Source organism: Uloborus diversus, chromosome 4 (assembly GCF_026930045.1).
Source record: "Uloborus diversus isolate 005 chromosome 4, Udiv.v.3.1, whole genome shotgun sequence".
Taxonomy (NCBI): domain Eukaryota; kingdom Metazoa; phylum Arthropoda; class Arachnida; order Araneae; family Uloboridae; genus Uloborus; species Uloborus diversus.
Window position 1 is genome coordinate 70043638 of NC_072734.1, and position 72089 is coordinate 70115726.

Below are 72089 nucleotides of genomic sequence, written 5' to 3' on the forward strand. Positions count from 1 at the left end.
TACCATTTGTTATGCTAACAAGAAAAAGTTTTTGTCAAAATTCAGAATAGTTGGAGAAATATTTTTTTAATTATAAAGTATCTCTGCAATTAATGATTGGAATAAAGTTTTTACAAGACAAATGCATTAAAAATTACACTCGAAATTAACTTTCATAAAATTAAAAGTGAATGATCAGGGAAATGGGGAAAAAATAAAAACTTGGTGCACAAAAGCGCACGAAAATGCGATTCATCTCACCATCTAGTAATGAAAAGATCATGTAGCAATATTTCCGCTACTTTTGTTCGATGATCTTCTATTAGTTCGTGCTTTTGAAGCCAAATTTTTACACTGAATAGATTGATTTTGATTCTGTCAATGTTTGATTTCAGAGAAGAAAATTGTGCATTTAAAATTCAAGTAGACATTTAAAAAATTAAATTGAAAATTCTTTCATTGAAACTATTTATTATTTTCTGCTAATACCTAAAACACCGGTATTTTACCTAAGCAAATACTGGTATTACGAAATTGCAAAATTGCTCTAAATACTGGTATTCGGTATACCGGTATACCGATATTGCAATCACTAGTTGCAACGATTTTACTGAAAGAAATATAACTAAATGCTTTTGAAATCTATTCAACTTCCCTGTGAGTTCAAAATATTATTATCTTTATTAAAAAACTTACTTTAGATAATAAAATTTATTTTTCGGAATTTTAAAACTTGGTGCTCGACTTTCTTCAGAAACAAACGGGTCAATTAACATCTTCTTTTCCAACACTTTAGTGTACAGTTGGAGCAAGTTCATTAATAATGTCCACGATAAAATAAGACAATAAGTTTAAACTTTTTTTTTCAAAACTTCTGTATAAGGGTTCAAAAACGAACTATTGTCAAAAGAGGTCCCACATACTCAGACCACCCTACGTCCTTCTGGTTCTAAGGTACAAAACAGTTCCATCCCCCCCCCCTTTTTTTAAAACTAACATACTCTAACTAAGACTTCGGTGTTTTATTGAAACAATGTACTCAGTTTGTATCTATAACCCTACTTAAATGTTTTACAATAAGGATTCAGTTTCTTGTAATGAACAATTGCGGCAGTGTAAAGCAAAAGGAATAAAAGAAACGCGATCAAAAAATGGAGATAATCAGTACAAATGGTAGAAGTATCTCTCCTCTGTTTTGGGGAAGAGATGGTACTATAGCTCTGGTGGGTGCTGCTGTACAGCCTCATGTGATTTAGAAAAAAAATCAATGAAGGCCTACACTGTAAAAAAAATTCGGAAACGTTTCTGAGTATATCGTGCAGCTGCGATTCATCAAATTTTCAAAAACGTCGGAAACGTGTCTGAGGATTTCGGAATCCTCTTTCTGTAATGTCCAGAAACGTGTCTGAGTATTTCGGAATCCTCTTTCTATAATTTCCAGAAATGTTTCCGAGTATTTTGGAATCTTCTTTCTGTAATTTTCAGAAACGTTTCTGAGTATTTCGGAATCCTCTTTCCGTAATTACCAGAAATGTTTCTGTGTATTCTGTGCAGCTGTGGTTCATGAAAGTTTTGAAAACGTTTCCGAGTATTTCGGAATTCTCCAAACAATTTTCAAAAACGTTTCTGAAAATTTCGGAATCCTTTTCCCGTGATTTTTTCTAAAAAATAATTCTTTACTATAGTATTGCATGTCATATCAGTTTCAATTCTTTCATATCTAAGAGCAATGAAACAAGCAATTTTAGAATCATTCGTGGATTTTTTTTTTCTGAATTTCTAATGACAAATAGCATGGTTAACAGCATAACATATGCACAGTTATAAATTTTTGAAAATTTATGAAATAATATAGTAGTTTCATTCATAATCACAAAATCGTCGGAGGAGGGAAGGGGAGTACTTTCTCAAAAGTGGGATTGTTTGTTAAACAATATTAAACTTCAGTTTTTCTCTCAATATGTTCAAGACAAAATTATCAACATATTGTATTTTTAATGCAGAACTTAAAAACATATCTTGTATCAAACATGATAGCTTTTATTTTCGGATAAAATTTGACAGAACTTACCTACACTTTGCGTTCCGAAATTCGTTCACGTCAAGTCAATTTCTTTGACGAACAAAGTGTACCGAAAAGTACCAACAGAGAAATTGATGAATTTGAATATGACACCAAAGTCCCCCTGCTGGAACCATTCGGGTTTATTCTTCTGTTCTTGCCCTTTTCCAGTTTATCACAAATATAGATACTTAATCAAAATAGGTTACTGATTTTATTTTTAGAGTGTGCGCAAAATGCACTATATATATTTTATTTATTAAAACATTGAACTCTATTACATGATTATTCCATTTCATATATACGAGAGTCCCCCCCCCCACACCATAAGAGTGATGGTGCACCCATAAAATGATATAAAGCGCCCCCCCTTAAAAAAAGCAACCCCTTGAAAATGTCAATGGCACAGTCTGCGTGGTGAAAGCCCCTCGTCTTCTCCCCATATGTGCAATGCATATTAATAACATAGTATTTAAAAAATGATCACTTTTATAACGATGACATGAAATACAGTCGACGCTCATTATAACGACCACACATTATAAAGACCATTCCAGTATAACGACCAGTGGTAAAAGCCCGAACTTTGTCCCTATGAACTTCATGTTAATTTGCTTTCGGTATAACGACCGTCCTGTATATTCTAATCCAATACAACGACCGAATTCAGCGGACACTATTTCCGGTGTTTTTTTCAATAAAGCAAATTTGTGGTTTGAAATGTCCTTGATTATTGTTTACGGACAGCTGCATGTAGTCTTCAGTGTTCAATCCAATTTTGAGATGAGGTGGGAGTGAAGGGGGATTCCTACTCAAAACAGCACAGCAAAAAATAAAGGGAGAATAAAGTGAAACTTTCGGATTCTGAAGTAAAAGGGGTTAACACATTTGATGTTAGTTTGATATTTGATCACGTGGTTTTAAAGATCTTTACAGTTTTGCATCTCTCTGAAGCAGCATGGAATAAAGCCTCAGAAAAGACCATCAAGAATTGCTTTCATCATGTTGATTTTGAAAATTAAAAGGAATTGGAATCTACTGCTGAAATGCAAAAGCAACTTGCTGAAGTCATGCAATCTAAGATGAAAATTTCGATAAAGAAGATGAAATGCTGTAGAATGTTTTTAAGAAAATAAAACTGGATGAAGCGTTAAACTAAAACAATTATGCCAACATCGATTCTGATTTAGAATGTGTCGAGCATCTGTCAGAAGATTAACTATTTCTCGATACTGTGCACAAAAATAAATTGATGTATCATGATCAGATGAAAAAGGAATTGAGACCAAAGTTTCTAGTGTGAAAAATTTGGAATGTTCAAGGGACTTTTAAATGTTCTTTCAAAGGCACACTACTTATCATCTATAACTGAAATGGAAAATTGTGTTTTGCAAAAATCATGTGCGTTAAAAAGGCAAACAAGTGTTTCTGATTTTATCTTCAGAAAATAAATGATTTTTAAGTATGATTTTTAAGTAAATGCTTTTTAAGTATGTAATCATTTTTTTTCCCATTTTTTTACTTTAAAATCTGTCATAATATTTTTCACCCATTATTTCTTAAAAAATGTCTATGATAAAAATACTTTAGGAATTTAACTGGAATCTTTAAAAAAATGCAAAAATTATTGGAGGAACGTAACATGCGTGATGCATGCATATATGTTTTTCAACTTCTACCTCGTATAACGACCACTCATTATAAAGACCTTTTCCTCTGGGACGGAGATGGTCGTTATATCGAGCATCGACTGTAATATTTCTTTTTATTTCGGCATGTAAATGCAGCTATTCCATTTTTGCCACTGATTCATTCCTCCTGACTGTCCTACATTAAACTAGTATATCCACGAAGGAAATGTTATTTTCGGAACAACTAATGTCAAGGATTTTTTTTATTGTTAACCACATTTAAACAAAATGAATAAGCAGATGAATTAATTGCATAATTATGTTCTTATTAATAGATAATATGGTCATTTTCTAATGGTATAAATATTTTTAAATGAATGAATAAATTATAATAAAAAAAGATAATACTGGCACATTTTTTGTGAAGCATATTATAATACTAGAAAATATTTGCTTTACCATATTTTTAATGAATTAAACAATTGATTTTTTTTCTTTTTGAACCAAAATGTATGTACATCGAAGTATTTCGAAATAACTTTTCTGTGATTGCTTCTCAAATATAAATCTTATTTCTTTCGCGTAATTAATCAGTTTCAGTTAGTTACAACAAATAGTACACCGCGCACATAGGTATGTAGGATAACTAGAAATTAATTCGATAAACCCAAAAACAGTTACAATTTTAGCCTCATCAAATGCAAATCAAGAAAAATATAAATGTATATAACAACATGTTTTAAAATATTCATTAATACTTACAAGTGAACATGAGCGGAAGAAAATCTAAGTACCTCCATTACAACTGAATAAGTAATCCAAAGGGTTTCGTTTCATTAAGTAAAAACACGGGTGTTGAAACTATTCACGCTTGATCACACAATATATATCTAATTATGGTCGCATTGGAAATTATAAAGAAGCAAATGGTTATTAACTAACTTAATAGCTGCGTACATCGTCTAAAAAATCAAGGGCAGTCCAAAATGCAAAGGCGTAAAATTAGTTTCGACACACTTTACTACTCTCTAGACATGAAATAACAAGTAATCCAATGCTAAACAGTTGCTAACGGCAGCAACCATAGATTAGAAAAAAATAAGTTCTCGTTATTTTCGACTCATTGGCGCCCGGGTTGGAAGGATGAAATAGGTTTCGAAGCGTTGCGGCATCACTTTCGCTTCTAGATTTCTTGAAATAACAAAAAGCTTTCTGAATATTGAGGTATTCGCTATTGCATGAAGGATTACTACTATTTCGGAAACGTTTCCGATATATCCAGAAACGTTTCGGAAATTTGTTACAGTGTAGGACCGCAACTTTAAACGTGTTTTACTCGAAACTTGAAAATGTCCACTCACATCCCTTTGCTTCTCAATGCATTAATTGTGCAACATTTTTTAAAAAAAAAGTTCTTTCACAATGCAATTTTTTCCTACCAGAAACTAACTTATTACTATTCAGCAAGAGATTTGCCAGTTTCTTTAAAATTTTGAAAAGGGTTCGAAAGGGAAAAAAATTTGAGAATCACGGCATTGACGTAATATTTTTAACCGGTTTTACAACCCCCCCCCCTTTTTTTTGTAATATCATAACTCAACTCTATATTTTGACCCTTTTTGAAATCGGAAGTGCGCTACTGGGAATAAGGGCTTCGAAAATAGAGGTCATACAGGTTAAACGTGGACACGGTACATATTTATTAAGCAGAGATTCGTCGAAAGAAAGACAGTTTTAAGTTAAAAAATAACTAAAGGAACTTGATAAAATTAAAAATCCTTTCCCTTGAACTATTTCTTTAATAAGTAAGCTAACAAAAGTTTTGGAGTAAAGTTGTTTATATTTTGAAACTTTGATCACTTCTTCCATTGAATTTACCAATAATAGAAATTTGAGACAAAAGGATTACGGTGAAGTCTTAATCCATAGAAAGCAAATGCTTTTTGAAGACGTATAAAAACAATTAACAGCATTAAATGACTTTTCTTTTTCGAAAAAACTTTCTTCTCAAAAAGTTTAATCTCTAATGTCTTAATTTAATTCCATCTGTGAAGATATGTGTTTTGGAAATACGATAAAAATTAATAATTTACTTAATATCCGCATTTTACTGACGAAATTTGAAAAGTTTAAAATTTAAGGTACAAAATACACTTTTATGCAATAAAATGTGGTGGAACTTATAATAATTTTCGTTAAAAACGGGTTATCTCTTAAATAAGGAAAAGTTGTCTAAAGCTGACACCCCAAAAAACTTGACATCCTCATTTATTTAATAGCCAATGATCGAGTAACGCTCCTGACGTCATCAAGAATGAAACTCGCGCCATGGCATTTGATATTTAATAATAAGTTGATAATATGTTTCTTAATGTTTAACATACAGGAAAAGGCTTTATTGTGATAAGGCAGAACTGGATCCAGTAACTTAACTGTTTTACTGGGAAGACTGTGTCATTTCAGGGAAATGAAGAAACGAAAACGTGGTCAACAATGAACGCTGTCTACGAGAGTTTAGGGCTAATCCACTGGAGTTAGGGTCAAAATTTCAACTATTATAATATCATCAAACAGGCAATTGCTTCGTTCAAATGTAGAAGAAATTTTCACCTGTCATGTCTTGACCAATTTTCTGAAGTATTTTATTACGAGTTTTTCTTTATTTAAAATACAGAAAAACTCCTTATAAGTTACTTTAGAAAGTTGATAATGCTATAAATATTTGTTTTGGTTATAGATGTCGTTTTTTAGAAATGTCTTTGGGAAGTCATCTTTAAGGGACTTAACTTTATATAAAGATACGAATAATGACAAAACTTCCATGAGTTAAAATATATGATCATAAATAATAATCTAAACACGTGAAACACGCTTCATAGAACTACAGCAAATGAAGTTAGTAATTTTAATGTATCAAAGTAGATCGCACAGTTTTGCACTGGTGAATAACCTCCAAAATGGCTTTGAAATCTCGCTCCCTCCTTTCAAAACGTTGTATCCCAAAATTTAGCGACTTTGAGTTATGCCTTTTTTTGAACTGCCATGAATGAATAGCATATCTGTGCAAGACTTGCTTTTCTATAACTTAATATTTCGCCATTAGAGAGCAAAAGTGTCGTAGTTCCCTTTTCAAGTATTTTAATAATGTTCTTTTGAAGAACGTTACATCTTCGATTGTGCTTGATCCATTAGGTATGAAACATATGGCTCGTTTAGTAAAAGATGGTATTATTTTTCCGAAAACAGCATTGCGCACAAAAAAGAGCATTTTTCATTCTTACTCTTTATTTAAAAACGCACCACTTGCGCTCATGTCAGTATTGTCGGTATTGTAAGAAGATCACTTAGAAACGATAATGACATATTTTGAGATATTTTAAATAGTATCTCTGAAATTTAGTGCAAGACGTCATAAATAAAATGCAAATGCTTAAAACTTTCTCTTTGTGCACTTCTTTATGAAACAGATAAAACAAAAGAAAATTTCTTGGAAAAAGGACTTATGCGAAAGAAAATGTTCAATCAGTAGCTTGAAACACATCACAGTTAAACTAAATTATATCTTAAGTTCCATTTTTAAAATGGCTTTCCTGAAAAATAACTTTTTTTGAGGTTTATGACGTTGCTGAAAGGAATGAGCGATATATCATCCTCTCAGAGACAGAAGTTAAAAGGAAATGAGTTAACAAGTTTAATAATACAGTTCATTGAGAAATATTAATTCTACGTAAACGGTAATTCATTAATTGGTTTTGTGTAAGGTTAAGTCACGAGAAATAACGTTTGGCATACAACATGGGCAAAAAAAAAAAAAAAAAAACATTTAGTTTGAAGCTGATTTTAAATGCTATAAAAAATTGTAACGTTACAGCCTGCGGGAGGCGTTCAAACCAGTTGTAATATGAAATACTGATCTAAAATATTGCAGGCTTTCTTCTAAAATTGTATTATTTTGATTTTAAAAAAATACAGTTTCTGAATGTAATTTTAATTTTTGTAAAAAAATTGAGAAAAATTTACTTTTTAAACTGAACTCAACGTAGGTTTAACACTGACGACGGCAACTGTTTGATTGATTAGGTATTCCGATCCAGTTTACTAATTTTAATTAAGAGAGATTGTTTTTCACGCAAAAGTACCGATTTTTTTTATCATATAAGTGATTAATTTGCAGGAAAATTTCTACTTTTGCAGTATATAAAAAAAAACATTGTATTTTATAATAAAACTTGCATTTGAACATTATTTTTTTATTTTTGGCAGTAAAATTGTTCTTTCAAATAAAAGTGGAATTTTCTTTTTGTTTTCATCGGGGCAAAGTGAAAAATGAAATGTTTTTCGAATGAAATATTTTCTGTTCGATTGAGAAAAATATTTTTGAACAAATTAATGAGCAAATAAAAGGATAATTGAATAAATGAAAATATAATAAAACAGTAAAATAATGAATAAATAAATTGATTAATTAATAATGAGGGAAAATAAATGTGTAATAAAAATATAGTGGATGAATGAGAAAATAAGTAAATAAATGAATTAATAAGATAATTATTAAATGAAGGAGTGCAAAAAAAAACTAGTTAATAAATGAATACGTAAGTGAATTAGGGTGTTATTGAATGAGTAAACGAAATGAAAGAATTTCACTTTGTCCCGCATGCACTTGACTAATTATGAAAAATATTGAAAATACAAACAAGCTTAATAGTAACTAAACAAATACTGCACCGAATATTAGAAGGTCCCGATTAGTATTTAAAATGTTAAGAACCATCGCTTTATCATCAAATAATATCAAAATCACTTTTGACTTACAACAAAATATTACAATTTGAGTATTAATTTTTAAAAACTGTTTGTATTATCACACTGCAAAAAAAAAAGCTGTTGTTTTTACAGTAAAATACTGGCAGCTCACATTCCAAAGAAAAACTGCAAAAATTACAATTCTAAACTACAAAATTTGCAGTAATATACTGCTTTATAACAAACTTTTACTGTGAAATTTACAGCGATAAACTGTAAAATTAGCAGTAATATACTGTCTTTTAATGGAGTTGCCCTGTGAAATTAACAATGATTAACTGTAAAATTAGCAGTAATATACTGCTTTTCAATAGAACTGCCCTGTAAAACTTACAGTATCAAACTGTAAAATTAGCAATAATATACTGTTTTAGGAATGACTTGACCTGTAAATTTAACAGAGATAATACGTAAAAGTCACAGTAATATACTGTTTTGTAACGGAATTGCCCTGCAAAATTAACAGTATCGAACTGTAAAGTTAGCAGTATTATGCTGCGGAATCAACTGAATTGCACCATAAAAGCAGTAGGGGTATACGGTTTTATAAATGATTTGTACAGTAAAATAAACAGCAGTAAACCATAAAATAAAGTTATCAATTTTCATGCAAAAGGGTTTTTCACCCTATCGTTGCCTTTTTTTCATAGCTGAAATCACTGCTTTTACAGCTGAAGAACAATATAGAAAAGTAAAGCATTTGATTCTGTATGTACGTTGTAGAAATTAGCCTACATACGAAATCTGTTCCTTTTCTAAAGTTTTTCAACAACAAAAATAATGTTTTAGGCTATGAAAAGCGACAAATAAAGAAATATAAAAAACTTTTACATAAAAATAGTTAACTGCTGCTAAATATATGTTTTATTGATATTAATTTCCTTGTACACAAAATAAATCAATGCCCCATCTCAATATTTTATAAACACCTGTTAAAGAAGAAAAAGTGGTGCATTTTCATTTCTACAAAAAACTTTTAGCTCTATTGCAGGCTTAAAAATTTTCAAATAGAAGGAAATTGCAAAATATGGTCTGAAACTTTATTTTAAGAACAGTTATAGCTTTTTCATAATACAAAACTTTTTGATCCATGAAGGCAGTAAAAATGAGAAAGTTTTTTATATATAACTGAAAATACTACATCGTATCTTCACTAAAAGTACTTTTTTCATTATTGTAATGCTAAAATGTGCATCATAACATGGGAAATGTTTTGCAACATGCAATTCATTAAACCTTTAAGTTATTTTAACTTTATGCATGCAATTATGTGCATTTATTTTTCTTTTATGATAAAACAGAATATTTTCATGGTTTTCTTCTTTTTTTAATGTTATAAGTTGCATTTGGATCTACTTTATTTGAGAAATGTTAGTAACAAACTAATTTTATTTCACACCATATGTGCAGTATACAGCATTTAGACTGCACAGAATGGTTTTTATTCTAAACTGATTATTATAGATTAGATAGTACTTTATCCTATTAACCTTTTAAAGTTTACATAGATGAAAACTATAAATATGTGACGGTTTAAAATTCTAGAGCTACTAAACAGAAACAATTTTTTACTCGGTATAATAAAATCTGCAGGTTTATGAGTACTAGTATTAAAATTAAAAATTGGTTTTACTACTCCAAAAATTATATAACTTTATATTATGTTATACTGTTTTCATGAGAAAAAATGAAACATTCACACCATTAAAAATTGCCAAATTATTTTATTTCGTATACATCACCTATAAATATCGATTAGTAGTTTTTACAGTGAAATTACAGAAATTCATTTAAAACCGAATGCTAATTTTTTCAAGGTCAACATTTTTCTATTACAAACTTAATTCTTCTTTATGACATCTTTCCCGACTTAGGTGTCATCTTAGGCCTTATATCATAAAAGCATCTGTCAAAATAAAAATCGTTAGAATCTCATAAAACTTCTGGACACCAAAAAACATTCATGGAAAAATCAAATTACGTAGGTATAAAAATACGCCCTAAAATGATTAAAATTATGAAACTGAATGATCTGAAATTAAGATTGCCCTGGGAAGCTGCTTTTATTTTTAAACCGCTTAACATATACCTAAATTGTAATTGAATCGTTTATTTCAGGAACCAGTTAACCGCTAAATATGTTTTAAGGAGAAAAAAAAAAACTGCTGTGCAGCAATTTGGAAACTATGCAATTGAAACGGTGGTTTATTAGTGTCTAATTAAAATAACCTAATCTGAATAATAAGATAAATAAATACCTTTGTGCTGAATAGTAAAGTCAGACCAAACAACGTAAGTAGAAGCACAAATTTGTAAATTACAGCACACACGTGTTTCGGCGTTTCAGGGAACGCCTTTTTCAATGCAAAAAATAATGAGCTTATGGATGAAAAGACATCCGACAAAAGCCAAGAACAGATAAGCATGCAGCTTAAAAGATAAAAACAGCGGATTAGCCAAACACCAATGACAAAGTTATAAACCGATCAGGAACCAATAGGAATGCAAGCAAAGGCCAGGAGCTTTCTCTTAGGTACGAACCCAGAAAGAAAGAATTCAATTGGACAAGGATTAAGCCGAAGCTAAAACAAAAAGAAAAGAAATTGTCAGTAACCGTGAACCGCAAGAAAGGAAAAGCAGAATGGAAAACGTGGAAATACAATAAAAAAAAAAAAAATTCGAAAAAAGGAAAAATAAAGATAAATAGACGAAAATGGGGGGGGGGGTGTCAATCCAGACAAAAAGGTAAAAATAAACAAAGGAAGATAGATAAAAATGAGTGGGAAAAAAGGAGGGGGGAATGGGGAAAGGACAGTATTAAAGATATGGGAGCCAAATGTTAGAAAAATATGGAACTGCACTAAGTTCGTTAACTAAGTTAGAACTGTTCCTCAAAATATGAAAGGATTCCCAAAAGTCAAGATCTGCTGAATTAGGGCATTTTTGGATAATCTGATAAGAGTTAAAATCAAAAGAGTGATTCGAATCCCAACAATGTTGAGCAATACTAGACTTATTTAATTGTTTTTTTTCACATAATTTTTATGCTCTTTCAAGCGAATTTTTAAAGCACGCCGAGTCTGTCCAATATAGGCAAGTTTACAACTACAATTAATTCTATAAATTCCACAACAATTAAGAGGGTGAATAGGATCTTTAAGAGAAGAGAATGAAAGTTTATTAATAGGAGAGAACACCACCTGGAATTGGAAACGTTTTAGAATCTTAGCAACCTGACAGCTTACAGATGGAAAGAATGGCAAAACAACCAAATTCTTTCTGATGAAGGTTCGGTTAAGAACATTAGTTTGGGATTTATTTGAAAGTTTTTTATAAATGGAATCAATCATTAATATTTGTTCTCTGTCGGAACTTCTTAAAGTGGAACTTAATTATCTTAAAGCTGTGGCAATTGATAGATACTATCCGCCAACTTTGATTGATTCCATTTATAAAAAACTTTCAAATAAATCCCAAACTAATGTTCTTAACCGAACCTTCATCAGAAAGAATTTGGTTGTTTTGCCATTCTTTCCATCTGTAAGCTATCAGGTTGCTAAGATTCTAAAACGTTTCCAATTCCAGGTGGTGTTCTCTCCTATTAATAAACTTTCATTCTCTTCTCTTAAAGATCCTATTCACCCTCTTAATTGTTGTGGAATTTATAGAATTAATTGTAGTTGTAAACTTGCCTATATTGGACAGACTCGGCGTGCTTTAAAAATTCGCTTGAAAGAGCATCAAAATTATGTGAAAAAACAACAATTAAATAAGTCTAGTATTGCTCAACATTGTTGGGATTCGAATCACTCTTTTGATTTTAACTCTTATCAGATTATCCAAAAATGCCCCAATTCAGCAGATCTTGACTTTTGGGAATCCTTTCATATTTTGAGGAACAGTTCTAACTTAGTTAACGATCTTAGTGCAGTTCCATATTTTTCTAACATTTGGCTCCCATATCTTTAATACTGTCCTTTCCCCATCCCCCCCTCCTTTTTTTCCCACTCATTTTTATCTATCTCCCTTTGTTTATTTTTACCTTTTTGTCTGGATTGACAACCCCCCCCCCCCCAATTTTCGTCTATTTATCTTTATTTTTCCTTTTTTCGAATATTTTTTTGTGTTTTTTTTTTATTGTATTTCATGGTTTTCCATTCTGCTTTTCCTTTCCTGCGGTTCACGGTTACTGACAATTTCTTTTCTTTTTGTTTTAGCTTCGGCTTAATCCTTGTCCAATTGAATTCTTTCTTTCTGGGTTCGTACCTAAGAGAAAGCTCCTGGCCTTTGCTTGCATTCCTATTGGTTCCTGATCGGTTTATAACTTTGTCATTGGTGTTTGGCTAATCCGCTGTTTTTATCTTTTAAGCTGCATGTTTATCTGTTCTTGGCTTTTGTCGGATGTCTTTTCATCCATAAGCTCATTATTTTTTGCATTGAAAAAGGCGTTCCCTGTAACGCCGAAACACGTGTCTGCTGTAATTTACAAATTTGTGCTTCTACTTACGTTGTTTGGTCTGACTTTACTAATCTGAATACTTTACATAAGAACTCAAAAAAGAAAAAAAGAAAGAACATAATCTTACATTTTATCTTCCATGTCAAGAAATGCATTTATACTGGTTTCTGAAATACAATTTAAAAAAAATCTTTCTAACTTTCGGTAGTTTTGAAGGATTTTGTAATACATAGGAGACCGTTGATTAAGAGTAATATTTATTTTTTTCGATCGGACAACTGAAGTGATCGGTGAGTGGGAGAATATATATCTTAAGGATAATAAAACTTGAAACTAGTTTCTTATTACAATAGGCTACAGATTATTGGATTGCAATATGTTTACTTCAAAGCAATAATTAGGATGCGTTAGAGAATTATTTTTTTAGAAAATGGAGCAAGGTCGACGTTTAAGACAACCAATTGGGAAATATTGAGGTATTCATTTAAAACAATGAATACTGTATCTAGCCTCTTTTAGCCCCCCCCCCCTCCCCGAGTTGCTATAGTAGCACTGAAAACCGTAGATGTTTTTTCTTTCTTTTTCTTTTTTTTAAACTTATATTCCATGAGCTATGTTCAACTGATACCAGCTTCATATTCTTTTTCTTTGACAGCTGCCCATTATTAGAAATCTGAATATGAAACAATGTGTGATGTAAAATAATTATTTAGATTTCTGCACTTAATATAAAATACTTTACTTATTATTTTTAAAAAATTTTTTTTCATATATTTTATTCCACAATTGTGTTATTATATTGTTTAAATTTAATTTTTTGGGGCTTTTTTCTAAGTACTAAGGAATTGCATAAAAAAATCATTTGAGTTGAAATAAAATAATACCGTAAGAGCATTCTATCTTATATCTGTCTTAATATTTAAGCATAATTTAAGATGTTTCATTTATATTTTATGTCTTTCAAAATGTGGACGCCCCCCCCCCCGTTTGGAACAGCTATCGATGTCCCCATTTAATCCACCAGCGACTTTTTTTTTAAGTGCTACTTCTTTTGATAGGATTTAGACAACTTATCTTTAAGTTTTTCAGAATTTACCTGAAGCCCGGAAGAAACAATTCTATATTCCCAAAATCAAGATGGCTTAGTTAAAGTCAATTCAGTAAAAAGTGAAAATCGATCAGAAAAGTTGAGAGTTTTTAACAAAAGAATAAATCGACAAACATGTCAAGAAATAGATTAAATCTGATACTGCCAGTACTAATCATTAAGAAATTGTAAGTCCACATTTGGCCCGCCGTTCTTGTTGTAAACAATGCTACGCTTCTTGGAAATAATTGACAGAGGGACCGCACCTCTTTTAACTGTAAATTTAAATATGCTCACATTTGCAAAATAACTGCTTTTTATTTGCATTATAATAAAAACAATCTATAATTTTGTTTGATAAGTGTCACAAGTCTGAATATACAGAGAAAGAATATACTTTAAACTCTAATCTTTATTGTTGCTCTCATTATGAAGTTGACTTTAAATTTTGTTCCTTTAAATTTTTTACAAACATACGTACAATAAATAATAAAGTACTTAACATTCTGATTTGGTTCCTTCAATTTTAATAACATGTAAAAACAAAGAATCAGTGCTCTAAAATTTACTGGAAAATAAAAATAAAAAATAAATAAATAATGAAATAAATTACGTTTAATTTAGCACTAGCAACAGAGATGTCTATATTCCGGTGATTCTTGAAATGATAATATTCAACTACCCATAAAAACCAATATTGAATTACAAGTTTAAAAAACCCAGACATAAATGAATTGTATGATCCATCACATTTAAATAAAAAAAAAATTAGTTTATCTTGTTCCAATACATAGTTCTTGATTGTAACATAAAACCTGACAACGGGCACACAAAAATCAGCTTTAGGGGCCTAATATGGTACACAGACCGTAGGATAGGCTTTAGTGGCTAAGAACGCTCTAAAACTCAAAAGCATTTGTGATTACAAATTACATCCTAAAACATAAAAATATAAATGAAAAAGGTACTTATAAACTTCCATTACCGGCATTCATGTCACTAAGTGAATCATCGCAACATCGTTCAAACTAGAGGCTTCTTTGAAATTCCAAGCGGAACACAACTACGAACTGACATCTTGATAAAATGAGACCACCCATTCAATTCTGGTCACAAGTTACGTAGTTCTTTACATTTGCATACCACTAAACTCATAGAAATAATATTGCATTAGTGAATAAATTTAGATGAAGGAAATTCAGGCGGCTAGAATGAAATACTTTAAGACATGAATAAAAAAAATAGAAATATATTACAGGCCATCCGTTTGTGTGCACAAATTGTAAGTTAAACATAATGGAATAATTGAAACATTTCAGAAAAAGAAAAAAAAACTCTAGAAAAATATGTTTTTGCAATTCAAGTTTTATGTAAATTTTCCCTAGAGAAAGGTTTTGTAAAACAATGAGCTACATTATTTTTAGTTTCAAAAAATTGTATTCCAAATTCATTTTTATCAATCAAATTCCTTAGGAAATAGTACCCCACATCAATCTGCTTTGTTCTGCAATTTCCTATTGCAGAACTAGAAAAATCGATTGCAACTAGATTGATTAATACTACTCTGTACAGTGACAATCTAAAATTCTGAACTCTTTTCGTAGCCAATAGATTTAAAATTCCTTTAACCGACATCCTTAGATTATTCACTAATTGAAATATACTCCGCTTCCATCCCCCCCCCCATTGAAATCCGGTCGTCGTGATTCGAGGCGTAATCTGTATCAGAATGACAATGATTTATTCAATTTATAAACAAAATTTAGATTTCAGGGATGGACAAACTTTTCAGGTTGTCTCACAAATCTCCTCTTTTACATCCGCATATAGATACGCATTGCAAACATCTACATGGAAATGGACTCAATGTAGCTTATACACAAAAATTCAAAAGAAAGCTTCAATCAAAGGAAAAGAAATTACTAGAGAGAACACTTGCGAAAAGTACCCCCCCCCCCCACCTGGTGGGTATTTAAAATTACCAGTCTGGTCTTGAAGCGCATTATTTCATTCTGCTCATTTGTTTTTTAATTAAAAAAAAACATCTGTACCCTTTTTTCTTTCTAAAACTTTCATTCAGTGGAACCACTACGTAAACTTTTTTTCTCATATCACCTGAATTTCTTGAGTTATTCCGTTTTGCCAATTTTAAATCTCGTATATGTTAGCTTCTAGCTTACTTGAATTATCCCCCCTATCTTCATAAAAATCGTATACTTTTCTTGAATTATCATCACAAGTGAAATTAAAATATTTTGTGTCATATTCAATGTTATTTTCAGAACAATAAACCTCGGCTTCACGATTAGGACTTTAGAACCGTCGTGTCAATAGAATAATACTTATCTCTGCATTCTTTATTTTGCCTTGGACTTTCTTTAACCCATTTAATTCTCAACATGCTATTTATGATTTTCAGGATATTCTTCTTCTACTTCAGATTTACTCGGTAGTGAAATAAAACTGTGTCCCTCTGTTTCTCGTTCCTGGGGGGGGGGGGGGGGGGTTCGCCCAGAATTTATTTTCATCGAATTTAACATTCAGCGTTTCTGTCACTTCGCGATTTTTGAGATCCCAAATTCTGTAACCTTTCGTATGAAACGCATATCCTACCATGATTCCTTGTTGAGTTCTCATATCCAATTTGTTTATTTTCTATTTTGGAAGTCCAATATACGAAATGCAGCCAAAAAACCACGGGAGTGTTTAATAGATGGCTTTCTTCCCCCAAATAGCTCAAAATAGGTTTTGTTTAATAGATGGCTTTCTTCCCCCAAAAAGCTCAAAAAAGGGTTTGGTTTTTCCTTTTAAAACCGCTCTAGTCCGTAAGCAGTGGAAATACATAGCTGCTTTGACTCAAAACTGCTGAGGAACTTTCGATTCATTTAAAAGTTTCCATTCATTAATGTTAACTTATAGTGTTCTATGACGCTACTTTATTAACTAGAGGATTTGTTGGTTTTTTCGATTCTTATGCTTTGGTCGCTAAGGTAAATTTCAAACCGGGAGGGAGTTCAGAAATTTCTTTCCGTTATCGGAGCTTTGCCACAAATCTCTCTTATCTTTTGAAACCTGACAAAGTTTTCTTAAACCTCACTTTTATTCTTAAAGAAATAAACTGGAGAGTTTCTTGAAAAATCGTCTATTATTGTGAAAATAATTCCCCCCCCCCTTTAAAAAACTCAACTGCTAAGGAACCCATCGTATTCAAATGCAAAAGATCTTACCGGGCATTGGCTTGAATCTCCGTTACAGGTTTAAACGAAATTCTCCGATTTTTTCATCTTACACGGATAACAATCAGACATATTTTTACTTTTGATAAGCAGTGAAAGACAATGAAGTACAGAATCACACTTTTCATTATTTATAATATACTTTTTGTCTTCATCCTGAACATGTTGATGCCAAAATTTAAGACTCAAAGTGTTCTAAAAGTTACAATGTAAGGAAACTGTTGAATTTCAAGGTTATAAGAGTTTCAAATTCTACTGTAGTTCTCGAGCATCTACTTTTCTAAATGAGCATGTCCTTCAAAGCGAATAAAATATGACAAACAATGCATAATAATGTAAATATTCTACATTAAATTTAAAAGCTGTAATTTTGACGAGAACGAAACACTGCCAGATCAGAAATGAAAAGCCGAAAATTTTAAAATATAGCCAGGCACGGCCTGAACTTAACATATTGGGAAAACGTATAATCTCAATTTGCCAAATGGAACTTAAATATTTGCGGATTAATAAAATACTGGTGAATGCACACATTAAGTACGCACAATTAAGTACAATATCTAATGAAATTTGGTCATTCGAAAATTTAAAAATTGCAACATTACAATTATGTCCCCAAATTTGCCGAATAGCCAGACAAAATTTTCCCAATATGGCATTTTTGGGGAGGTCATAGAGACTTCCCATGACCTCCAATCAAGTGCCTTTAAATATAGTTTCTAAAATTATTTTTACGTTCACAAGTTTCAATGGTACTAGTGCAATTTTCCTGAAGTAAAACTTTAATTTCTTGCTGACGCAAATATAAAACTTTTAAAACACAAGGGTTTCGTGTTTGTATTTTAAGATGCTTATTTTTTTGAGTTTTTTATTGATGATTTTTTTAATTATTATTATTTTACTTTCGACCGATAAGTATGAAAGCTGGCTCCAGATTTCAGAGAATTTTGAGTCGTTCAGACATCAGAGTATTATATTTCCAGTGTCAAATTCTTCAACAAAAAATATCAGTAAATTGTATACTGTTTGCATGTCTCTCTGTCACGTTGTTATTTTATTTATTTACATTTTATTCATCGAATTATGTACAGAATATAAAAGCTACTGACGCTATAACGTAAAGTTTTTCAATAAAATGGTTAAATGCAAAATGTTAAAGAATTTAAAACTGAACATAAGAAAGAAAAAAAAACAGAAGAAAGAAGTCAATCGCGATATGCTAAAAATTCACTAGAGAACATAAAAATTTAAATTTTAAGTACGGACATAGTTTATAACACAAAATGTAATCGTACACAAAGTTTAATGTTCAAATAACTTTAAATACGATCAAGAAAGGAATTGATTTATTTTTAAATAAAATTTGAGTTTCAGAAAATGTTTAAAAACTATCACACGTGCAGTAAAATATTCAGAATCACAACAACTACTCAGATTTTTGCTAGAAAGCAATCGCTGCAACTTAGCAACTATAAGAAATTGCTAAGTCAGCATCAACGAATATTGGGATACGAATTGCGATTTCAAAATAAACTGTTATTTTACATACATTCTCGATGATAAAGAAAACTATATTTTGAGGAAAAGGGAATGAATAATATAACCAGCACTTACCTTTAACTTGGATTACAGTTGAGCAGTCCTGCCTCAGCACACCCGAATCATCAAAAAACATGGCTGCCAATATCTTGAATTCATTAGTTTCTGTTCCCGTATGAAAGAAACACCTTTTGCGCATCGTTTTGCGCAATCTAAAATATTTTTACAGTTTTTCTCTGTTATTTGGCAGAGCAGTATTAAACTGTAAGAAAAAACAGTATATTACTATAAAAACAACACTTATTTTTTGCAGTGCATATGCTTCAATTTTCAGAGGTAAGTTTTCTTGATTGGAATAGACTACATATGTTACTACACAATTAAAATATTACTAGGTAAGTGGAGCTAATAGCGGAGATATTTCGCCATTTCACTTTACCTCGCTATTTCATTTTGCCCCGCATTCTCCTACTTGTAAAATAAGCTCATGTAGTGACGTTAGTGTTAAAAATCAAAGGAATAAACTACTCTCTACTAGTGGAAACAAACGCAACGTTTTTTCTTCTGGAAAGGACCGCTCAACATCTGTTACGCTGTTTCTGAATAATTAGATAATCTTTCAATATTTCCCCGTCAAGCTGTTTTACATTTGAGCTAATGAGAAGCAACGGGATGTAAGTGGACCTCTTCAAGTTCCGAGTAAAACTCGTTTAAAGATCAGATAATAGGTAGGCGTTCATTGAATTTGTTTCTTAAATCATGATGTAAAGCAGCACCCACCAGAGTTACTAGTATCGAAAATAATATGGTGTCTGCTAGTAGTAGATGCCTTAAAACCAAGGAAAGGTTACACCACCATTTGTACTGATTATCTCCACATTTTTGATTGTGGCACTTATTTGCTTCTCACTACCTCATTTGTTATTGCTTTTTCGGAAAGATCTCCTTGATTACTAAATGTTTAGCGTGTCGCACCACTCGCTCTAAGTAAGCCTAGTTAATACGTGAAACATTCCCAGAAACAATAGTTATTCATATAAAGTAGAAAAATATGGAAAGCATTTTATTAAAAGTTGTTACACTGAAAGACTTTTAATGAAAACTTGTTCCATGTCCGTTTCAGGCATTCTTTCATTACACACTTCAACAATCGATGTAAACGATTTTATTTTTGATACAAATGACTACTTATTCGTAAAACCGTTATTGACAGATTTATTTGTAATTATTATAATTCATTATTGTTTTTGGCAACTATTGAATAACTTGACTCAACCAAAGTAACACCAGGACAAGGCTAGTATTAAAAAAACTCGTAAAATCTTAGGAGTATCTCTAAGAGGTAGAGCAAGGTGGAGAAAATTATAATAAAAACTTCTTTAAGTGGGTCAAATAACACGAACTTGAATTCTTCTATGTAAATACACTTTTGTTAACATAGCAAAATTTGAAATTCCGCAGATTAATATTGATATATTAAATTTGTTTACATGATCCAAAATCTCAATTCATTTCCTTTCCATTAAAGCCCTCATTTTAGGTATATTTCAGTTTTAATTTAAGTTGCTTGTATGTCGTTCAGTTTTGTTGATGCAGTTTTTTTTTATTTTCAATGATTTTGGAATTTCCCCCCTCTATTCTCTTCTTTTCTAGTATTTTTTGCATGCATGTAAATTTTGAGACTACAAATCTTAAGAGTAAATCGAAATAACTGTTTTAATTTTAATAAAGGATCTTGTATAGGGTATTCTGTACTTTATTACTACTAGTTTTAAAAACTACATTTAATCTACACTGATTAGTCTTAATATGCATGCCTCTCTTTATGCTTGGGTATATTTGAAAGTATGAATATCTTTTGGTGTTAGTGGTGATGGCTCACTTTTACTTCTATTTTCTCAATAGCATGGATTTTGGGCCCTTATCTGTGTAAAGCTGTCGCTTTTCTACAAGGTTTGGCTGTCAGTGCATCTGTCAATACTTTAATGGCCATATCAATAGATAGGTAAGTATGAATAGTCCAGGAGGCTTCCTAATACGAATCCAATGTATCATACCTGTCTATAAATATACAGCAATGTCAATATATATGCATATGTAGTTTTTATGCTATACGCAACAGCGGTTTTACAGCAGTATAGCATTATTCAATTTCTTTTGATATTTATACAATTTAGAGAGATGTTTTTATATGGAGGCTAATATTTTTTTACATAATTCTCTTTTATTTTTTATATAATTTTAATAGAAAATACTGGTTATTATTACATATTTAATGTAAGACGTGGATTTATCTGATGCATTTTTAAGTAAATGTGGTCTCTCCTTTGACTTATTTTTTACTAATACGATACAAGGTTATTACAAAAGGGTTAATAATACGAAAAAGGTAATAAATTGCTCAATTGAAATCTTTTTCCCAATAATAATCTTGAAGCCATTTTTCATCTTTTGATAGTTTATTGTAATGTATTATTGTGGTGACATAATAATCTAGGCAGTTTTATTACAGATCAGTGTTTGTTTAAAAACTTTGTGTTGTAAAAAAAAAACCTTTAAAATGCTTCTGATATAATTCTTGCTGATTCTTATGTTAAATTCCACCTGAATCCAGATATGACCACCGGTTTCCCCCTGCACGTGACACTTTTTTTCAGTTTTCAACAGTTTCATAGCCAGTATTTTTATTTGGAGGGGAATATATATATATATACTGCAAAAAATAAACTGTTGTTTTTACGGTATAATACTGGCAGCTCACATTACAAAGATAAACTAAAATTTGCAGTAATATACTGTCTTATAACAGACTTTTACTGTGAAATTTACAGCGATAAACTGTAAAATTAGCAGTAATATACTGTCTTTTAATGGAAATGCCCTGTGAAATTAACAATGACTTGCTGTAAAATTAGCAGTAATATAGTTTTTTAATGAAACTGCCCTGTAAAATTTACAGTATCAAACAGTAAAATTAGCAGTAATATACTGTTTCAGGAATGCATTGGCCTGTAAATTGAACAGAGATAGTACGTAAAATTAACAGTAATACACTGCTTTTTAAATGAAATTGCCCTGTAAAATTAACAGTAACAAACTGTAAAGTCAGCAGTAATATGCTGCGAAATCAGCTGCACTGCTCCGTAAAAGCAGTAGTATACGGTTTTATCAATGATTTTTACAGTAAAATTAACAGCAGTAAAACATAAATTAAATAGTTATAAATGTTTATGCAAAAGAGTTTTCTCCCCTATTGTTGTCTCTTTTCATAGCCGAAATCACTGCTTTTACAGCTGAAGAACAATATAGAAAAGTAAAGCAATTGATTCTGTATGTACGTTGTAGAAATTAGCCTACATACGAAATCTGTTCCTTTTCTAAAGTTTTTCAACAACAAAATGTTTTAGGCTATGAAAAGCAACAAGTAGAGAAATATAAAAACATTTTACATAAAAATAATTAACTGCTGCTAAATATATGCTTTATTGATATTAATTTCATTGTACACAAAATAAATCAATGCCCATCTTTATATTTTATAAACACCTGTTACAGGTGGAAAAATGGTGCTTTTTCATTTCTACAAAAAACTTTTAGCTTTTATTGCCAACTTAAAAATTTACAAATAGAAGGAGATTGCAAGATATGGTCTGAAGCTTTATTTTAAGAACAATTATAGCCTTTTCATAAAACAAAACTTTTTGATCCATGAAGGTAGTAAAAATGAGAAGTTTTTTTATACATATATAACTGAAAACACTACATCGTATCTTCACTGAAAGTACTTTTTTCACTTTCAGCAATATTGTAATGCTAAAATGAGCAGCATAACGTGGGAAATGTTTTACAATATGCAATCCATTATACCTTCAAGTTTATTTTTAACTTCATACAAACAATTCCTTGTATTTATTTTCCTTTTCTGGAAAAACAGATTATTTTCATGGTTTTCTTCTTTTTTTAATGTTATAAGTTGTACTTGTACCTACTTTATTTGAGAAATACTATTAACAAACGTTATTTCACACCATATGTGCAATATTCAGCATTTAGACTGCACAGAATGGTTTTTATTGTAAACTGAATAGTATTATAGATTAGATAATACTTGATATTATTAACCTTTTAAAGTTTACATAGATGAAAACAAAAAATATGTGACATTTTAGAATTCCAGAGTTACTAAACAGAAACAATTTTTCACTCGGTATAGTAAAATCTGTCAGGTTTATATAAAGTTTAACTTTATATTCTGTTATACTGTTTTCATGAGAAAAAACGAAACATTCACAGCATTAAAAATCGCCAAATTATTTTATTTCGTATACATTACCTATAAATACAGATTATTACAGTGAAATTGCAGAAATTCATTTAAAATCGAATGCAAATGCTTTCGAGGTCAACATTTTTATATCACGAACTTGATTCTTCTTTGTGACATCTTTGCCGACTTTGGAGCCATCATTAGGCCTTATATTATGAAAGCATCTGTCAAAATAAAAATTGTTAGAATCTCATAAAACTTGTGGACACCAAAAGACATACATGGAAAAATCAAATTACGTAGGTATAAAAATACGCCCAAAAATGATTAAAATTATGACTCTGAATGATCTGAAATTAAGGTTACCTTGAGAAACGTTTTTATTTTGAAACTGCTTAACATATACCTAAATTGTAATTGAACCGTTTATTTCAGGAACGAGTTAAGCGTAAATATGTTGTTTTAAGGAGAAAACAAATTGTTTGGCAGCAATTTGCGAATTACGCATTTGTAACGGTGGTTATTAATGTATAGTTAAAGTAGACCTAATCTGGATACTTTACATAAGAACTCAAAAAAGAAAAAATAAAGAAAATAATATCTTACATTTTATCTTCCATGTAAAGAAATGCACTTATATTGGTTTTGAAGTGCAATTTAAAAAAAAAAATCCTTGTAATTTTCGGTATTTTTGAAGGATTTCGTAATACATATGAGACTGTTGATTAAGAATAATGTTTAATCGATCGGATAACTGAAGTGGTCGGGAGAATAACACTCCTTCTATAAGTCAAGAATTCCAAGTTGTCCAAAATGGGAAAGCTAACATCTTGGCCTAAAGAAAAAAATAAAAATGTTTTAAAAATGATAAAACTTGTATCTAGTTTTTTCTTATAATAGGCTTCAGATTATCGGATTACAATATGTTTACTTCAAAACAATAATAAAGATGAGGTAGCGAAATATTTTTTAGGAAATGGAGCAAGATCGATGTTTAGGACAACCATTTGGGAAATATTGGGGTATTCCATTTAAAACAATGAATACTCTATCAAGCCTCTTTTAGTACCCCTCCCCCGAGTTGCTATAGTAGCACTGAAGGTCGTATATAGATGGTTTTTCTTCTTCTTTTTTTTTTGGTAACCCATATTCCTTTCCAACACTTGTTAAACAGCTCAAACTATGTTCAACTGATACCAGCTTCATCTTTTTCTTTGACAGCTTCCCATCGTTAGAAATCTGAATATAAAACAAAGTGTGACGTAAAGTAATTTTACGTTTAATTACTTAAAACTCTGTATGTACTTAATATAAAATATTTTACATACTTATAATTTTTCAAAATATTTTTTTTCCTATATTTTGTTCCACAAATAAGTTATTGTAGTGTTAAAATTTAATTTTTTTGGAGCTTTTTTTCTTAAGTACTAAGGAATCACATAAAAGAGTCATTTGAGTTGAAATAAAATAATACCGTAAGAACATTCTATCTTATGCCTTAATATTTAAGCAAATATATGATGTTTCATTTATATTCTGTGTCTTTCAAAATGGGGACGCCCTCTCCCCCCCTCCTCCAATTTGAACACTATCGATACCCCCATTTAAACCATCAGAGACTTTTTTTTTTTATTAAGTGGCACTTCTTTTGAGAGGATTTACACAATTTATCTTAAAGTTTTTCAGAATTTTCCTGAAATCTGGAAGAAACAATTCTATATTCCCAAAATCAAGATGGCTTAGTTCAAGTCAATTCAGTAAAAAATGAAAATTGGTCAGAAATGTTGAAAGTTTTTAACAAAAGAATAAATCATCAAACATATCAAAAAATTGAGTAAATCTGGTAGTGCCAGTTCCAATCATTAAGAAATTGTAAGTCCACATTTGGCCCGCCTTCCTTGTTGTAAACAATGCTACCCTTCTTGAAAATGCTTTGCCAGAAGACCGCACCACTTTTTAACTGTAGATTTAAACATACTCTATTTGCAAAATAACTGCTTTTTATTCACATTGCAGTAAAAATAATCAGTAATTTTGTTTGATAAGTGTCACACAAGTCTGAATATGCGAAGAAATACGCTGTAATATATCGTACTTTAAACTTTAATCTTTATTGTTGCTTTCATTATGAAGTTGGCTTTTAATTTTGTTCCTGTAATTTTTACAAAAATACATACAATAAATAATAAAGTATTTAACATTCTGTTTTGGTTCCTTCGATTTGAATCAGTGTTCCAAAATTTACTGAAATTTTTTTAAAAAAATAAAGAAATGTACGTCTAATTTCGCTCTAGCAACGGAAATTTCTATATTCCGGCGATTCTTGAAGTGATAATATTTAACTACCCGTAAAAACTAATATTGAACTACAAATTTAAAAAACTCAGACTTAAATGAATAGTATGCCCGATCACATTTCAATCAGAACAAAATAAAATTCAGTTTATCTTGTTCCAATCCATAGTTCTTGATTGTTTCTGCTAAACAATCTGCTAGCAGATTGTTTAGCAGAAACAATCTGCTAAATTATTTTTAGTTTCAGCAGATTTTATTCCTATTTCATTTTTATCAATCGAATTCCTTAGGAAATGGTACCCCACATCATTCTGTTGAGTTCTGCAATTTTCTATTGCAAATCTAGAAAAATCGATCGCAACTATAATGTCACAGTACAGAGTACTATTAATCAACCTAAAATTCTGAACTCTTCGTGGCCAATTCATTTAAAATTCCTTTGATTCATATAGCTTCCTTAGATTGTTCACTAATTGAAATTTACTCCGCTTCCATCGTTGACAGTGCTACGCATTTTTGTTTGAATGTATACCATATTAATTTGAACCTATACAAAAAACTAGACCCCCTCTCCCTCCCTCCGCCTTTGAAATCCGGTCGTCGTGATTCGAGGCGTAATCTGTATCAGAATGACAATAATTTTTTCAATTTACAGACAAAATTTAGATTTCAGGGATCGAGAAACCCTTCAGCTAGTCTCACAAATCTCCTTTTTTATACCCGCATATAGATACGCATTGCAAACATTAGTTTGGAAATGGACCCAATATAGCTTATACACAAAAATTAAAAAAAAGCATGAATAAAAAAAGGAAATTGCTGGAGAGAACACTTGCGAAAAGTACTCCCCCCCCCCATACCTGGTGGTTAACTAAAATAACCAGTCTGGCCTTGAAGCGCATTATTTAGTTCTGCTTATCTGTTCTGCTGTGTTTTTCCAATCTTCACTTTCTGGCGTTCTCAAACTTTGTTTCAAATTCGAAGGAATTACATCTTCAAAAATGCTAGCTTCTAGCTTACTTGAACTATCCCCCCCCCCTCATCTTCATCAGAATCTGATACTTTTTCGTGAATTATCATCACAAGTGAAATCGAACTATTTTGGATCACATTCAATGTTATTTTCAGAACAATAAACCTCAGCTTCGCGATTCGGAATTTAGAACCGTCGTGTCAATAGAATAATATATATCCCTGCATTCTCTACTTTGCCTTTGTATTTCTTTAACCAATTTAATTCTCAACATGCTATTTTATGATTTTCAGGATATTCTTCTTCTACTTCAGATTTACTCAGTAGTGAAATAAAACTGTATTCCTTTGTTTCCCGTTCCTGTCCCCCCCCCCCCCACCTAGAATTTATTTTCATCGAATTTAACATACAGCGTTTCTGTCACTTCGCGATTTTCGGAATCCCAAAATACTATAACCTTTCGTATGAAACGCATATCCTACCATGACTCCCAGTTTAGCTCTCATATCCAATTTGTTTATTTTCTGTTTTAGAAGTCCAATATAAGATATACAGCCAAAAAAAAAAAAAAAAACAAGTGAGTTTTTAATAGATGGCTTTCTTCCCAGAAATAGCTCAAAAAAGGTTTTGATTTTTCCTTTTAAAACCGCTCTAGTCCGTAAGTAGTGGAAGCACATAGCTGCTTCGGCTCAAAACTGCTGAGACAAACCCGTTTCATTTTAAAGTGTCTTAATTCCATTCATTAATGTTGTGTTATGGTGTTCTATGACGCTACTTTGTCAACTGGAGGATTTGTTAGTTTTTTCGATTCTTATGCTTTGGTCGCCAAGGTAAATTTCAAACCCGGGGGTTCAGAAATTCCTTTCCGTTATCGGATCTTTTCCGCAAATATCTCTGTTCTCTTTTAAAACTTGACAAAGGTTTTGAAAACCTCACTTTTCTTCTTTAAGAAATAAACCGAAGACTGTCTTGAAAAATCGTCTATTATTGTGAAAATAAACCCCCCCTCCCTAAAGAACTCAACTGCTAAGGAACCCATCACATTTAAATGCAAAAGATTTTACCCGACTTTGGCTTGAATCTCCTTTACAGGTTTAAACAAAATTCTCTGATTTTTTTCATTTTACACGAATAACAATCTGATATATTTTTACTTTTTATATGCAGTGAAAGACAGTGAAGTACAGAATCACACTTTTCAGTATTTATGATATACTTTTTGTCTTCATCCTGAACATATTGATGCCAAAATTTAAGACTCAAAGTGTTCTAAAAGTTAAAATGTAAGGAAACTGATGAGTTCAAGGTTACAAGAGTCTCAAATTCTTTTGTAGTTCTGGATTCATCTACTTTTCTAAATGAGCATGTCCTTCAAGGCGAATAAAATAAGACAAACAATGCATAATAATGTAAATATTCTACTTTAAATTAAAAAGCAGTAATTTAGACGAGAACGCAACACTGCCAGATCAGAAATGAAAAGCTGAAAATTTTAAGAATATAGCCAGGCACGGCCTGAACTTAATTAAATATGTTGGGAAGGCGTATAATCTCAACTTGTGGAATGGTACTTACATATTTGCAGATTAATAAAATACTGGTGCATGCGCACGTTAAGAACGCACAATTAAGTACAATATCTAATGAAATTTGGATATTTGAGAATTCAAAAATTGCAACATTACAATTATGTCCGCAATTTTGCCGAATCGTGAGATAAAATTTTTCCAATGTGACAATTTTGGGGAGGTCATAGAGACTTCCCGTGACCTCCCATCGAGTGTTTTTGGATATAGTTTCTAAAATTATTTTTATGCTCACAAGTTTCAATGGTACTAGTGCATTTTTCCTGAAGTAAAATTTTAATTTCCTGCCGACGCAAATGTAAAACTTTTGAAACACAAGGGTTTCGTGTTTGTATCTAAAGATGCTTAATTTTTATTAGTTTTTTTTTTGGAGTGCTTCATTGATGATTTTTTTAAATTATTATTATTTTAGTTTTGATGGATAAGTATGAAAGCTGGCTCCAGATTTAAGAGAATTTTGAGTCGTTCAGACATCAGAGTATTGTATTTCCAGAGTGGCAAATTCTTCAAAAAAAAAAAAAAAATCAGTAAACTTGATACTGTTTGCATGTCTCTCGGTCACGTTGTTATTTTATTTATTTACATTTTATTCATCAAATTATGTACAGGTTATAAAAGTTACTGACGCATAACGTAAAGTTTATCAATAAAATGGTTAAATGCAAACTGTTTAAAGAATTTAAAACAGAATATGAAAAAGAAAAAAAAAACAGAAGAAAGAAGTCAATCGCGATACGATAAAAAATTTACTAGAAAACATAAGAATTTAAATTTTAAGTACTCACATCCTATATAACACAAAATATAATCGTAAACAAAGTCTAATGTTCTAATAACTTTAAATACGATCAAGGAGGGAATTGATTTCTTTTTAAATCAAATTTGAGTTTCAGAAAAAGTTTAAAAACTATCATACGTGCAGTGAAATATTCAGAATCACAACAACTACTCAGATTTTTGCTATAAAGCAATCGCTACAACTTAACAACTAAAAGAAATTGCAAAGTCAACACCAACGAATATTGGGATACGAATTACGATTTCTAAATAAACACTGTTATTTTACATACATTCTCGATGATAAAGAAAACTACATTTTGAGGAAAAGGGAATGAATAATATAACTAGCACTTACCTTTAACTTGGATTACAAATGAGCAGTCCTGCCTCAGCACAGCCGAAATATCAACAAAAATGCCTGTCGATACCTTGAATTCATTAGTTTATCTTCCCGTATGAAAGGAAACACCTTTTGCGCATCGTTTTGCGCAATCTAAAACATTTTTACAGTTTTTCTCTGTTATTTAGCAGAGCAGTATTAAACTGTAAGAAAAAACAGTATATTACTATGAAAACAACAATTATTTTTTGCAGTGTATATATATATATATATTTCCGGGAATTGCACCGGCTGCACCGTTTATTATTTCTTGATATAGTGAAAAACAATGGCATCAATGTGTAATGCCATAGTATATGCATACCTAAGTTCATTTTTAATCATCATTGTGTCTGGGAATGCAAGTTGAATAATACGGGAAAGTTTTTTACTGAAGATCTGTGATGCTACTCTGACTATACAAAATACGATGTTTCCAATGATTTTTTAATTATTTTTTATTTTTTTTTCAACTTGCAACTTTTTCGGACATGGGACTCCCTATATTCTGCTTTTATGCCGAAAAAAGTGAAAAAATTGTTAAACAACCCCCTACAAAAAAGAATGGATTTGATGGTTTAAAAAATAATTTAGGGGAGAATACCCCCATGAATCTCTTGACTTGGTCTAAATGTTCATGATTTTGAATTTCGCATTTATCTAGCCCATCGGAACAGTGTCAAATGCTAAAATAATACTCCCTTTCTCTCCAAATAAGAACGTTCACGTTTCAAGACGTTAACTAATACACATATTTTTTCTGTTTTCAATAGTTAATATCGTTTAAATTTTTTTATGCACTTTATTAACACGTTAATTTTTGTAAAGCAACAACTTTCTAGTGTCGTTTATGTTGTACTGTATCATTGGTAAAGATTTTATGAATTGATTTTGTCTGCTTTTATTACATATATTAATGTTAAATTACCAAAATTTTTGTCGAGAGTAAATCAAAATTGAAACAGATAATTATGTAATGTTTTATGTATTTGAATAAGGTTCCTCAGAGACCCACTTGCTCAGATTTATCTGAGCATTTAAAACCGATAAACCGAGCAATTGGTAGGTGCGGGTGGTCTCTGAGGGTGTCAAATGTCAAATGTCTCCAAATAAGAAACTGCTAAGAAACTGTAAAATATTAGGTGGCGTCATTTCCGGAAAGTGGGACGTGTAGAGGGAAAACAGTGGTCATATTTGGATTCAGGGGGCATTTTACATTAGAATTTGCAAGAGTAATGCCAGAAGCATTTTGAGGTTTTTTTTTTTTTTTGGCAGCACAGTGTAAATTGTTCGATATCTGTAGAAGGACCAATAATGCAGATAGTTGACTATAGCTTTTGTAAGAAAATTACCTATATTACCCTATGATGTGAGAGAGGCAATCTAGTGGGAATGGTATACCTGATTTTACGGTACTATCATGTAAAGAATCTAACCATTCGCTGTTCGGTAACCATTATGTTGATTGTTGCTTTCGGTTACGAGATTAATGTTTTATTTTCCAAACTTAAAGTTTATGAGATTTTAGGTGCTTAAAAGTAGTTAATGAATTGCTATTAACTAAGCATGCAAGTTTGTTTTTGTACTAAATTCACTACTACGAAATGCTCAGCATTCAATTGAATTCATTGTATAGGGATTTGAAAATTAATTCTACTTCGAAATGAGCCATGAGGAGAAAACTAGTAAATTAGTTTTTATTCAATTAGACAACAGAACACAGGACGTTAAGGGATTTTATTTTTAGCAAACACACACACACACACAAAGCGCTTCATTACTGCATTTAGTATTGTCAAAAGGCATGACATGTTAAAAATACTTTTAATGGCTTTAAAGGGTTCTAAATGCTTGTTTTAATCTTTATACCCACTGTTTAAATGGTGATGACGTAAGCAGTTTTGTGAAGGATGCAGTGCACCGACATATTCTTAAAATTTATTTTTATGTTTTAACCCTAGGGACATTATTATATATTTAACTGCCTTTCAAAACGTTGTATTCATGTTTTGTAACATGTTTTGTGTACTATGTTGGAAAACGTATTTCTCAGATTGAACCAATTCTGTAACATGTTTAAGTAACGGTAATTAACATTTTAAACAGATGTGTCTGAATGTTATCTTTCGTCTAACTACATAAGGGGGAAAACCAGTTTAGGAGGTCGAAATTTTAGTGTTTTTCCTGTTTTTTTTTTAACAGGAAAGAAATAATCAGAATTTCTTTAAACATGGAGGCTAGTTTATTCATCTTTTAAAGTACATTTGTAATTTTTTGAAGTTATTTCCCCCAGAATTAATGGAGTTAGAAGCTGCTGTCATCAGAGCTTGTTGTTGGTGCGCATTACTGAAGTCAATCATTACGATTTTTCTTACTCGTAAACAACATAAATTTCCTGCAATATAAACCTAATTTTGATCAAAAAATTTGAAAAATGCATGTTTTTGAGGTGTTTGATTGCAATGTTATGTTTTTATACCAATTTTTTTTTCACATTTCTTGCACAAAAAAAAAATATTTTTCTTAATATTATCCAAGAGTTAGGTTCATATAGAGTATAATTGAATAAAGACTATTCACACAAAATTTTAGAACGATTGGTTAATAACTCCTTGAACTAGAATGCATACCAGTTGAAAAAAAATAGTTTTGAGAAAAACGCGTTTGAAAGAAAAGTCTTGTGAACGTTTTCGAATCTTCACAGTCACTCCAAGTGCTCATAGCGTCGGAACTTATCTGAATGTTTCACTCAAACTTTGCTAACATATTCTTGAATAATTTTATTAACATTTTATGACATTTAAAAAAAAATGATGTTTTCACCAGTCTTAACTGTTTTCCCCATTTAACAACGTCACATACGTTGCCATAATTAGTTGGTAGTGAGTTTGAAAGGGATTTTTTTTTGGTGATAATTCAATTCCATAACTTCCTAAACCTCTTTTTTTAAGTCTGTAAATAATCAGTATACTGCCTTTAGTTTTAAGATCCTTTGAATGGGGAATTTTAATCGTAAAGACTCCAGTTATGATCTAAAAAAATATATGCAATATCAGTTTTATTTTAATAAATAAATGTTGCTGCACAGATATCTGTTAAAAATCTCTTTTTTTTCTGAAAAAATCTGTACGTTCAAAGAAACTAAAAATTAAATAAAGTTTCTGGCGCTAGCAGTTTTTTTCATTTATCATTCGTTCTTTTTTTCTTTGTGTTTAAAAAGAAGATAATAAGGTAGACTATCTCTTAGCTAAACTTGAATTTCAAATCCGTTTCGATGCAAAACTATTTTCGGCTAATAGTAAAAATTCTCAGTTGCAGAAGTCAAGATTTAATGAATCGTTATTTAGAATCAAAATTACCAAAAAAAAAAAAAATCATTAAATCATTTTGGAAAAACAGCAGCTGCCCTTTCTTGCCCACTACTCTGTTTCCCCAAATCTCTGCAATTGTTTCGTAAATTTATCGCTATATATATATATTTATAAAAGTAAGGTCAAAGAAATTGATAAAGGAAGTCTGTGGCGAGCCTGCGTACAGGAGACACCATAGCACCTCCAGCCTTAAAATTTAGTACAAAATTAATTTGAGCATCGGTGGTTTGCATCTGGACATATGTTTTTTAAATTTCAAATTAGTTTTTTCTAATTATGTTTTTAGTCCCAAATTTCACGTAAATCGCGTACTAAAGGGATAAAAGAGTTTATGCACCCGTTAGCATTCTATGTCGTTTGAAAGAGATTTCATTTCTGCATCAAATAAAACTTGTTCGAATTTTCTCAATTAATTAGAAAAGCGGATATAAGGGTTTCTATTTTAGTGAAAAGTTCTAGGTTGAAGGCTGAACTCAATTCAAGCACGGATATACAAACAAACAGATAAAAAAAACAAAGTATGTTACTAGAGACCACAAGTTTGAAAGCGAACATACAAAACTACCGTTTTGCTATGCTGAGGAAGCACTTAAGCAGTGAAATTTTAGTGAAAGTTAGTTTGAACCCTGGGGGGGGGGGGGGGGGAGTGCTCTTTGAAGCATTGCTTTAAAAACAATTTCATTATACGTATCTTTTTTTTTTGAAGTTCTTTATGTTTTCAAGTTGGAGTGGCATTTTAATATTTTTCTATGTTTCAGTGTGTTTTACTAAAACTTTTTTTCTGCGGGAAAGGTGATTTTTTTTTTCTAATCGTAACACCTATAGCAACTGATTCTTGATACTATAAATTCTTCGCGATCCAGATAAGATTGCGAAGCAATCATCGGGGGTTAGTGAGCTGCAGCGAACAAGGTGTGGAGCCCCCTAGTATTGATTAAAAATATTTGTTCAAATAACTATTCAAAGAAAATTGTACAATTTATTTTTTCGTGTAGGACTTTTCTAACCTCTAACAAACATGTGTTGAAATTTTCTTTATTCTCTCGTGAAGTTTAGGAACATTGGTCCTTCTTCAGACTTCACTAAAATTAACCCTCTGCTGCCTACCGTGACTTTGAGGTCACATCAAATTTCATCATTATATTTCCCTGTAGGAGCGTTATTCCTTTGTTAATCAGTGTGACTAGAGTAATGCCAGTACGGCTGCTATACAATAAGGTCGTTGGCACTGACATAAGTTAATGTGTTAGTTACAGAGTCATAAACCAATTTTGAAATTGTTAATAAATTTAAAAACAAAATTCCACCTTATGTAGGGTTAAACATTTTCTCTAACACTATGTGCATATATATTTAACCCTACAGATAATTATAGTTTGAGCAGTTGAGGGTTAAGTTAAATTCAATTATACACATATGAATCAATTGATTTTTGATAACTGATTGAATACTGATTTTTGTTAATGTTGTTGACAGATTTCTTGCAATATGTCTTCCAATGCGATACCAAATGACGTCTCACAGCTGCCGTTGCGTAATTGCAACGATATGGGCATTTAGTGCCATAGTCGCATTCCCATGGATCATAGTCTTCAACTTGATATTCTTTGGTAAGACATCCGATAATGAAGATCTGTACGTCTGCCGAGAGGTTTGGCCAACGGAACGCATGGGGAATGCATATTTCATAGTGGCTAATCTCATACTTTGCTACCTGTTGCCACTATTTGTGATCATGGTGTGTTACAGTTTCATTTGGATCAGAGTCTGGAAAAGAAAGACACCGGGCGAAGGTGAACACAACAATGGAATGATACAAAAGTCAAGAATCAAGGTCATCAAGATGCTGTTCACTGTTGTGTTGGTATTCATGGGGTCCTGGTTTCCTCTTTATGCCATTTTCACTCGCATCAAAGTTGGAGAACCTTACCAGGAGAACAGCTGGGAGGAAAGCATCATACAACTGTTGGCGCCGTTTGCTCAGTGGCTTGGAGCTTCCAACAGTTGTGTCAATCCATTGTTGTATGCATTCTTTAACAATAGGTTCCGGGCTGGTTTGGTGGAGGTTCTGTCCGGTGAGAAATGCTGTAGGTGTGCCAAAAAGAAAAAGTTAAGGTTTTCGTCTGGGAAGGCTAAGACACTAACTACGTCAGCGAAAACCAAAAATATTACGTCTGTGAAAAAATGTGGCTGCGAAACCATTGCTTTGTGAATTGTTTTATTTTTATACGTATATAACTAAACTACATTGTCAAATGAGCTGTTGTATATTTATGGATATAAAAACCTAAAACAGAGAACTGTCGTTGGCAGACAGAAACTTTATGAAATATTTACTGTATATTTCCGTGTACTACTTTAACTAAGTTAGATATTGTGATAACAGGAGTTTCACACTGCCTACGTTATGAAAAATACTGCATGCATAATGAAATAGCTGTTCTTTGCATAAAATGACAGTGATATTATTGTTATTATGTATATATTTTCATTTTTTTGTAAATGCATGATCAAACTTTGGCACTTCAGCTGTCATGTTGTAATCGTGATAAAAATGTACAAATATCAAAGTGTTATATGAATTAAAAAAACATGGTTTTTATCAAATATGTTGAACACTGTACATATTAAAACATCGGCTGCTTATTTGCCCATGAAATAATGTTAAATTAAAAATTATATCGAGGGCTCCATATGTCTGGCGGCAGTAGGTGCTTGATCCAATCATTGTTCAAGCAAAAAACTTTATCGAAGCATAAATATTCGTTTTGATTCCACATACAGACACACAATCACACTCGATTAACTTATAAAGGCCCTCCTTATTGCGTCGGGAGTTGAATACACGTTAACGTACACTTATGGTTGGTTGCCATTTTGTCCTCAAAAAAAAAAGCAGAAAAGAAAAGAAAAAAAAGCTGTTTATTATTCCATGCTCCGTAAAGAGATATTTTTATCATCAGCAGAAAAATTGTCTGCCCAGAATTTAAATATAAATACACATGTTTTATCAACATTTAACTGCAATAATCTTATAGAATTTCAAGAGATTCAAGAAAAAAAATCGTCATTTATATTTAAAAATTTTCCCCCAATATTTTATGAACATAGCAAAAATAAATTCTGTAGCCGATGTGCTTCTAAATAAAATTCGTAGAAACGTGGCTCAGTTGATTTTCAAGTGAAATATCCATGTTCTTTTGACTAAGCTATTAGAATCTTGTATGAATTCAATTTCTTCTGGTTCTTATAAAACGTCCACGTTTTAACATTTGATTGATTTTCAAACCTATTAACTTTCAACATTCTGAAACTGAAATGATTGCTTTTTTATTTTGCTTTTATCTTTGTATTATCTTTGTTTTTTTAGAGAAATTATAATTGGGAAAGTAGAGCGTTCACTTAAAAAAAAATCATAGACAATATATATATTTTTGAAGTTCAAGGTTTGGTGGATATGTTTTCCATCTAGTCACTGTAGTTAGAATTCCTCTTTTGATCCAGATGTGGAGTAAAACTATTTTATTAAACAGCCTGACTGAAAAAAAAGAAGCTTTTAATTCTATTTTTAAAGTGAGCTAATTTAATTGAAGCTTGTCCAGTGAAATCCAAGAACATATTCACCGTCAGAAGAACAGTAATCTCTGTGTTACTTGTTTCGACTCGAACCTAGTCATTCGGAAATGGAGAAGGATTTTAATAATTATTCCAATTAGTATTCAACTTTTTTTTTAAAGAACAAAGTAGATGAAGAATCTCGTTATTTATTTGATTTATATTTTTTAAAAACTCATATTTATTTCATTCGTTATTAATCGCGTGCATTTTTGTATCATATATTTGAAAATGAGTTTCATTATTTAAACTTTTGTTACGACTTTCTTATTGTTACATTATCTTCCTTCGATGTGTGATGCTTTTAATACGCTGTGGTTTTGTTCAGTCTCTTGTTTTGATAAATAAATACATAAAGTTTTAAAATAAATATATTATAAGTTCCACTCAATTTACCATTCCAAGGGCAAAATATCCCACAAAGATCTAAAAACAGGGATCAAAATGGTTGTAAATGTACGGAATAACTTTCGGTTAGAAGTATAGGATGTCCTTGACACATTTCCAATGGTCCTTGGCACATTTTTAAAATTCATAGAAAAGTTACTAATTGTCATATGAATATGCGGTTTGCACCATAACCATACTTCGGATGCAAGAGTTTTTATGACATCATAAAAAGGAAAAAAGAAAAGAAAAAAATGCAATTATAAGTAACACTATGACGGCTGTATCGTCACAGCAAAAGAAAATCAAACGTAATGCAAGGTGTTTAACCCTCTTGCAGTTGGACAGTCCCAGAATTAAATGTTAAATGGACGAGATATCTCGTCATAAACTGCAAGGTGGTTTCAATTCATTAAACAGAAAGCAATGCCTTTCATTTCCAGAGTTCAATGTGTGTAACGTTTGTGGACATTCAATGAACTTAAGTATCATTTAGACGTGGTTTGAGCAATGTACAGTGCACACATAGAATCCTGGTAATGAAATTATCTGCCCATGGTATTCTATCATGGGCAGGTAAATAGTAGTACCTGCAGATATGAGTTTTCGAGAAATGTTACGAAACACGCTTTAGATTCAATAAGGACAATAAGGAAATACTGGAATTAGACTGTTTTTCGCGCTTTTTTTCCCAGAAGGAAACAAAATAAGCAAGTTTGTATAATAATGCTAACGTACAATAGATAACAAAAATGCAAAAAACAAAATGAAAGAATTTCGGTTACTGCCCTTTACCTATCCACGACAGTATTGTTTTCCGTAAGAAAGATAAACTCCTCATATTGATGTTTATTTTCCTACTGTGCCGGTACATCCGTCCCAATAAGTTGCTTATATAATTACATTTTTTTCCATTTCCTTTTCTTTCTTTTTTCTTTTTCTTTCATATCATTTTTATTTTTTTGGTACCTGTGAAGTATTACGGCACGAACCACACATTCGTCTAATAGCCAAAGAGCCCATGAGTGCCCGACCTACGTCATAGTATAAAGACCCAAAATGTTTCTGCGTTAGGACATCCCAGCAGTTTAGGTAAGTTTGCTATTACTCAAGCTGAGTCGCGCTGGCTTTGGCAGGAAACAAGTAGCTAAGCTGCGTAAAATTGTTGCAAAAGCTACTTATCATAGATTTATTCCATGTAACGTGACCTGGTGGTCCTCATCTTAAAAGAATAGTGAACCTTTCTTACCGTCTGTGATGTGCTTTCACAGAAAAATTTTGGGCCTATGTATAAAAATTTCATACTTTGACGTAGGTCTGGCGCTCACGGGCTCGTGCTCTACGATTCTTTGTTGCTTTTCCTCGAATGCTTAAACCGTGTCGATGACTTTTCGGACACCCTGTATGCAAGATGTTCAAAAAGAAGTTTAGACAAACCAATAAAAGGTATTAAACACATAAGGGTGAACAATAGTAGCTGTAGGTGAAGCCTAAGGTCGTATCGTACTACGTGGCACAAAGCTTACAAAAATGAGATGTCAAAGTTGAGCTCTCAAGAGATAAAAAGTAGAAATATAATGAAATTCAAAGTTGCACAAGACCAATAATCGGAATCTTTGTACAGAAAAAGTGTACAATCAAATTGACTACCGAGTATGACGTTGCTCAGTGACATCGACAAGAGAAGAACTGGCTTTCTATGAGTGATAAGGGTAAATCCATCTCAATTCAACAAAGGGCGTAACATGATGGTCTCCGATTTTTTTTGAATTTAACATAAGTTTAAATTCATAAAAAAAAATAAGGAAATACGTTTTTTTCCCCAAAAAATTCCTGGGCCGTGATACAGGTCGCCAAAGATGGCGATCCTGTCATGATTTCACACTTGGGATTTTTGTCAAAATCTTTAAAGTACATTATCTTAGGAACGGTAGAACGTATTTTGTTGCGGTTTGTTTTATTCAAAACGATATTTTTTCTTGTTTAAAAAAACTGAAATATGTGCTTTAGTTTTTTTCCCAATTTTTTGAAAAACAAAAGTTTAATATATATATATATATATATATATATATATATATATTTTTTTTTTTTTTTTCAAAAAAATGTCAATTCAAAAAAAAAAAAAAATGCATTTTTTTTTTACAGTTAGTGCCACTGAGCACTAAGTTCTCTGAAAAAGAGACCTTCCATTTTTTTCATGTAAGAGATTTTAGAGTCATTTGAAAAATTGGGTTTACGTAATGGTAGACCGGAAAATTCAAAAACATTTTTCGCAACAAGTGGCCAGAAAACACTTTTAATTTAGTTATATAACGACATTTTTATTTTGAGTCTCTTCTTATCCAGGAGTTTTATTTTTTTATGAAAGCAAGAACACAGTCTCCAACTGATTGGTTATATTTCCCCACGCAACCTTTCAGCGTAGTGCCAAAAAAAAAAAAAAAATCGTTAAGCCCAATGCCATCTTGTTCTCACTAAATTCAATATCCTGAATAAAATAGCAACTCAAAATGAAAATTTCATCATATAACTTAATTAAAAGTGTTTACTGGCCACTTGTTGCGAAGTTTTTTTTTTTTTTTTGAATTTTCATGTCTGCCATTACGTAAAGAGTTCCTTAAAAAACCCATCTTTTCAAATGTCTCTAAAATCTTTTAAACGAAAAAGTGGAAGCTCTCCTTTTCAGGAAACGTAGTGCTCAGTAGTACTAATAAACGGTAAAAAAATTTAAAAAATGTAAAATTAATATTTTTGAGAAAAATTTAAAAAAAAATTAACTTTTTATTTCAAAAGACTGCGGAAAAAAAACTAAAGTACATTTTTTAAAATGTTGCATATATTTTTAGACAAGAAAAAATCCTTTTAAATAAAACAAACCGCAACAAAATATGTTCTAGCGTTCGTGAGATAATGTACTTGAAAAATTTTGAAGAAAATCTCATGTGAGAAACTAGGGACAGGACCGCCATCTTTGGCGGTCTGCATCTCAGCCAAAAAAAAATTTTTCGGGCAAAAAAAGGAAAAAAAAAAAACCGTATTTCTTAATTTTTTATGGTTTTTAACAAATGTTAAATTCAAAAACAAAAAAAGAATCAGGGACCATCATGTTATGTCCCTTGTTGAATTGAGATGGATTGTACCTAAGCCACTCTACATTCATTGCTAAATTTAGCCACTATCATACCCTTAAAAACCGTTTGAGCACACTGTTTTTAAAAGGATTTACTCCCTTTACTAAATAAAATGTAAAGAACATTTTGATTTTGTTCGTTCAATTTATTTATGTTTGAGTTATTTTATTTCTTTGATTAAAGAGCGGCGGGAAAATTAAAAACACTGTGAATTTTCTAATATTCTGTTTCTAAGAAAGCTTACTATACAGCATATTTAAACGCTTAGCCTAAAAATTTAACACATAACCTCACTAGGTTTATATAACACTTTATACTAGGATGTATCATTGAATATCTAGGCAGGCATATTAGGGTGGGTCGATTTTAACTTAACGCCTGAGGAGGAAAAAGGTTTTTGTTCTGACATCAAATGTTGGTGCAAATTTTTTTTTTGAAATCAAAATGCATTAAGATCCCCCACCAGGTCCCTGAAGATTCGCTAAATATGTAAAAATTAATGTTTAAAAAAAAGTTTTTTAAAAAAACGTCTTACGTATAATTTTTTAATCACCTATGTTGGAAAAATATTGAATAGTAATACCGCTTGTTTATGAACAAAATCATTAGTATATCATAATATACTTAAGAGACATTGTCTGTAAGGATCAGGCAGGTTGTGATTGTTGACATTTTTAATTTTCTTTATTTTTGCAAATGTTTTTCCTTATCATGAATGTAATGTTTGTGCAAAATATGAGCTTTGTCTAACTTACCGTTTTTGGGAAATGAAATTTTTAAATTTAGGGGGCGTGGCACATTTTTGCGTGTTTTTCAAATTTGCAGATTTTAAAGTTCTTGTTGCTTTAAGCGACCCTATAATGACATGGATTTTTAAATTCTATACTATTATATGGTCTTCTTAGCTACTATCACAGCTGTCAAATTGGTGTCATTACGAGGGCGACAGCCACAAACTTCATTTAAAAATGACCGAAAATGAATTTTTTTACTACATTCAATGCCAATTTTCTCAAAGCGCCTTCATGATGACACCAACTTTTTTACATAAATTCCTAGCTACACTTACATACATCAAAAATATGTAATAAAATTGGTGTCACTATAAGGGCACCAGAAGATATTGGGACTTTCATGAGATAAATTTAACAAAACTGCAAATGTTTAAAACCTAACTACTACTCTCGCCCTCATAGCAGAGATCTGAAACTAATTAAGTTTGATAACAAACATGTTCGTCTAACATATGAACTAAAAAAATCGGTGTCACTCTTATTACTTTCGAAAATATAATCATTCGAAATTAGTAAGTTATGGAGTTACTTTAAAAAAGACTTTTCTAACTCGAATGGCTTTTTGCACGGTTTGTTTTAAACTTTAATATAAAATAACAGTAGTGACACCTAAAATAATATTTCTAATGCTTTTTATAAAAAAAGTTTTATAAAAAGCATTAGAAACACAGTAAATCGATATAGGTACAGGTGAACGTATTCTGTAATGTGCATTATAGGCTAAAATAGTCGTACTAATATTGTTATTTTTTCAACCATGCTAATTTTTTATCTGTTATTTATATTAAAAATGCAACTATTTACAACATAAAATCTTAAATAGTTATGAACATATTAAATAGCGAGCATTCAGAATCCGAAATATAATTTGAGGATGACGTAGACTAAAACAAAGAAAACATAAAAAATCAAATCACCCAGTCTCAGTAAGACGGTCATCTCTTATTGTTATCGGGTAATTTTATGGCACTAAAGCTTGGGAAAACATGGTATCCCAGAGAAGTAGTCGAAAATGACCATTTGCTAATCTGAATACAACGAGCCCCTTCATAGCAGAGATCTGAAACTAATTAAGCTTGATAACTAAATGTTTATCCTAACACTTGCACTAATAAAATTAGCGTCACTCCAGCTACTTTTGGAAACATAATCATTCGAAGTTAGTATGTTGTGGTGTATTTTTTTCATTTATTATTATTTTTTTTTAAATTTATTTCATTTGTTTATTTATGTATCTTGTTAATTTAATCTTATCACACCCAGATAGTGTTTTTGACCATATTTATTTTTAATTTATTACAAAGAAGTAACGCTTAACATAACAGCTTTGGGCAGTAACAGCGTCATTATCTTGAATAGAAAATGCTCGTGCATAGGTACAGGTGGATCTATTGTGCATAACATGTTTAGATTATCATAGTAATACTCGCCTTTTTTCCGGTCAAATAAATTTATTTATTCCAATCCTTCTTGCCATGCATTTGACTTTTACTTGCAAATGGTCAACTTCTACAATTTCTCCAGGATACCATGTTTTCCCAAGCTTTAATACTACAAAATTACCAGACATCAATAAGAGATGATCGTCTTCCTGAAACTGTGTGATTTGATTTTTTATATTTTCTTTGTTTTAGCCTACGTCATCCTCAAATTATGTTTCAGATACTGAATGCTCGCTATATAATACATTATGTTCATAATTATTTAAGACATTATGTTATAAATAGTTGCATTTTTAATGTCAATACCAGATAAAAAATTAGTATGTTTGAAAAAATATGAATATTAGTACGACTATTTTAGTCTACAATGCACATTACACAATACGTTCATCTGTACCATCGATTTACTGTGTTTCTAATGCTTTTTATAAAGTTTTTTTTTATATAAAAAGCATTAGAAACATATTATTTTAGGTGTCACTACTGTAATTTTATATTAAAGTTTAAAACAAACCGTTCGAAGCCATTCGAATTAAAAAAGTCTTTTTTTAAATAACACCATAATATACTAATTTCGATTGATTATATTTTCGAAAGTAATAGGAGTGACACCGATTTTTTAGCTCATATGTTAGAAGAACATGTTGGCTATCAAACTTAATTAGTTTCAGATCTCTGCTATGAGGGCGAGAGTAGTAGTTTGGTTTTGAACATTTGCATTTTTGTGAATTTCATCACATAAACGTTCCAAATATCTTCTGGCGCCCTTATACTGACACTAATTTTATTACATATTTTTGATGTATGCAAGTGTAGCTAGGAATTTATGTAAAAATGTTGGTGTCATCATGAAGGCGCTTTGAGAAAATTGGCATTGAATGTAGTAAAAACATTCATTTTCGGTCATTTTTAAACGGAGTTTGTGGGTGTCACCCTCGCTGTGACACCGATTTGACACCTGTAATAGTAGCTAAGAAGATCATTTAATAGTATAGAATTTAAATATCCATGTCATTATAGTGGCGCTTAAAGTAACAACAACTTTAAAATCTGCAAATTTGAAAAACACGCAAAAATGTGCCACGCCCCCTAAATTTAAAAATTTAATTTCACAAAAACGGTAAGGCAGACCAAGCTCATATTTTGCACAAACATTACATTCATGATAAGGAACAACATATGTGAAAATAAGAAAAATTAAAAATGTCAACAATCACAAATGTCGTAAACTGCCTGATTCTTACAGACAATGGCTCTTAAAGCCTCCGCCAGGCCTTCGAAATTTGCGTAATTTGCTATTTTTCTTAGCTCTTTTTGCTTAGTTTTTACTGTTTGTGACAGATAGTTTGATTGCACTGAATATGTTTATTTTTTTATTCTGTGATATATAAAGAAATTATTTCCTCACCCACCCTCCGTCTCACAAATCGGCCTGTTCTTGGCATTTATCCAAGCAAATATGAACCGGATATATATCGATGTGGTCTGCATTCAAACGATATGTTATGAAAATTGTCCATAATCATTGTCCACCAAACCATTAGGTAAACTACCTCATGCAAGGTTTAGGTGATTTGCTAAAGCAAACAGATTGCTTCGTTTATATATTGGTACAAAAGAGACATCATATGAAACAGAGACTAGACTACTGTTGAATACATTGTAAAAGTGTATGCAAAAATTTGGTTTCTCATTAAATTGAGTTTTCAGTCACAGTCGGCGCACAGCAGCTTTGGAAAGTTTTTTACTGCTCAAGACATCTCAGCGATGATCTAAAATCCTAAAAAACCCTAAAAGTTGATCCTGCTATTCAAAAGGAATAGTTTCTATGGTCATTTAAAAAACCTGCTTATTACCATGAGCAAATACACACTATGCTCAGAAGAAATTAGACTACAGAACAATACTGAACACCCTAACTTTTACTAATGAAGTTGTTGGTGATTTTGTCATTTCACCTCTCAATTTTCAAGTAAAAGACTATACATAGTTGATCAATTGGCAAAATTGTGCTATTGTTCTTAAGGATCCTCCACTGTCCAAAGAGAAACTTAATGTGGAACTTGAGAAAATGGATAAAACGAGTCAATGAGTGACATTGAAAGTGAGTGTTGAATTCAAAAGAGATCGAAACAGTAGTATAGTTAGTGGCAGAAACATCTTTATATGTTTGTGGAGCAACAAGTCTTGGTGGATTTTCCAAAACATTCTCGTCTCGATAATTAATGCCAAAATTTCGCAAACAAAGCAAAGCAGAAGAAAAAAGTACTGTGCTTAAATTTGGTTGCTTGGGAGGGTACTATGTTGGAGTTCTAATGCAGCCATTTCCTCGTGGCGAATTTTAAGGTATTTTCCCCTAACTTAGGGAAAACAAGAGAAGAACTGCTGTAAAACAGCGATGCAGGTGGCGCATCAACGATCCTCCAGTGCTTTCATCTTTTATGCTGTAGTTTTAATTCGTAAGAATTAGAGTTATTACAGGAAAGGAAAGTGTAAAAATTACTTTAATTAAAAAAAGTGCTCAAAAAATTTGCCTTAAAAGATCAAAATAATAAAAACCCTGCAAATATTTCAAATTTCACCCTTTGAAGGGGATTAAATATCGCACGATATCAATTTTTTTTTTTTTTTATGAGCAAAAAATCGAATAAGGTAAAAATTTTCACTACGGATGATTTATAAAAACTATGTTTAAGAAATTTAAAACATACGAAATAGATGTTAATTTTTACATACTTGGCAAAAATTCAAGGGCCTGACCAGGGCTCAAAATATGTTTTCATTATCAAAAATTTTTTGCACGAACATTATATATCAATGCATAACTTTTCCCACCACAGGCGATTTCGAATTTCAAAAAAAGTAGAGGTGGAACAACCTAACACATATAAGTTACTTTATTGAAAACTAGCTGTACCTGACGCGCGTTGCTACGCCAACAAAAAAATACATCATTATACTGATTTTCATGACAATCGGTTGAACGGGGCAGAAGTTGCTACTCTGCAGTGCCACCGGTGGCGAGTGGCTTCAATGAGCATATTATGCACCTTCTCCGTGTAAAAATACATATATGTAGCAATTTTCATAATAATCGGTCCAGGTATCAATTGAAGCCGTGACTATACTCAAATTTTGTACTCACGCAGTTTGCAAGATCAATCAATGGCTAAAAATATCAAATAGAAAAAGTTTTAAATCCCCCCGTTGCATGAAAAGCCATAAAACAATAAAGAATGAATTTATTTGTTCAAACTAGAGAAAAATGGCAACAGCTAACTTCTTATCAATGAGATCTTTCACGCGAATTAATTTCTGCAGCCGATAATTTTATTCGTATTTATCCAATGGATTGTGACTTAAATTGGAATAAAAAGGGAACTATCGATCAGATTTTTTTCGAACTGGTCTATGAACATTCCCAGTACCAAAAATAACAAACGGTGAAAGTTTCAGCCAAATCTGCCGGGTAGTTCTTGAGTTCATGGATGATATACAGACAAACATTCATTTTTATATATATAGATACATTTTAAAAATATATTTAAAGGCAGACCAAACAACGTAAGTAGAAGCACAAATTTATAAATTACAGCAGACACGTGTTTCGGCGTTACAGGGAACGCCTTTTTCAATGCAAAAATAATGAGCTTATGGATGAAAAGACATCCGACAAAAGCCAAGAGCAGATAAGCATGCAGCTTAAAAGATAAAAACAGCGGATTAGCCAAACACCAATGACAAAGTTATAAACCTTTCAGGAACCAATAGGAATGCAAGCAAAGGTCAGGAGCTTTCGCTTAGGTACGAACCCAGAAAGAAAGAATTCAATTGGACAAGGATTAAGCCGAAGCTTAAACAAAAAGAAAAGAAATTGTCAGTAACCGTGAACCGCAAGAAAGGAAAAGCAGAATGGAAAACCATGAAAAAAGATAAACAGAAACAAAAAATATTCGAAAAAAGGAAAAATAAAGATAAATAGAAGAAAATTGGGGGGGGGGGTGTCAATCAAGACAAAAAGGCGAAAATAAACAAAGAAAGATAGATAAAAATGAGTGGGGGAAAAAAAAAAAAAAAAAAAAAAAAAAAAGGGGGGGGGAATGGGGAAAGGGGGGACAGTATTAAAGATATGGGAGCCAAATGTTAGAAAAATATGGAACTGCACTAAGATCGTTAACTAAGTTAGAACTGTTCCTCAAAATATGAAAGGATTCCCAAAAGTCAAGATCTGATGAATTGGGGCATTTTTGGATAATCTGAAAAGAGGTAAAATCAAAAGAGTGATTCGAATCCCAACAATGTTGAGCAATACTAGACTTATTTAATTGTTGTTTTTTCACATAATTTTGATGCTCTTTCAAGCGAATTTTTAAAGCACGCCGAGTCTGTCCAATATAGGCAAGTTTACAACTACAATTAATTCTATAAATTCCACAACAATTAAGAGGGTGAATAGGATCTTTAAGAGAAGAGAATGAAAGTTTATTAATAGGAGAGAACACCACCTGGAATTGGAAACGTTTTAGAATCTTAGCAACCTGATAGCTTACAGATGGAAAGAATGGCAAAACAACCAAATTCTTTCTGATGAAGGTTCGGTTAAGAACATTAGTTTGGGATTTATTTGAAAGTTTTTTATAAATGGAATCAATCAAAGTTGGCGGATAGCCTCTATCAATTGCCACAGCTTTAAGATAATTAAGTTCCACTTTAAGAAGTTCCGACGAAGAACAAATATTAATTGCGCGATAAACAAAAGAATTAAAAGCAGAATATTTTTGATTTGGAGGATGAGACGATAGTCTATGAGGAGGTAAAGAGACAGCAAAAGGTTTGCGATAAACAGTAGTTTCAAAACCAATTTCTGTACGAGAAACAAGTACATCAAGAAATGAAATGCAATTATTCCGTTCTTTCTCACAAGAAAACTGAATATGAGGATCAATGGAGTTTAAAATAGATAAAACCTCATCACTCTCAAACTGATTCTGGTTCATTAGAACAAAACAATCATCAACATACCGAACATAAAATTGGAACTGCAGTTTTTGGAACAGCTTAACCTCAAAATAATGCATGTAAATATCACTAAGAATGGGGCTAAGTGGGTTACCCATAGCCAGACCATCTAACATAATATAAAAATTCTCATTAAAAACAAAAGAACATTGTTTAAGACAAGTGTTTTCTTGTGAGAAAGAACGGAATAATTGCATTTCATTTCTTGATGTACTTGTTTCTCGTACAGAAATTGGTTTTGAAACTACTGTTTATCGCAAACCTTTTGCTGTCTCTTTACCTCCTCATAGACTATCGTCTCATCCTCCAAATCAAAAATATTCTGCTTTTTATCTTTTGTTTATCGCGCAATTAATATTTGTTCTTCGTCGGAACTTCTTAAAGTGGAACTTAATTATCTTAAAGCTGTGGCAATTGATAGAGGCTATCCGCCAACTTTGATTGATTCCATTTATAAAAAACTTTCAAATAAATCCCAAACTAATGTTCTTAACCGAACCTTCATCAGAAAGAATTTGGTTGTTTTGCCATTCTTTCCATCTGTAAGCTATCAGGTTGCTAAGATTCTAAAACGTTTCCAATTCCAGGTGGTGTTCTCTCCTATTAATAAACTTTCATTCTCTTCTCTTAAAGATCCTATTCACCCTCTTAATTGTTGTGGAATTTATAGAATTAATTGTAGTTGTAAACTTGCCTATATTGGACAGACTCGGCGTGCTTTAAAAATTCGCTTGAAAGAGCATCAAAATTATGTGAAAAAACAACAATTAAATAAGTCTAGTATTGCTCAACATTGTTGGGATTCGAATCACTCTTTTGATTTTACCTCTTTTCAGATTATCCAAAAATGCCCCAATTCATCAGATCTTGACTTTTGGGAATCCTTTCATATTTTGAGGAACAGTTCTAACTTAGTTAACGATCTTAGTGCAGTTCCATATTTTTCTAACATTTGGCTCCCATATCTTTAATACTGTCCCCCCTTTCCCCATTCCCCCCCCCCTTTTTTTTTTTTTTTTTTTTTTTTTTTTTTTTTTTTTTTTTTTTTTTTTTTTTTTCCCCACTCATTTTTATCTATCTTTCTTTGTTTATTTTCGCCTTTTTGTCTTGATTGACACCCCCCCCCCCCCAATTTTCTTCTATTTATCTTTATTTTTCCTTTTTTCGAATATTTTTTGTTTCTGTTTATCTTTTTTCATGGTTTTCCATTCTGCTTTTCCTTTCTTGCGGTTCACGGTTACTGACAATTTCTTTTCTTTTTGTTTAAGCTTCGGCTTAATCCTTGTCCAATTGAATTCTTTCTTTCTGGGTTCGTACCTAAGCGAAAGCTCCTGACCTTTGCTTGCATTCCTATTGGTTCCTGAAAGGTTTATAACTTTGTCATTGGTGTTTGGCTAATCCGCTGTTTTTATCTTTTAAGCTGCATGCTTATCTGCTCTTGGCTTTTGTCGGATGTCTTTTCATCCATAAGCTCATTATTTTTGCATTGAAAAAGGCGTTCCCTGTAACGCCGAAACACGTGTCTGCTGTAATTTATAAATTTGTGCTTCTACTTACGTTGTTTGGTCTGACTTTACTATTCAGCACAAAGGTATTTATTTATCATATTTAAAGGGTGACAAAAAAACCAGCCCTTTGAAATAGTAATCTGATAAGCCTAAAATTTTGGATTAAACAAGCGTATTGAAATATACACATATACATATGAGGACGGGAGAAGCAAAGGGATGTAAGTGGACATTTTCAAGTTTTGAGTAAAACGTGTTTAAAAATAAGATCCTAGGTAGGCTTTCATTGAATATTTTTTCTAAACCGTGCTGTATAGCAGCAACTACTAGGGATATTGGTACCATCTCTTGCTCCAAGACAGAGGAGAGGTTCACCTACCATGTGTACTGGTTATCTCTAAATTTTTAATTTTGCCACTTTTTTTCTCACTGCCTCATATGTATTTACTGCATTTCTTATTGTAAAACATTTAGAGTTGAACTAACGTTCAACATAAAATATTGTTGTGAGTACTTATATTTTTTTCTAACTATGCAAATGAAATTAATATTTACATATTTTTAAAATAACAAATGTAACAAAGCGTGTATTCAAATTTGACGCTTTTTTTCGTGTAACTAATTTTCTAAACATGAACCTTATGTCATGAACATATTCTTGAACTTAATCAGCTTCTTTAATAAGACATTTTAAAAGGTTAATGTAGCACTTAAAAAGCTAATTACTTGATTGCAAATTGTTCCAGTACTTCTACGTACGCAAAAGAAACAAAATTTTCCCTAGCTGAAAGTAAAAGAAAAAGAGAAGACCTTTGAGTGAAACTAATCTGAAAATTCATTAAATGAGACATACTAACAACACGATACAAATCAATTGCTTTCCCCCCCTCCCATTTTTCAATGATTGCTGCTCACTTTTAGGGAACCGGTGTTTTATCTGTAGGTTCATTTAAAATCATGGAAGCAAGTCATTTTTATTTCACATTACTGTAAACTAAAAAGACAAGATTAAAGGAATACATCATAATGAGATCTTCTCGAAAGATCTCATTTGTTTTTAATAAAGAGCAATAAATTTTGGATGAAAGCAGTCCCTAGATACTAATAAAAGCATCTAATTAAGATAAAATAGAATTTTTTACATTTTTCTGTTTCTGTTATGCAGAAAGGTTGCAAACAAACGCATACACACATATACTAAGAAATGGATATAATAATCATAATGCAAGGAAAAATCAAAAGACAAAAAATTATCTTTTGTTGGAAAGTTAACGACATTTTTTTTGTACATTTGTTTCACTTATTTCATTTAATTAGAAACATTTAATATTAATTAAGGCTTATCCACGAAGGTTTTGAAGTTTTAAATAATTGTTTTTTTTTTATTTTAATCCTAAATCTGCCGTGGGCAGATGAAAGGCAATAACCGCAAATTTTTCATTTTTTTTTATTTTTTGTCATTTTCTGTACATTAGCATTATTACATAATTCAGCTTATTTAATTTCTACTGAAAACAATTAATTTCTACTGGTAATAATTAAAATAAAAACGTCTTTATTGTTAGTATTGAATTCAAATCACGTTTCTTTCAAATGTCTCGAAAACTCATTTCGGCATATACTGCCGTTTACCTGTTCACGGTAGAAATTGTCTGTACCTGGATAAAACGATTGGACTTTTAACAAATAGTTTATGTTATTGTTCTTTTAATAGGAAGGTTTAATGGATAAAATGATATTGAAACGTGGAGAAGTATGATTGAAAACTTTGCACATTTGGATCAAAATATATAATAAATTCTTACAAAGTTATAGCAAAGGTAATTTTTCGGAAACGCTGGGCCTCAGGATTTTAGAGTAAAGAGTACGAAATGCCGCCAAAATGCTAAAAAAAAGCATTTGTATTGAGAAATTCGAGGGAAAATTTCTTGCTTATCCGGGAATGCGTTAGTGTGGCGATGAAGTTCACCCTTCCTCGTGAAGGCACAATAAATTCCACTGAGTATGTCAACAAAAACACAAAGGTTCTGCCTGCTTCTTGCTTGATTTAGCTACTTCATGTTGTTCAAAACTGGCAAGAGCTTAGTCATCTCAGAAAAAAAGAAGGAAAAAAAAAGATTGATGGGAATTTTAACTCTCCTAATTCTCCTGAATTACGCACTTTTTATGATGTTTTGTTCTTGCTGAAGAGATACATGGCAAAGTTGAGAAATGTGGTAAAAATTTCCAGCTTCCTAGAAAGTATGTTTGCAAAAGAGCACTTAAGTTAAAAAAAAATTCTGCATAAGCTGCCGTACACTATCGTGCAAAAAAAGTTGCTATTTAACGAAAAATGTTCATTAAAATCATAATGGTTTTCCCTCTTATTAAATGAAGTGTATGCTGCCGAGGGCGGGCAAAGGATAGTGACTGCAAAATTTTCATTTTTTTTTCTTTTTTTGTCATCGACTGCACGTAAACTTGATTGTACAAGCTTGCTTTTTCGGTTTCCACTGAAAAAAAAGAGCGAAATAAAGCGTCTAATTCCTACATTTCCCTATTTTTAGTACAGAATCCAAAACACGTTTCTTCAAATATCTCAAAAACTTATTTCTGCAGATACTGCCATTAACCTGTCCACTGCAGTATATTGCCGTGTGCAGGTAAACGGCGGTATCTGCAGAAATGAGTTTTCGAGATATTTGAAGAAACGCAATTTAGATTCAATACTAATAATAGGAAAATCTTGAAATTAGACGTTTTTTTCGCGCCTTTTTTCAGCGGAAACCTAATAAACCAGCTTGTACAATAAAGATAACATAGAATAGATGCCAAAAATACAAAAAAATGAAAAATGAAAATTTTGCAGTTACTGCCCTTTACCTGCACACGGCAGTATAATCCTAAACATTTACAAAGAAATTGATTTATCATCAGAAAATTTCCTGTGTTATTTAACGTCAAAATGTGTGCAAAACCTTCTGTGAAATGCATTAGTAACATTAAAAGTATCTCATAAGAATTTTCTTAGTATCATTATATAATGGTAATGTTCCTAAATTGCTGTTTATTATAAGAATTAGATACATAAGTCAATTCTCTGCCAAAATATACTCAATGTTACTAAAATAGTTAAAATTTTAAACTGTTATTTTAATAATATTAGCAATTATTTAACAGTACAAACTTTAACTAAATTCTTCTAAATTAATTTATAGAAAATAACATTCAGTTTTAAATTAGATAACAACAAAACTCTTAAGATATTCAAAAATGCTCCACAGGGAATTGACATAATTAGGTCGATGACAGAGGTGTAAAATAAGGAATCTAGACAGATTCAACGGAAAAAATGTTGCGTAATGAAATTAACCGATTGCAATGAAACAAATTTAAAATAAACTTCCAAATCGTCTCTGAATTTCCTACTTCACACCACGTACCAATCTGATTTAATTATTTATTTATTTATTTATTTATTTGCCTTCGTGAGGAATATTTTACGTCTAGAAAAGGCACGTTCTTTGTTTACATTTTTTTGCCAGTAAGTATAAAGCAATATTGAAGTAATCAAGCTGTAAATTTACAAATCGTAGTCTAAGCATGAAGAAAAACGTGAGATATAACGTAGTCGAGACGAATTGTCTCACAAAACGCGTAATCTGGCAAGCGGCCAAGAGAGGACGATTCCATCTGAATGAATCTAGCAGAGGAGCAGGGAAAAAAAGCGATGGGATTTTGATGTTCTCGTTTTGTTATGCCACTGGAGCCTTACTAATCACTGCATTCTCTTGGTTGAAATGAGGGGAAACAAAAAGAGTCTATGGAAACAACAAAAATAAAATAAAATGTTTTCTTTTCGTTTGGAAATGTAAAAGCAAAATGCTGAGCCTAAAAAATTGTTGTAGAATTTTTTTTATTAATTTGATTTGGGGAATATCATCGAATGAAGTTTAGACTTTAAAAATATTGTCGTGAACTAATTGTCATTTTTACAAAACAGCCTCTAAATAATTTAGAAGCTAGAATGAACAAACTGCCACTCATGTAAACTAATAAATGCGTCCATTTTCGCCAATGAACCGGATGTTGTCCTTTTAATATCATCGGGGCGGTCAGACTGTAGTACAGCTTGATTCAAAAAATGTTGTTTTAAAATGGTTATGAACATTGAAACGAGCACTTTTAAATCTTTATGAAAAATTTAAAAGGTATTTGTGCTACATGGGGTGGGTTTAAAGAGCATCAAACCTAAAAGGCCTTGGATCCCGCTCAACTATTGCCCGACACAGTAAAAATTATTAACAGAACACTTCAAATTATACAAATACTAGCCGCCCATTCCGACCTTGTTCGGGTTTAAAAAAAAATCTATCTACCTCAAATAAATACTACGCAGGTACTTTTTAGTTTAAAATTTAATAATAAGCTACACTTTTTATTTCGTTTTCACAATATTTGAAATAAATTTATTTACCTCATTTCCTGATCAAGAGAGACGCATATATGGAATCCCCAGTGAACAATATAATCTTCCCGTATGTAACGTTGTACTACATATCGTATAGTTTGAACTTCAGATTTGATGCTGGTGATGGGCTAAGGAATTTTCATTGGAAATGGTGATGTCTTATATTGGAAAATTAATTATGCAGTGACCATGGTGATGTAAGGAAAATGAGTCAACTCATCTGCTGCAGGGGCTGTAAGATCAATAATCTCAATCATATTATTCTGTAATAATTTTAATTGGAGCCCGATTCCATTGCATAGATTATGGGAAAAAAGTCGCACAATAAAATTTATTTGGCTATCGCCTTTAATTTTACTAGTATGAAGAGAAGTTTTGAGGAGTTAAGGCAGTTAAGTAATTCATGTGCATCATGCACAGCGTTGTTGGCAAAAACTATTGCCCTCTTGCACATCCACGTGTAATTTATTTGACAAAGAGTCTTGGTTTCAGGATAAACAATCAGGATCCATTTAGAGAGAAGTTACCAACTTATCTATTTTGATAAAATATCCTGTACCATGTATGCAGTAAAAGATGCTTACCACCATCTCCTAAACAGGCCCTTATAGTTTTTCTTAATATGCAGAGATTGTCAAGGGCTCCTAAGAGGAGACGACTTTAATCTGGCTTGAGGTATATGCACGACTGCACGAATTTCTCTAGGGCACACTATGAAGAGTTTGATTAAAGATACCGTCAAAAACAAAGGTGACACTTCTCATAATTTTTGATGAAACTTTTTGACCTTTTAGGGATTTATCTACGCCTTCTATAGCCAAACGGTGGTTCATCGAGCATTTGTCCTGCATAAGGAGACATCTTCTGGAAGAAGTTCTTCCAAATGCCCGTTTGTTCTTGCGGAACATGCGGAGACTTTCTGGAGGGGATATTCAAAGTAGTTTAAATGTGGAACGGTCAGTTTTTCCACCACTAAGTGAAGTCTTGGCAGTTTCGTAGAAGAAACATCGCAAAAGCCTGCTGATCGATTTTTAACTACTGTTGCATTTATTAAGTTTTCCCGTTTCACCGGGCAGGCCGAGAAAAGGTAATTTGCGTTCCTGATTTTCATGTGCCAATCTAGTTTTTATAGAATTGTTTTCGTTGATTCTCTTTGGCAATGGCAAACAAAAGTATCCTATTGAGTTTCCGCTTCATTAACAAATTTTGCCTTATATTTAAATTATACTTTTGTTTATACACTGTAAGAACGATTAAGAAACGTTCCTGGAAAATAATGTTCAGCTGATGTGCCAAATTTCTGCAAGGAACGTATCTTGCAAAAAACAAAAATGTTTTGTGCTAAAATTCAGTAACCTTCCTGAAATTATCTTGGATATTTCTAAAGAAAACCGTTACCTTACCGGTTAAAGCCAGTCGTGTTATGTGGAATCTTAAGTAGGTGTAATATAAGAGCTTTACACTTTCCTGCTTCGCTGGATAAGCTCCAAAAGTTTTTTTTTTTTTTTTTTTTTTTTACAATCATTGCCACAGCAATGACAAAATTGGAAGCGAGTACCATAAATCGAACTCGCTTGCGGACTTACGGAATCTGGAGTTTTATTTGTTCATATTTGGAATTCAGTTATTCTCTAGAGGTCATGATCTAACTGACGTCGATACAGTTATTAAATACGTTCAGTTAACCTTTACACTGGTAGAAAAAATATTTTTCACAACAGTGAGAAGTACGCATTCGTACAACTTTTAGAAATTTAGGAAGCTTTTTGACAAAGATTCTTGATCTTTCCCAGGCAGAGAATTAAAATCCTGTGAAATCCCGAAACGTTCCTCGGAAATCATCAGCAGCGCTTCGGAGTTTGTTTTTACACTGGTCATTTAACATTGAACGACAATCATAGCTTTTCTGCTGACGTTCTCCTTGCAATATATCGTCATAAAGACATTTTTGAAATGTTTACCATATAGGAATAGGATCTAAAAGTTAACATAAAAGTTAAAATAGTTATAAACTCTGCGTTTAGGAACGAAGTAAAAAAGATACATGTTTTAAAAAGACTGAGTTTCCGAGGTTTATCGTCCTCTATAAGACCGACTTCTGTACTTGCTGCTTGAATGGTCGGCAGGACCTTTAACTGTCAAGAGACTATGGAAATATGTTGGGCCAAGAAAATGTTCTAAATGAATTCTTACGTGACAAAATTCCGATTGGTTAATAGGATAAATAATGCAATTCGACTTAGAGTTGTATCTTTCTCAATCCCGGGATGCCTTTCAACCTCTTGTACTCGTTTTCTTCTGGAAACTTGCTTTTTTCACATGCCTATACTTTTTTTTGGCAATTCCTTCCTGATATTATGTTTGTCAGCAATACTCTTTAATTATATCGTTTTAAATGCCTAAAAACGATTATGAAGAATATTTCTTCAAATAAATTCATTTGTATTTCCTTTTTGTCAATTTCTTTCCTATCGAATGTAATATGTTCGTCATTGTTTTAAATCTTGACTTGGACTGTAGGGTAATTGAGTGCACTTACTCTTTAAGTTTAGAATTTGCTGAACTACATGCGCTTAAGTAGATTCATTAGCGGATGTTTTTCATTTCGATTTTAGTATGAATAAAAAACCGTAAAAGATAGCCCGAAATGCATGCAAAATTACAACTTTCAGAAGCACGGATTAATATTGTTAACTGCGCTACTCGAACTAAAACACTAATTTGCACAAAGCGAATCTCAGTTATAATTCCTTTGGAAAAATTTTGAGGATTAGCATTCTGTGACTCTAATTGGTTTGCAACGTTCAGTGTTAAGAATATGCTATTAACCTAACAATCTGCAGCCTCAAATAAATGTAAAGTTTTTGGCGATTCTCACGTTGGCCTCGTAATATTTACTTCTTTCACGTGTTTCCACCCCTCGGCATTCAGTTCGAAGTGAACCGTCATCCATTTTACCATTGCGGATACGAGACAGTCAAGGGTTGTTTCTACGTATATAAAAACAAAACAGTACGAAACAAAAGCTGGTAGCGAAGACAAACAATTGGTTTTGAAAAATAGTATGCATACATATATGCATAAACTATAGCCTAAGTCACTCAGAAAGAATGCACCTCTTATGTAGTGAAAGAATTTTTCAAATACGTGCAATGGTTCCGGAGATTACTTCAAACATATAGACTCACAAAAATTCGCTCTCTCTCTTTATAATATTAGTATAGATATTGAGTCACTATGCAATACATAAAATTGTGTCATTAGCTGAAGAAACGGCATCCCGCAATAATGCATAAAAATATATTAGCCAGATATTAGTCACTTGAAATCATGATGTGCCGCAAGGTTATACTTTACAAGAAAAATAGAATACCATTGTAGTTTAAGAGTAGAGTATTACCAGGAGAAATTTCAGCTAATGGTAATATGTGAAGTTAAAAGATATTTGAAAGAATAACATTATAAAACACCGTGTTTTCCAACAGTACTCTAATTTTCAAAAGCAGCGAGGCAAATTGGCAGTCAAATCCACATTTTTCAACAGCGCCGTATTTATTTCAAACTTACTATTACATATTATCAATAATATATTATATACTTGTTACTGTATACTCACAGGGTATGTATAAAGAATGTTTCCCATTTTATTTAAAATTGTGGCAATGGACATGTTTTTAGGCTTTAAATGTTTTTTCTGAAACTTTTTTTCTTCATAAAAAGTTGTGATTTACTCCAATGTGGACCCATTTTCTTCTGCAACGTTATTTCTGTATCTCAGTTCCAGACTAGCGTAAGTTCAAAAATTGCAAATTTCGATTGATTAGTGCATTGTATGTCGAATGCTATTCAGTATAGAGTCATAACAATGCAATTAAAAAAAAAAAACATTTCCTCCTAATTATTTACCAGTATTAAAAGAGTGCAAGACTTATCATTTGAGTGCACCAGGCAAACGTTTTCCCTCCCTTCTGTACAGTAGCGCAAATGTGACTTCGGTTAGTCTGGCTCTAAGGTATAGATTTATTATCATGAAAAAAAAAATGTTTTTACATCAAAGATTAATCAAAACGTTTATTTCACCAAAAACTGGAAAATTATAATTGCATGGTTTATTGTTTAAACTGTGTCTTAATATTTTTCAAATCAATGATTAAGATTACTTGTCGAATATTCTGTTAAAGTTGAAGCAGCAGGATCTGTAATTTAACTCTTTTCTTTGTCACTTTTATTATTACATGAAGTATCATTTTTGACAGTGCAGTTTTTTACAAAATCGTTTGGAAACCACAAAATAAGATACGAATTATTCTTTCGCTTTGACTTTTTGACAAATCTTTTGGTACTGAATAAAACCATTATGTTTTTGCTCTTTAAATGGAGCTGGAACCCCAGCCCCAGAAATTGTGAATTTACTTAATATGCATCCTATTTTTATGTTGTTAGACACATTTAGGTAACTGAGATTTTGCGGAGTCACAAAATGTTGGGCAATTATCATTTCATTTTGACAACATTGCCAAGGCAGGCAGACGTTGGTGCCTAGTATTTGGCAACAACTAAAAATCCGCCAAGAATCTCAGTTATCGAAATCTTTATGCTATTTGCTGTCAGAAGAAATATTTTCTCTAATGTGAAATCAAATAATCTTTTAAATCAGGGCCAAACAAGTACAACTTTGCTCTTTCCGAATGTTCTAATTGAAATGTTAATAAAATTTGCTTAAAAATCCTTGTCTTTTAGTTCATATTTTGAGGCAATCGAAGTGATTTTTTTTTCATGTGATCAATTGCTTTTAGGGTGGGACGAAAAACACTTTTTTAATAATCAATTTTTAATAGTGCGGAGAACTTGCGCATTGACATTCTAATGAGGGGAAAAATAATTTAATAAATCATTTTTGAAATCGTACAAGAGCCCTCAATTTGAGGCAAAATAGAAAGAATCGGCAATTTTTAAAGACGTATATTTTTTTCAAAAAATAATTTACTTCATTCCTAATAGTATTAAAAATTCACTTTGTAGTTACCTAAATGTATCGAAAAGACTTGGGGACACATTGTCGATCATTTCACATCGCGCAGAAAGACTTAAAATACCATTTTTAAAGTAAAAGTTATATTATTTCAAAAATTCTTAAGGTGACATAAAGCTATAAAAATATACTATAAACATCAGCTTAATGTTTTACATGCATTTATATTATGCTGAAAGGACTCAGGACTCCCCACGTGCAGGACCATCGTTTCAATTTTTTCCGGGATGGGAGAAGGGGGGTAAAATGATGCAAATTCAATGAAAGTTTCAAAGGAAAACAGCAAAAATCACGGCTACCCAAATGTAAATACATTTATTTCTCAAAGCCGTTGGATGGGTTGAGGGGGTGAATGAACCTTTCATGGCCCCTAAAGGACAAGCCTAATCAGGTGGCGGTGGCAGCAAATCAAGTCATTCACCACCTTACCCAATCAGCCAATATCAAATATTCAAGGTATGGCAAGGCTTTGACTTTCAATGAAGTTCAAAATCTTCTATTGCCATATTTGACAACAATGGTAGTGGTTTCACTCGACGCTAAATCCCGGTTATCACAAATTTGCCATTTCAACTGCGCTTGCGCACGGACTTGGCTGATTTCAAAAATCTTGCTAAAATTAATTACAAACATTTTAAGTTTGGTAATAAATATGAGATGGCAACAGATAAAAATTAGAAATCACAAAGTTTTCTCTGATTTAGTTTTTAGGTCTCGGTAAAGATTGAATTTTGCGTTTTAATTATTAATGGATTCGGTGTCTGATTTGTCTGTCCCTTTTCAAGACCAAATTTTTAACCTCAGAAGAGCGTACTAGAATTGCAGCATCACTTCTAATACAAAGCCGAATCCTCAACCTAAATAAAAATGTATAATAATAAGTTATTTACGCCTAACGAATTTCTGTACTAATATTCCAATCATTTTTGAAGTACGTAACGTATTTTACATTTATGGTAAAGAAATATTTCCAAACTAATAAATATTGAAGTGTCACTTTTCTATTAAGATTATCAGTTCTTCATATCCGTAGTTTCATATAATATATCACGAAATCGCTTATAATATATCACGAAAATATTCTAACGCATTCATTAATTTGGTTGGACTCTCGCTCAGCCTAAATATAAACAAGCAACACGAAATTTTAAAACAGAAAGCCCAAAAAGCTAAGTCCGTGCGCAAGCGCAGTTGAAACGGCAAATTTGTGATAACCGGGATTTAACGTCGAGTAGTGGTTTCGGCTTGCACTTGAGCATATAGATAAGTTCAGAATAATCTGCGTCTTGAAAATTTGTTAATGAAAACTTGAAGAATTAAATGTGCCGTACTACTGGCGGCTCATTCCAGACTTTCAATATTCTCCTGTAGCCTAAATCTCCAATGTATTGTGCGTAGTCCAATATCATAGCCACGTCATCTTCTCTGGATGACACAAGAACGAGATTCTATGAATGAGACGATATCAAGGATTTCTTTTAATGTTATTCGGTAAATGTCTTGTTGTTTGAATGACCTTTAGCATATGCTCCGGACCGTCTTTCATGGTGTAATGCATCTTAATATCAAACCAAACAGGAGCGTAAGTCTGAACTATAATTTTTCCAGTATCTGCATTACGCATTTTGGACTAATTTGAAAAACATCAAGTCCTGACACCCAGTTTGCAGAGTTAACCGTTGGGAATAACTGCGAGGTCTGGGATTCTTAACAGCCAATTCTGGATCACTTGTTAAAATTTTCTATGCTGGGGCATGGAAATTTCAACGAAAAAGTGAAATTTCCGTACCATACTCAATCAGTAGAGAAATGTGCAAAACTTGTAACAGAGACCGGTGGAAAAGTTTGCGGGCATGATGACCCAGATAGTGTTATTAAGTAGACAACAATCAGATCAAGATCTTTGATGAACAATTTAATTCTAAGTCAGAATTTAAAGAACTTCAACAGAAAAATCCCACACAAATTGGTACAGTGTGGGGGGGGGGGGGGGAGAAGAACTCTACTTGCTGTTACCTCTACGTGGTAAGTCCTTAGTCATTTTAACATAATGGAAAAATAAGTGAAGCATTAAAATGGATGTTTAATATTCATTGAAAGTCAAAGCCCTGCCATAACTTAAATATTTGATAACACACTCAATCGGCAGAGGGGTGAGTAAAACTTGTGTCAGAGGCCGAAGGAAAACGTCGCGAGCGTGAAAATCAAAAAAGGTTTTCATAGTAAATAGCAATCAGAGATCAAGAACATTTGATACGAATTCAGAATTTAAAGAACTTCAGCATAATGAATCACATCCAAATTGTTTGATTTATTGGGTAGGGTGCTGAATGGGACTGGACTTAACTGCCACCGCCACGTGATTAGGCCCGTCATTTAGGGGGTCAGGGGGATTCATTGCCTCCCTCTCACCACCAAAAATGAACAAATTGGAAATTCGTTTTGAAAATTACAATACCTAACGAAAGAACAGTGTTTAGCCAAGTAAAAAATAAAATATTTTTATTTTTTATTTAAAAATATTTTTGTTCTAATGGATCAGTAAATAGAAAAATGCATGCAAAAATTAATGGTAGTTGAACGAATAAATGAATAAAGCAATTAATATAGTAAATAACATAAATGAGTTAATAAAGTAGTAAGTGAAAAAGAAAATAAGCGAATTATTACATGAAAGAACCGTCTCTCTACCTTTTATGGTCCATTTATTTATTTTATTTTCCAATTTAGAAACTAAAACTAGAAATTATAAAAAAGCAGAAGTATCAAAATTTTCATATCATAATTATTTGTTTTACTTTACATTATATTTTTAGTTTATGTATTCACTCTTTAGATATTAGTAAATCAATTGTTTTACTTAAACAAGCCATACTTGCTTAATGAAATCATTACCAAGTATTTGTGATCATGGCCGGATTTATGGGGGGTCAGAGGGGGGCAATGCCCCCCTCCAGTTTTGGGAGGACTTTGTGTAGTAACATCTTCCAAAAATTAGAAAAAAAAAACATTATTTTTTCGTTTTTGAATAGTTCAGAAGAGCATGGGTGGATTTATGGGGGGGAGAGCAAAGGGGACAATGCCCCCCCAGTTTTGGGAGGAGTTTATATAGTAACAACTTATCTTCCAAAATCTTATAACAAAAAAAATCATGATTTTTTCTTTTTTGAATAGGAAATTAAAGTTTATTTTTTCTTTTGAACTTAAAATAACCGTTTCTTACAAAGTTTGAACAATACTGTACAACTGTATAATCTACTAATCAATTTCAGAGACTGGAAAGTGCAAATTATTCATAGGTTCTAAAATCCCTGAAAAGAATTGGCACAGTATAGCCCACAAGGGCTCTTGAGCCAAAAACCCAATCTAACCAACCAAACCTTGAAAATAATTAGACAAGTCTTTGAAACTCCTACTTCAATTTTTTTTCTTATCAAGTGTATAATTAAGAATTGTTCAAATGGGTAGTATGTTACTCTCTTGATACCTATTCTCTAAATATGTGCACCATTTCTTTTAAAGTATTAACTTGCATCACAAAGCACTTTTAAAGCGTAAAACTTGAAAAAAAAAATATTTGCCTATTATTTCCAATTAACCCTTATAAAACTTCAAAATGCAGAATTTTATATCCATTTTAGATAGTTTCCTCCGGGGGAGTAACCCCCGGGCTCCCTAAAACTGGAGGTATTCTATATCCCACTTAAAAGGGAGCACTGCGTCACTCTCTTAATACCAGCCCCCTCTCTTTTAAGGTCAATTTAAAAAGGACAGCATGATTACACACAGTAATGAAAACGACACATAAAAACGTAAAGAATGGCCTTACGCATCACAGAAAACAGACAAAAACATGGAAGGGGGGAGGGCAATTAAAAATTTTGCTCCAAAAAAAAAAAAAAAAAAAATCCTGCCCCCCCCCCCCCAGGAACTCAGTCCTAAATCCGCCTATGTGTGACATCTCAAAATACTTCGTGGTAAAAAATGTAAGTCTAATTCATGTCTACGCGTTTCTTCGGGGAAAGTATCGTGCATAAATAATTCATCGAATTCTTAAGAAAAACGTGAGTTAAGCTGTTAGATTTGCATCAATTACCACTCATATGCTCTCAAAATCAGCCTCAGAAAAATTTTCTGCTTTTTTTTTTCATTTTTTTCTCTCTCATTTTTTTGCTGCCTCTAAAAATACTATGGATTTTAGTAGTCATCTTTGTGCCCCCTCCCCATTTTTTGGTCCCAATCGCCACTTTTGCGAAGTTTAAAAAAAAGTTAACACACACACACTAATTGTGCTTCTTTAATCCCTATTTTTCCCTTTCAATTGATTTTCGAAAGAATGAGATTTCAAATATAAATTTTCAAATAATTGTTGAGTGAAAAAAAATCAAACAAATATTTTTTAATAAAGCAAGCTATTTTTTAAATTGACAAACTCTGTAGTTAGCACAAATGATAAATATATCGCTAATTTTGTTCTTTTCACCACCAATTTAAAATACAGCCAGTTTATTTTAACGCATAGCTCGCAAACGTATCTCGTGCTGCCATCTTTTGAGCTATTGGCATAACACTCGTTATAAATATTTTTACATTCTAAGCAAAAAGGAACTCTTGTGAAAAATGATAAATGAAAAGAATTTTGTTTTATTATTTGCGATTTTTTTATGTATGATTTCAGAACAATTTTAATGAAAAATGAACTTCTTTGAAGTTTACGATAAGTAATAATTGATAACAGTAAAAAATAATATTATCACTTCTAGTAATACTAAAAACTGTAATACTTGTGCTATACTCTTATGTAAAAGCCTCTTACGAAAACATTCAAAATTTAATTTCAACAACATCCTGTATTTTTTAGTGATCTTTAAGATAAATAGAACAAATGCCCCACAAAACATTAGCTATAAAAGTTTCCTACAATTAACTCAACAAGTCTTCACAAATTTATTGGTTGAAAAAGGAACATCTAAATTGAATTTCAACTGCGTCTCAGTTAAAAAGAAATATTTGATCAAAATTTAAATTTTGACGAAAATAGAATTTTTATTCTTTCCTTTCTTTTTTGAAAAATAAAGCAGATTTTCAACTTGTGTGCCAAGCTGCTAAAATACTTTTCTGCACTTTTCAAGCAGTTTATTCCAACAAAAACTTAAAATACTATCGAAATACGTTGTTTAGATGCAGTTAAACAGCACAGGAGCATTTTGCTTAAAGGAGAAAAAACAAACTTATGCACAATTCAATGCATTATAAATTTATTATTTAAATGTTAAGTATTATACACAGAATCTATTAATAAAGAAGAGTTTTAGTGATAGTGTAGGCTCATTATGTTAATCTAAAAATTAACAAAGAAGAACTCAGATATACATTGGTGGACAACTGCTAAGTACGGATTCCAATGGGCTATGTACCGCGTAAAAAAGTAAGTGTAATTCGATGCCAAGGGAAATAAACTACTGTCAGAACTGTGGAACATTGCAATGACAATAATTTATTGTGCTCTGAAATCCAGAAGGATTGGAAAGTGTTCAAAAGACGAAACGGTTATTTTGGGATGAATACGTAAAAGTGAATAAATGTAATTACCGCCCCCCCCCCCCCCCAGGGCGCTCCGGCGTAAGATTTCAATGTAGGGTATGGCTACCATGGAGAGCGATGCAAGCTTCCGCACGTCATGTGATGCTTTACACAACATTATCCAGCATCTGTTGGGGTAATTTATCCTATTCTTCAGTCAGTCATGGATATGGGTGTCCTTGTTCATTCGAGGGCGTTTTCAACCAGCAAGACTGCTCCCCAAACAGGTGTAATCCGTTGGGAGATCTGTGACCTCCCAAAAATTTGCGACAATCCCACCTGTTTTCATTTGAAGTCGACTTTTCTACATTTTTGTTGCTTTAATCTTAACTGATTTTTTTTTTTTTTTTTTGTAATGGGTTAATTTTGCTTAAAGGTTTCAATTTGCATATAAATTGAAGTTATTATGTAGGTACATAGAGAGCCATACTATCATGAATCTAGTTATTTTTTGTTTAAAAACATATTGATTATTCATAACATCATCAACTCTTTTAAGAGCAATAACTTTTTCAAAGAGTTCACTGATGTTAAGAATTAAGGAAAATTTAAATGAAACGGAAACACCTACGATTAATTTTCAAAGTTTAAGTTCTGTTGGATTTTTTTTTTTCAGTGGATGTTTGATGTATTTCAATATAAAATGGCTTATGAAAATGTATTGAGTATAATTGAGTTCCTCAGTTCTATTTTTACATTATTTTTTTATATGTCCATGAGTACAAAGGCACCTGTCCGCAGGGTGAACGGGTGTTGTACCCACGGACAAAAAAGATGGTTTTTAAGAAACAAATTTGGAAGTTGAAAGCTTTGACATTTTCACCTGACAAAAAGTGACAGATAAGTTGTAGATTCTGCCAGAAAAATTTTCCGATCAATTATCCATTCTCAGAGACCAGCAAAAATTGAAAAGTAAATTTTGTCCGTGGGTACAGCAGCGATTTTTTTTTTTTTTTTTTTTGGCGATTAAATATTCAATGTAAAAAATATCAGTCAACACTCGCCATGGCGAGAAATTGTCAACATGTTGCAATAAAAAAATTTCCAATGGTTGTCCTCATTGTCCTACTGCGCCCCCCTCGGCAGTATTTATGGTTCTCCCATGTTCTTTTGCTAGCGCGGTGTATCAATTGCTCCGAAAAAAGAAAACAAAAACTTTTGTTGGTGCGCGCTTTTCAAAACAAAACGTTTTGTAATATTTAATTTTTATTAATAATAAATATAACTCATAAAATTAAACAGTTTTTTTAATCATAAAATATGAAATTGTTAAATTTTTCTATTAAAACAAATTTGCTAGCGGATGGCCATTAACTAAAAAATAAGGTCAATAAAAAACGAAGGATACCGGCCTCTGGCTTTCAACCAGTCAGCTAATTTTACCTTTTAGTGAATATGTTTCCCATTTTCATTAGAAATTAGTAAAATTACCACTACTGAAAGCAACTGAGTGATTGTCTTGTTAAACAGAAGACAATCAGTTCTATGCAGATGAGGAAGCAATCTCTTTGTTTCAGAATTTCCCACTAATACTTCAGAGTGTTTCCGCATCCTATAACTATGATTCTCAAATTTCGCTAGATACATAGCACTGAGATAAATAGAGAAGAGTGAAAATGTGACATCAACAAGGGGTATAAAATTGCTTTCTCGTCTTAAATTATATCACTTTGGCCAGATGAGTCCGAACATTTTTCTCTCCCTCCCTCTCAGTCAGAAAAAAAAGCCCTTTAATGTAGGATGCATCTTTAACAATTCCCCTAAACCTTTTTTTGTGCGATTTTTTTTGTGCTATATATGAAAATTTTAATCAGATAGAGACTCAACTGACGAAATTATTTATAAAGCGTGTGTGAGGTAGTATCTCCAAGTGATGACAGAGGGGTAGTCCGTTGGAAGGTTACTGTGACCTCGCAAAAATGTCTTTATTCAGGAACTTTTGTCTGACTATTCGTCAAAATTATTATCACTGGGTTCACATTCAATTTTTATCACATTCATTTTGATTTCGTCGAAGGAAGCTATTCCTAGTTATTTTGTAAGTTTTTGGGTTATTTTCTACGTGAGACTTTTTTTATGCAGTTCCTATCCACCGCATAAAAAAATATTTTTTAACTTCGTTGCGAAAACAACTTTTGATAGCTACTCGTAAAGCTTTGGGTGATTTTTTTTTTTTTTTTGCGATTAAATATTCAATGTAAAAAATAGCAGTCAACACTCGCCACATGGCGAAAAATTGTCAACATGTGACAAGTAGGTTCGTTAAGTTCTGGACGGAACTTCTTGTTATTTCTAACGATATCATACAAATTCAATGATCTCTCGGTGCATAATTTTTATGATTTACCGGGAATGGTGAATCTCTGAGATCAGCACACAGTTTATTAAATTTTGAAATACATTTACAGAATGAAAACTAGTATTTTATCAACAATGCAAGATTAAACAAAAATTTACTACATCACAGGGTAGTTGAAACAAAGTATACATGTATAAAAAAGATGATTGCTTAAAAATGTAAGAATATATGATAATGATAGAAAATGCTGTTTGGTATGTGAGAAATATAGATATATATTTAAAAAAAGATAAATGAATCAATTCAAAAAATTAGACAACCCGAGCAACATAAACTTCTTTAGAGAGATAAATGAAAAAAGAAAAAAAAAAAAGGTGTGCAACATTTTTATTTTTAACGTGCGATATTACAAACTTTCAAACCTTCTGAACATTTTGTAAAAATAATTAAATAAACTACTAAACCGACGATTAAAAGTGACAGATATTTTGTTGAAACTATGCTTTTATTAATGTAGACTATTTATTTATTTGCAGAAACGACAGCTAAGTCAACAATGCAAAGTGAAATGTCTTTTCCAGAAATTACTGGTTTAATTTGTTTATAACTAAACCAATACACCAGAGAAAAAAATAATTGTTAGGTTACAGTTAGGAGCTTGGCGATAAAACGTTCAACTACAAAAGAGCTATACGTTTAAAAAAAAAAACTAAAAAAGGAGCCAATTTTCTTAGACTTAAAAAAATTCATTAATCATTCCTTAGTAAATGAGTTTGTTCAGATTTGAATATCCACTAAGCTTTTTAACCAACAGATTTGATTTTCTTTCCAGCGAGAACGAAAAAGATTTAATCAAAATTTCTCGCACGAATGAACTACCATAATGATGGCAAGTAGTATTATGTTCAATCTTTTGTCTGAGCAGAAAAAGTTATTTATTAAAGTGTTTCTATACGTAAAGAAACCGCTTAAAATGAATTGAAATTCAATCAATATTTATGAAGTCTGGGCAGTGGATTACTTCAAAGTGGAAATGTTTTTCGAATAAATGTAATACTTTTTTAACACTGTGGCATAAATAATACTTTAAATAGCTATGAAGATGTAAAAAAAATCAGACTTATTAAATATTGAAATTGCATTGAAAGCCATTACTTTCGCGCTAGTGATGGCATAAAGATAGAAATAACATGACAAATCAGAAAATGAACTAAAATCAGCATTTCATGTTTTTCTACTACTTTACTGCTTGGTGCTTAGCAATGAAGGTATGTGATGAAAATCTAACATCCAACATTAATTATAAGAAGCATTATTCAATTTTTTTAGCTCGAAAATTCAATTTTTCTATTACCTTACAGTTGGGTGCTTAGCTTTGAAGTTATGTGATAAACTCTAGCATCTAACATAAATTATAAGAAGTATTATTCAATTATTGAAATTCGACAATTCACCCACAGTGAATGAATGTAGCCATGTATCATTCAATCCCCCCTCTCCACCCCCATTCATCAATCCTTAAACTGATCAATCAGTTTTTCAATCAACAATTCGATAAATCTATGAATAAATCCGTCAATCCATTCGAAATTCATTATTCATTAATTAATGAATTCATCAAGTTCTTAATAAAATTTCAACTGAGTTAAGTTATGATTAAAACAAAATCAAATTCTTGAGTCGATTATTTTGTTCACCAGTGTCATTAAATTTAATTTTCAAATAATAGACAAGAATTCGAGTCTCCATTGCAGAAAATTCATCTTTTCGATCTCGATTAAACAAAACTAAGCCCTACTCCCTGACTAACGTTTATATCTGACAGAAAAGAAATACGGCTTTATAAACTTAAACCTGCATTTTGAGATTATATTCCCACATAGAAAACTTTCAAAACTAACTTTTTGTGTCACAACTAAAAAGCAAAACCTCGAAAGACGATACCGTACTTAAAGTAAAGTTTGCTGAAAGAGTTTGGAAAAAGAATGTGATTTACTTTTGCTCTAGTAAAGAAATAATAAAGTATATATTATTAAAGTATCGAAGTATATTAGTTGACTTTAAGAAGGTGAAATATTTTTCAGTTTTCTTTAAATTCTTTTAAAGTCAATAACAACACACTTTGCTTACTAAGGTAAATGCTCCAAATAAGACCATTCTAAGGTTCATGGTCAAGTATCTCTCTCATTTACGATTCAATTGACTCTAAGTTTTGCACATTCACCATATGACTTAAAAGAAATAAGGTAAAAATACTTCCACGTGAAATTTTAAGATTTAGTTGCGTTTTTCAGCAGTTTCATCAAAGAAAGATGGTATGACCTTATTATGAACACGGGTCTACGGACCAACTCTGAAAAACGCTAAAAAGAACTATCAAACTTAAAACATTGAAAAACTCTTTTTTTCCAAAAAAAAAAAAAAAAACATATTAAACCACATCTGAGGAACTCAAAAATATTAACATAAACTCTATATCTACTTCGATGGAAAATATAAAGATCAATTTTGGTGCTAAGTCGTTATTGTTATTATTATATTTTATTATATTTTTTGCTCTTCTGATCACAGTACGTCCACATATGTGCGGCAGATGCAGCACTGGATCATATCATCCATTCAATCCTCCGGTGTCCCAATTAGGTCAACCATCTCCTTATTCGTAACTCCGGAGCTCGAATATGCTACCTTGTGCTGATTAATAATACTACCGAAAAAGGTAAAACATTCCGTTCCAGCTGTTTTCTTTGGAGCAAAATACAGGCTTCAAACAGTTTGCGGTGTAATGTAATTTCAGAGGAATAGAAAAGAAAGCTTCCCACAAACACGATAAAAATTACTGTCATTAACTAAGCTTCAAAGCAAGTTATAAGTTACGGCATTTGTTTGTTTTACCTTTTTCATCCGCCATTAGACAGTCGCTGCAGCGCCCTCTATACTTTATTGGAGTTGCGAATTGGGCTACAATCTACTTTTGTGGATTATCGATGAAAGGAAGTTATGACAGTACGTATCAAACATTTTCTTTTCGAATTCGACAACTACATAAGTTAGGCTTACAGAAAGGTTTTATATACTAGAGAAACTAAAGTGAATAATAAAAAAATAAATCTTACTGCAAAATAAGATTAGGTAATTTTGACGAGCAGTAAGTGCACCCTTATGTACGCGTACAATTTTGCTAGCTGGTGACAATTGATCCATTCTAATGTAGAAGCAATTTTCTCCCCACATATCTTGACGGGCCATTTTCTAGTTCATAAATAATCGTTAGATGCCCCATGTTAGATCTAATCTATCGAAATTTCGTAATTATGGTTTCATTTCACTTACTCACTTTATTTCAATTTGCTTTAAATACCGACCGTACAACGTTTTACTAAAATTAAACAACTGCTCCTTAATTTGAAAAGAATTCATTAGGGACATATAGCGAAACTATGCTACGTTTTTAACTTCTATTTTTTTTTTCACTTTCAAATTTTAGTACATATTTTTGTTTTAGTATGTTATAGTTACTAATAGCAGGATATTTTCAGTGAATAGATAACCCGAATTTAAGGTGTATATTATCTTCTTTCGAGAATAAATCTGTAAAATACGTGTATTTTTAATTCCACCACCATTTCGTGATGGAAGTACTGAAAAAAAAAAGGTTAAAAATATGTTCCGGTCAATTCTAATTCACATTAGCTGAAACATTACAAAAATTCAATTAGTTTTTCTTCTAAGCATTCCTTTATGCATATATTACAAACATGACCTTAAGAAGGATATTCAATTCGTTTTAAAATACGTGTCAAACATTTTAATCATCAACCTCAAAGAACTATTTCCCCCAAAGTTTGCTATTACATCTTTTGGGATATTTTAATATATGAATGGTAAAGTAATGAAGAAGAGAATTCTTGTTATCTCTTAAAAATTGCTAATTAAATAATGATAATAAAAAGTACTTCAGACATAGTTACTTGTGTTTGTTTCCAATAAATTACCAAAATTGATACTTTTCCTTTAACTTCAAAACAAATGTTCTGTGAAGAAAGAGTTTCCGTGTTTGCCCCAAGAAAACGGCCTATTTCGTTAAAAGATTTTTGTTTATTTTACTTTCAGTAAACATTTATCCTTGTTTTTTTTTCTCTTAAAACAAAAGTGCCTTTGATGTAGTACTCTCTTTTTTGAGACTACATTTCTCTTGAAAGAACTGACGAGGTATAATTTTCCTTTATAAACGATGATTCGATTTTGAAAGAAATGTTCACTTTTTTTCCAGCCTAACTGCCGAAGATCTTGCGATTTCATGACATGAGGTCGTAAAAGCATTATGTTTTTTTTTTTTCAACCTGAGGGCATTGTATCAAAATAAAATCGATTATGGGGTCTTTTTTTAAGATTATATCGCAGAATAAAGGTGCGTACGCAGGGGTGCTCTGAACTCAAATTTTCGGGAGGGAGGAAATTCTCAATTTGCAGAATGGAACTCCAAATTTTGCCGAATGATGATAATTTTGCAGAATATAGCATCAAATGTTGCAGAATGGAACTTTCAATTTTGCCGAATGATGATAATTTTGCCGAATAGTCAGACAAAGTGTGCGGAATAAGGATACTTGTGACCTCTTATTTACATAGACGCTCCTATGTGCACTTGGTTTACCTGTATCGTTAACTCACATGAAATTCCACTTGGAGAAAATAGTTTAATAAAAAGCGTTTAAACATTTTTTTTGACTTATCTCGGTATAGTTTAGCAGGGCTAGACAATCCCCTCGAATTCGAAAACAGTCAACTCTCGATAACTCGAAGTAGCAAGGGATCGGCTAAACCGTTCGAATAATGGGATGTTCCCACAACAGTCTCAAGAATTCGGGACTAAATAAAAACTTCAAGATAAAGGAATATTCGAGTTATAAGCTTCGAGTTATCAAGATCTTACTGTATCTTCAAAAAGTCCAAAAACAATTGCCGATAGCAAAGGACCTTATCCTTTGCAAATCCCCAGCAGACCAAGATGTGAGCAGGTGAGGCTTCACCAGCAGAACACCAGTAGCATTCGGGAAAGGTCTTATGACCTCCACAAAACCAGAGGGCTCTCCTATGTATGCTCAAAAATCTGGAGTAGGTGGCTGCTGGGATCTATGTCTGAGTCTGAAAGATTCTCCCGGACATTTTGGAAAGCGGCATGAGTGGTGGGAGGAGTTTCCATTTTTCTATTTGATTCCATTTTTGCCTTGGTGGCAATGTCAAAAAAGGTGAGATCCTCAGGAGGACTCACACCCTTCTCAGCAGGAGACCCAGTCAGACAGTCGGCTCTGTCATTGAATTCAACTCCGACATGTGAAGGAATCCACTGGAAATGAAAGGTGTGTCCGAGCGAAAGTCTGTGAAGAAGATTCAAGATAACCAGACTAGTCTGATCACCAAATAAAACCCCAATTATTGAGATGGTGAATCGGGGCACGACTATCAGTCAAAACAAACTAGTTACTTTATTTAATGAATACTCAACTATGAGGTCAATTAATTTTCAAAAATAAATAAATAGCAGTGCAATTTATAGAAGCATTCAACTTAGTCTTTTCCTATTGCTTCACATGCACATCGTGATTTTTTTTATTTGGGGAAATAAAATAAATATGATCTTTGAGCTTCACAAATGAATTTTGAACTACAAAAAATAAAGTTTTTAAGAAAAACAAATTCTTACCATGACAATGCAGCCGTCTATGTAGATTACTTACTGTTATAATTTTTCTGTTTTTTTTTCGTCCTCTTTTAACGATGTCGTATAATTTTCTTGAAACTATGAAGTCTTATGGCAGAAATCGCATATTGATACGACACTTTATTGTTTTTCTATGATTTTCAAAGATATCTCAAGGACTTTTTGGACACCCTGTACTATTTTAAATAGTGCTCGGAATACTACAATGCAGGACGAGGGGTTTCAACAACTTCAATTCAGTATTTAAGAGTAGCTTCCAAACTGTAACTTCAGAGTTATAGGGTTCTTCTACTACTGAGTACTTGTTTTGGGAAAAAAAATGGGTAAAACTGATGTTGTAAACATTCCTGCAGAGTTCAGCATTGGATCTTCTACAATTTCTTTCGAAATAAAGTATATATTAAAGAATACAAGTGGGGTAAATTTTTAACCCTTTCAGAAACGGCGGCTTTATTTGAAGTCACCAAACAATTTGTTTTCTTTCAGCCAATCATTGAAGTCGATAGCTGTTGACTGGGGGAAAAAAAAGCCACCGGGCCACAAAGTGTTTACATGTTTAGAGCCACCCTAAATTACCGTATTCAAGAGGTTAATAATTAATAACTAATTAGTATTCCCTTAAAATAATAAAAAATACCGTGTAGAAAAATACAG

General features: G+C 31.8%; 1 protein-coding gene across 1 annotated transcript; it reads left to right on the forward strand.

Annotated features, from left to right (window-relative positions):
* Positions 1 to 12956: 12956 nt before the first annotated feature.
* On the forward strand, positions 12957 to 34662 carry LOC129220624 (neuropeptide SIFamide receptor-like; the record flags this gene model as incomplete). Its single annotated transcript, XM_054855054.1, has 3 exons — positions 12957 to 13004; positions 19113 to 19135; positions 33927 to 34662. Coding segments are annotated over 3 exons (807 nt in total), but the record flags the coding sequence as incomplete, so codon positions are not given.
* Positions 34663 to 72089: the final 37427 nt, after the last annotated feature.